This window comes from Thunnus albacares, chromosome 8, assembly GCF_914725855.1.
Source record: "Thunnus albacares chromosome 8, fThuAlb1.1, whole genome shotgun sequence".
Classification (NCBI taxonomy): Eukaryota; Metazoa; Chordata; class Actinopteri; order Scombriformes; family Scombridae; genus Thunnus; species Thunnus albacares.
In genome coordinates this window covers 24,125,918-24,197,501 of record NC_058113.1, presented here as the reverse complement: position 1 = coordinate 24,197,501, position 71,584 = coordinate 24,125,918, and the positions used below count along the sequence as shown (strand labels likewise).

The 71,584-nt window shown below is 38.9% G+C and overlaps 4 protein-coding genes across 4 annotated transcripts; 3 read left to right on the top strand and 1 right to left on the bottom strand.

The window, feature by feature from the left end:
* The first annotated feature begins 33,054 nt into the window (after positions 1-33,054).
* gnl2 (guanine nucleotide binding protein-like 2 (nucleolar)) lies at positions 33,055-44,271 on the top strand. The gene is made up of 16 exons (XM_044358034.1): positions 33,055-33,270; positions 33,702-33,786; positions 33,875-33,969; positions 34,796-34,935; positions 38,229-38,413; positions 38,515-38,581; positions 38,701-38,859; positions 38,974-39,087; positions 39,751-39,879; positions 41,016-41,120; positions 41,466-41,624; positions 42,033-42,140; positions 42,263-42,750; positions 43,120-43,193; positions 43,508-43,587; positions 43,760-44,271. Exons 1-16 carry the CDS (start codon positions 33,207-33,209, stop codon positions 43,901-43,903), a joined length of 2,196 nt encoding a protein of 731 aa, XP_044213969.1. The 5' UTR covers positions 33,055-33,206; the 3' UTR covers positions 43,904-44,271.
* Positions 44,272-44,277: 6 nt separating this feature from the next.
* On the bottom strand, positions 44,278-47,101 carry dnali1 (dynein, axonemal, light intermediate chain 1). The gene is made up of 6 exons (XM_044358036.1): positions 46,854-47,101; positions 45,549-45,685; positions 45,297-45,466; positions 44,893-45,071; positions 44,517-44,681; positions 44,278-44,412 (listed from the first exon to the last, which is right to left on the bottom strand). The coding sequence occupies exons 1-6, from the start codon at positions 46,932-46,934 to the stop codon at positions 44,377-44,379; spliced, it is 768 nt and encodes a 255-aa protein (XP_044213971.1). The 5' UTR covers positions 46,935-47,101; the 3' UTR covers positions 44,278-44,376.
* A 348-nt stretch (positions 47,102-47,449) lies between these two features.
* Positions 47,450-51,597, top strand: snip1 (Smad nuclear interacting protein). The gene is made up of 4 exons (XM_044358035.1): positions 47,450-47,760; positions 48,387-48,516; positions 49,950-50,491; positions 50,671-51,597. The coding sequence occupies exons 1-4, from the start codon at positions 47,600-47,602 to the stop codon at positions 50,921-50,923; spliced, it is 1,086 nt and encodes a 361-aa protein (XP_044213970.1). The 5' UTR covers positions 47,450-47,599; the 3' UTR covers positions 50,924-51,597.
* A 63-nt stretch (positions 51,598-51,660) lies between these two features.
* On the top strand, positions 51,661-71,012 carry si:ch211-1i11.3 (mitogen-activated protein kinase kinase kinase 5). Its single transcript, XM_044358033.1, has 28 exons — positions 51,661-52,443; positions 52,547-52,686; positions 53,507-53,694; positions 53,883-54,051; positions 54,650-54,756; positions 54,964-55,134; positions 55,353-55,465; positions 55,971-56,130; positions 56,323-56,473; positions 56,666-56,770; positions 57,001-57,050; positions 57,630-57,725; positions 59,362-59,446; positions 63,348-63,481; positions 63,895-64,022; positions 64,703-64,839; positions 64,950-65,055; positions 65,206-65,363; positions 65,531-65,729; positions 66,043-66,211; positions 66,581-66,746; positions 67,517-67,702; positions 67,871-67,976; positions 68,277-68,520; positions 68,763-68,875; positions 69,706-69,803; positions 69,906-69,982; positions 70,418-71,012. The coding sequence occupies exons 1-28, from the start codon at positions 51,915-51,917 to the stop codon at positions 70,512-70,514; spliced, it is 4,182 nt and encodes a 1,393-aa protein (XP_044213968.1). The 5' UTR covers positions 51,661-51,914; the 3' UTR covers positions 70,515-71,012.
* The last annotated feature ends 572 nt before the right edge of the window (positions 71,013-71,584 follow it).

Sequence of the window (71,584 nt, the reverse complement as noted above, 5' to 3'; positions counted from 1 at the left end):
TCCATGTTTAGTTGTGATGGATTTTACAGAGGATCACACAGAGAATACTAACATCTGTTAGGTCTGTCAGAAAAAAAAACAACAGATATGATCTAATAATCTTCAAATAGATGCTGTAGTTTATGCTGGTCAACAATATGCTACGGCTTGGTACAAAAATACATTAAAGATTCAGGGGAGGAAATAATAACTGTCTACATTGGATGGTTCATCAGATGGTTTTCAATTAGGAAGAGTTTTAAATTATTAGACAATTGTGCAAATTTGTTCTCTAATCTTTGCATTCCTCTTAAATTCTGAATATATACAGTATATACAGATGGGTGACAAAAAACCTGACTAAATGAATGGAGAAACATAATGAATGCTCTGTGGAATGTATAAAAACAGTTACTAAAGTGACGTCTGCATTTAGATCTATGGGAAAGCAATCAGTAAATAGGGTCAGACATTGCACGCATTGGATGACTGTGATGCTCGTACAAGGAAAATCAGAACTCTTCCTTAGGTGACTGAGAATGTCAATGCAGGACGTGATCAGACTGAGTCAGCAAGAACAATTCATCGACAATTACATAGAAAGGGATATTATAGTAGGGTTGCAGTGTATAAACCCATCATTACAAAGATGAATACACATTTGAGAGTTCAGTGGTGCAAAAACCATAGGTACTGGTCTACAGAGATTTGGGAAAAAGTGATCAGGTCAGATGAGTCATCCTTCACCATATTCTCAACAAGTGGGCGAGTGCATATGTGGCGTATACCAAGAGAACAGTACAGACCTGAATGTTTGACCCCTACAGTGAGGGTATCCATTGGCTCTGTTATGCTTTTGGGGACATTTGCTGGCATGGTTTGGGTCCACTTGTCCCCTTAGAGAGAAGGGTCACTGCAAATCAATACAAAGTTGTTCTGAGTGATCACTTTATCATGTGATTAAACATTTTTATTGTGATGGGAGTGGTCTCTTCCAGGATAACAATGCCCCCATCCAAAGGGCACAAGGGGTCACTGAATGGTTTGATGAGTATGAAAATGATGTGAATCATATGCTATGTCCATCACAGTCACTAGATCTCAACCGAATTGAACACCTATGGGAGATTTTGGACCCACGTGTTAGACAGCTCTCTTTAACCCCATCATCAAAACACCGAATGAGGGAATATCTTTTTGAAGAATGGTGTTCATTCCTCCAGTAGAGTTCCAGAGACTTGTAGAATCAATGCCAAAGCACATTGAAGCTGTTCGGGCAGCACATGGTGGCCCAACACGTTACTAAGACACTTTATGTTGGTTTTTCTTTTCATTTGTAACCCATATAACCCTTAAAAAAGCTTCATATACTGTACTTGAGAGTGACATGAAGCTGCTCAGCCCTGTTTTCTTTACAGCAACAATTTAAATAAAGTGAAAAGAAAGACATTAATTGACTGTAAGAGTTATCAAGATGAAAGACATTGCTGACATCCATAGGGTCTCTGCAGGGAACAAGTTGAGAATATCTTGTCAAGATTATCAGTGGTTCAGAAGAAAATTATCGTGTATTATGTATGAAATATGACACACCATCTTTCCCCTTTATACTGCAGAAAGACTGGATGATCTTTTCCAATCCCATGTCATGTATATATAGACGGGTAACAAAGTGAAGGAAAAATCTGAATAAACGAGTGGAAAATCATAACAAATGCAGATGCATCCACACAAGTGCACTGTATGGTATAATTAAGCATTTAACATCCAACCATTCTCTGTGGAATATATAAAAATGCTTAGCAGGTCCAGCTGATTTGATTTTGTGTCAAAATGGCAAAAGGAAAAGATCTAAGTGACTTTGAAAGAGGGTTCATTGTTGGGGCACGGATGGCAGGAGCTTCAGACACAAAGACTGCTCAACTGCCTCATGTTTCAATAGGAAAAGTGACTAAAGTGACATCTGCATTTAGATCTATGGGACAGACATCAGTAAATAAGATCAGAAATTGTGGTCAACAGTGCATATTTGATGACTGTGATGCTCGTGCTTTAGAGCAATAAGGAAAAACAGAAGAGCAACTCTTCCTCAGGTGACTGAGAATGTCAATGCAGGATGTGATCAGACTGTCAGCAAAAACAGTCCATTGACAATTACAAAGAGAGGGAAATTATAGTAGGGTTGCGGTGCTTAAACCCCTCATTACAAAGATGAATGCACATTTGAGAGTTCAGTGGTGCAATAGACATAAGCACTGGTCTACAAAGATTTGGAAAAAAAAGTGATATGGTCAGATGAGTCATCCTTCATCATATTTTTGACAAGTGGGCGAGTGCATGTGTGGCATCCACCAAAAAAACGGTACAGGCCAGAATGTTTGATCCCTACAGTGAGGGGATCTGATGGGTCTGTTATGCTGTGAGGGGCAATTTGCTGGCATGGTTTGGATCCACTTAGTGGGAAGAGTCACTGCAAATCAATACAAAGTTGTTCTGAGTGATCACTTCATGCTCTCCACCACTATAATCAAAACACCAAATGAGGGAATATCTTTTGGAAGAATGTTGTTCATCCCTCCAGAAGAGTTTCAAAGACTTTTGGAATCAATGTCAAGGCGCATTGAAGCTGTTCTGGTGGCACATGGTGGCCCGACACCTTACTAAGATGCTTTGTTAGTTTTTCATTTAATTTGTCACCCATCTCAGTATCTGTTTACAGCATAACCCAAACAAATCATGGACTGAGAGGCTTTGTCATGTCACATATGTGGACGACCACCTTGGTAATATTGCGTGGCATCCAATATTGTCTTCTGCAACTATGCACCTGCTTTTGTCCTACACATCATGTTCGGTACATTCATGGATCCTTTTCTGTGAATCCCTGGTGCATAGATAAGCAGTCCAGTGCAAGACAGGAAAACTCTGCCTCTAACAATGAAAAATACTGTATAAAGTATTAAACAGTAAAAATAAATTTCTGTATTACAGAATGCAAATACATTATTTGTCTATTGCTGAAAAAAGATATTAGGAAAATCATTTATAACTTAAAGCCTATAAGTTAAAGCCTATAACAACTATGAGCAAAGAAAGCAGTTTTATGCAGTTTAAGCAGAGTATTGACAATATCTAAGTTTCACATCTGGGTCCTTCAAACATCTGTTGCAGTCCAGCTATTTGCCTCCAACATTTGAAAGGCCTCTTTTACTCTCTGGCCCAATGATGTTATGCCTCAAATCTTCATGACATTAGACTGTCTTTCACCTGGTCTTAGCTAACATCGGCTAATACCCTGAAAATAAAACTTATCTTAACTGTAATGCAAATCATATGGACCAAGATCAAATTGCAGATGAGTATTTAGAATCCTTTGTAGTGAGTAAATTAAATTTGTTTACTTTGGGACTTTTCTCTCAGTTGAAATCTTAGAGCATGCAGCTCACCTGGTTCAAATTGTCTGAGAATAACAGAAAATGTTTATATATCATCCAAGAAGACGTTCCAAAGGGGAATTTAAGATTTCTTTATTAAAATAAGGGGCATTTACTTCATAGACCTATTTTCCTAAATAAAAAAGAAAGTATTACAGTCTTGCATGCTGACATTGAGTCTGCCCCCTTTAATTAGCTTATGACTTTGACATTTCCTCACTGAGGTAATGGTAAAGTTGCAATATGCTGTCGATTTAATGGCTTCAAGATTGTTTTATATATATGTACAGTATGTGGGCTATCTTATAAAAAGCAAAGAATGATTGCCAATGTGGGGGAATTGTTTGTGTTCCCTGGGTCATTCTCTTGTCATCTTCTATCCTAGGAGCAGTAGGTCATGACCCTGTCTCTTTCAGAGCCGTTCATCTCTCTGCCCACTGAGGTTGGCTGGGATAAGCAGCTGTCTTGATAAGACTGGCTATGTCCTATGGTAACCAAATTCGGGTGGGGATATGCTGTGCTTTGTGCAGACTGTCAGACTGGTCTCCTCTTAGAATGGATTGCATGTGACCTGTGTACAGACCACGTGACTTCAGTTAACTTTAGTCAGCATATTGTCTTGTTTATAGTTCAATACCCAATACAGGCATAGATGAGTAAAGAATAACCTTATTTGGACACATAGCAAGGTTAAGGGTTTGGTGAAGGGTTTAAATACTCTTGTCCAGAAGTAGACCGCAGAATTGAGTGGCATTGCACAGTGTTTTCACTTGTACTGTAACTCTGTTCTCCTCGATTGAGCTTCAATAAATGTTCCTGCGTAAGACATCCCGGTCTCCTGACAACTTCTTCACTTTGTATTAACCAGCTCTCCATCAGTTCCTTCACAGCCATTGCACATCCTTTCAAAACAACCACATGCCTCGCGTGTATAAAAATAAGGTGATATTCCGGTTGTTCATTTGAGAACCAATATGGAAAACACATGTTGGCAGCAGCTAACTTTCTGGGCACGTTGTTTCAAATGTGATCAATCTTTATTTTCAAGTAGTGGGAAGAGTTTCAAAGAAAAGGCTTCCCATAACATTTGAGCTACACATATATCTTCTATTCACTTGACAGGATGGCTTTTATTTAAGTGTTCTCAATCATAATGTTGATGTTGAATCAATTGGTGTGATAAATTGCTGTGCACATGATGTTTATGACTGCTCAGATGGCCGTGAATGTAATGCAGGGCCAAAAATGGAAGAGTTCCCTTCTTTCGTAAACATGCCTTTAATAGGGTTTCAGAAGTATCACAGTTACAGTAAAGATAGAGACTCAGATGTTATTTTGAAACAAAAACCCTATCCCTACAAAAAAAGATTCACTTCACAAATACTACATGCACTTATTCATGCATTCTTAAAATATGACTGGGGTAGTCATCTCCTTAAAAATACGGTAAGTAAACATTTTGTCTCCAAAGAAATGATTCAGTCACCAGTTGAGCCAATCTCGTTTAAACATACTTTACTTTACACCCCCGCACTTTCACTGTTAGCACCCACTCACCCCGATTCCCAGAATGGGCAATGACTATTAGAAGTGGTGGTGCAGCTGCTCTCTAATGTAGAAGATGGTCATACATTGCATCAGTTTTACTGAAGCATCACTGACACAATCTTTATGGTGAACAGGAAGAGAGGGTGTCACCGATGACCTCTCAGAACCAATTTTTTTTTTTATAACTGTACATGTGCTACATGTGAATATTGATATTGAATGAATGAGTTAAAATTAAACTTTGATGTTAAATGCAGTAAAATATCTAAATCACAAAAGCATGTGAATATTCTCTCCATCATGAACTACCGAGTGGAGAATCTATTTCTTTTCTTTCTCAACAGAATAGTTACAGAGGAACTGTCTACTGTCCATTTCTCTGAAAACCAGAGAAATAGCCATCTCAAGCTGCGCATGTAGATCTAGGCTTACAACCCATCTATCAACACCATGGTAGAAATGGTGTGTGTTATCCCAGGATGGATAACTAAGTCTGCAATTCACCAAGAGAGAGTAGACAAGATGGCTGGTGTTGCAATAAACAACAGGCAACAGTTCAGGATATCTTTTTTTGTCTAGTTATAATAATGTTACAAAAGGGCTTCATTGCAGTAATTATCCCTCTCATTTAGAAATTCCATAATCAAAGTTTTCTGTCTTCTGCTGTTTGTCAAACACAGAAAATTCTGTACCCTATAATTATTTTACTATTTCCGACAGTTCAAATTAAGTGGTCATGCTAGCCTGGAGCCATAGACAGAGAGACAGACAACAACTCCAAACACTGCTCTGTTTTTCTTCTGTCAAGCTGTGTGTTTTTATTTTGAATCCCATTATTGCTCTCTGGGCCTTGATGATCTGTTGGATCAATCAAATTAGCCAAATTAGTTGTGACTTACATCTCTCTTTTTTTTTGGATTTTGTGTTTTTCTTCTGCCAAGAATAGCCAACTGGTGAGTTAAATATTTAAATCAGTCCTGTGCACAGCTGTGACAAAACTGTTCAGTCACAGACCAAGTGGTTCAATCAGTAACTGAATTATTCACATTCATCTCAATCAATGCCAGATAATTTTATAATTTAGCCTCATATGTAAAGAATATCAAGATCTAGTTTGGTAGTTGCGCAGTATGTGACTGCTCAGTACCAATTTAGATATTCACTGTTTGTCACAATCAATATAGGGCTACAGTTGAACTACTATCTAAAGAAATTTGGATTTTTTTGTAAACACTCTGCAGAGGGATGTAGCAAACTGCTGTAAGGTTGGGTGCCTGTGACCTGAACTCCTCCGTCAATTGTACTTCAGCTACAACAATTATGTCAATTGTCCACAGGCACACTAGTAAAAATTCCAGCCAAAATGGTAGCTATTTGGTTTTATTTTTAAAACTAGAAAACACTACCCCTGTGTGAGATGTTAATTTTATCCAGATTGTCACGTTGGTAGATTAAAGCAGTTGCTGACAGTGAGTACTGGTTGTTCTATGTAATAATGTACCACATTTGATGTAGATTTTTAGCTGCCAACAGGATGAAACGGTGATGAAAGGCTTAGCTTTGATAGTGAATAATACATTGGAAAGTACATAGCCAGTACTTCCCTCATAGTTTTGGGTATCCTGCCAATGAGTTTTTTCCATGTTTTTCCTAGTCTAAAGGGTGCATATTTGCATGTTTGTGATACTCAAAATCCATTATGACCAATATCATGATTAATCACTTTCTCCAAATTTCTTATCTTGAACAATCTGATGACGCTTCATCTGAGCACTGTGTAATGTGTGTGTGGTAACTGAGCTAGCAGTTTGTGTGTACTCTGGACATAATAACCTGGGGTCATGAGGATTTCTGCACAGATGACTGGGAAGATAATTGACTTTGGAACAAGCCACAGCTGTGGTTTTGTCAGGCATTAGGAGGGAACTGAATGTGGTAAAGAGCTGTTAGAAGAGTTGTTTGTGACACGTTACACAGCTCAGTATGGCACACACACAAAATATGCAAAAATCATGTTTAACGCAACCATTTATTTCTGACACATGCTGCAAGAATGGCCAAGTTAAAATAAAAATTGTGTGAAAATTGCGTTGTGAAGAAACAACTTCCCTCCAAAGCTAATCAAAGCAAGTTGTATTGCAACACCAATTATAAAACTAACTTCTAAATTAAGTAGTGAGTAGACTAAAGTCTTCTCAATTAATTAACATTTACCCTAAAATGATATACAATGCATATATAATGTGTATACAGTATATCCGTACTGCTAGAATGCTACTCAAATAATGTATTGATTGTCCAAATCTCAGTTTTGCAAGCATAAGCTGGAAGAATAGAACATACATATAAAAAATATAATTTGTCTAAACATAATTTGAGGTTCTCCCTTACTGTGACAGTCTGCTGTAATAGCCGATATTATCAGACGTTTTGTCATATTATATTAGGACTGATGATATATTAGCAGCACTACAAATAAGTTATTCACTAGTACTTTGAGTGCACAGTGATATCACCACATTTTCAATTCATTTCCTCTCAAAAACGTCACTGACAATTTAAAAAACCCACATAAAATTGGTATTGCATTCTGTCAAACTTGGCATTGCACAGAACTGAAATCATATCGAGACTAACTACTGCTATTAACTAAGTTGCCCAAGGCATCTTGAGATAATAATGCCTAAAATGTTCCATAACGGAGCCTAAAACAATAACCAAAGTACTCGTAATGTAATTCTCAATTAAGATTATGGTTAATCCTTAATGGTTCCAATAGGAAAATTGAGCTATTTTGCTAAAAATAACAATATTATACAGCCATAATTTTTTTTTAAAACATATAAACAAGAATATAGCAATTAATTATATGACCACATACAACAAGTCCAACACAAGAATGTATGAGGTAAAAGAGACAAATTAGCAATTTGATGAGCTGTCATTTTACCTCAAATCATAATAACCACAATAATGATATAATTTGTATCAATAACTGTATTCATAACTCAGTGAGCAAGAACTGGTTTTCATAGAAAATGCCATAATGTCTCCCAGACACACCACTGGCGTATCCATCAAGTATTATTGGATGCGGGTCATGCCAAAGACCATTGTATCTTGATGTACCACAAATGGTGTGTCATGACAAAATTTATCTTGTGGTTAGATAATTCTAATACTTTTCCCAGATAGGAGTAAATTAATTGGCTTTTTTTACAGGTACATGGATAAATTCTAGTCTGAGGGATGACTCCAGTGGATACAAGCCCTGCAGCTGAGAAGGATTTGTAACAACAAAATAAGCCACTTTCTGTCAAATAAGAATCCAGATGCTATGCAGGAAGACATCAGCCTTTACTGTTTCATTTGATAACTAATCATTAAGTCTAATGCAACCTGTAGCTTTTAAGTGGTGCATTAAAAATTCAGAGACAATTTAAGAACCACTGAGAGGCACATTAGGATATCATAAAGTTATATATCTCAGCTTTACCGGGGTATAAGAACTTTTACTCTACTTTTTCTCCTTCTGCTCCTTCTTTTGCTCTGCTTTCCTCTCTCATCCCCGTTCCCTGCATGGTGCATGGATTACACAGCTCCAGTCATGCTTCTTCTCTCTGACCGATATTGTTTATGTTTCACTCAACCATGATTCGCCTCCCACAGATGTTCTGGAACTGTCCAGGGTGTTAATCACAAGTAACATCCTCCATGGTGTAAAAGAGCCTGGCGTCATTTCAGTCTTCCCCAAATGTCTCTATAAGGCTGGTGTGTTTTTCTCATCCAGAGGCTAATGAGTTCATTAACGTTTGAAACTGAAAGGGGCCCCTTAAAGTGACTAGACTAGAAGATATTTTGTAATGTGAGCAAGTGTTGATATCACTCACTATAATATACAGTGTTTTCCTGCAATATTTTATACGTGAAGGAGTAAGACTTGCCAGTACACATGCCTGGGGATTTTATTTATGCTTTTCATTCAGATTTCTAAATGTTGACAGTTGTAGTTTGTTGTCTCTTATTACCACAGTTGAAATTTGGAAATTACTTTCTATAAAGATTTTAGTATTTGTTTTCTATTTTTTGTCAAAATTCTTTTATGTAAATATTAAAGCTGTATGATTTATTTCTGAATTTCATTTAGCAATACCACACAACAATTGGTCTAAATTAAGCATGTACCTATTTATTTGAACTTAGGCAGATAAGATTAAAGTCACATTCACACAGAGAAGTGGGTCTGTTGTCAGAAGTAGTCACCTTACCCTCCAGTCTCATAGTGCAAGTCAGTGATACATTTTAGTAAAAACTATGCATAAGTTACATTAGAAACTGAATTGCTCTACTACTCTTCTCTTAAATGCAAAATAAAAAGCAAAAAACAAAAATTATTGGCAAATGAAATTTCAGAATTAATGGTTAACTTCATCAGTGCTCCCAGATCAACTAATGCACCATTCTTACAAATGCATGTTATGTCAACAAACTGGTCAAACCTAAGAAAATGTATTTAAAATTCTAGTCAAGATACCAATGTTTTCAAAAATACCAAATATGCTCTCCTAAATTATGGATAATTGTGTATAAAATCAAGACAACAAAAAAAAGCCATAAAAAATCATTGTATCTTGGGTTATGTTCATTGTATAAGCAACATGTAGTTTAAAATGAAGAGTTAAGCAGATACATAATATATGTGATATTGAAAAACAAGGAGAGAAAAAAATGTTTGAGGCTTAAAGGAAAGAGGCTTATCTTTCACTTATTACAGAGCTTGTAGTCCCAATAAATTATCACAAAAAGCTACCAAGAACACAAAATCTATAGAAACATGGCATAGATCTGATGTGAAGAGGAAATATGTTGTAAGCTTATTAAATAAAGCTGTGCTCTATCACTGCCGTGCCACTACTCACAGAACACTTTTGGCCGGCACATTTAATGAGAAACATCCAAATAAATAACCTTAGTTTCAATGATAATTGGCTTATAGTATTAGTCAGTTGAAAGACACAACCAGCTGTGAGAAGTGAATAGAACTGCAGCTTTACAATACTGCTTGACTAGCAACAGACAAGAAAACAACCATAGACCGCAGAATAAAGGTTTTATTTAAACTCCCTAATGGCATGCCCTGATGATGTCAGCACAAAGACATCGGGTTGCTTTGCGTGACTGCAAAATTGCCATCAGTTATGTAACCTCCACCCCTCTGTTAGCTTGAACTGCAACCAGAAGCCACAGGTCTGATGCTCACCATGGTTCTGTGAGCCATGCCTGGAAAGCTGTTCTCATTAGGGTCGAATTGTGATTTAGAGAACATTGAGGACAGACGTCATGGCTGTGGGAAGTGTGGGAACACCATCCCCACACATTGATGCGGGCAACAGGAGGCTAAACAGATCTTCAGAGACATGTAATATGAAGATACTCCTGAAAAATAAGCTTTTTTGTGAAAAGCTGCTTCAATATTCAAATATAGCAGTATTTCACTAAGAATTTCATTTGAATGAGAGACATGTCAACATTTTAAATGAATCAAGGTCTATCACAGCAATGATTACACTTGTTTTGAACAAAACTAAATCAAAACCAAGTGTTGAACCATATCAATGGTATACATTTGCTAGATGTTTACTAATCACAGCTCTGGACAGGCTCGGGTTTTATATGACACTTCTGTGGGAAGTGAAAATTATTTGTGCTATTTAACAACTAATGCTGCAGTTTATTGCCCACAAGATAAATCATAGCAGCATGCAACAGTTTGAAGTCAGCTGTGGTACATGTCTTTCACATTTGCAGCCATCATCAAATTGTAAAACCCGTTGACACTCAATAACTTTTTTTTTTTTATAAGAGAGCATTCAGATGGAACAAATGCATCTGCAGCTATTTAAAGGCTTCAGCTTGTCACATGTTGTTGATATCTTATAATATCTTACCTAATAGCACCTGTCAAAAGAACATGCAGTGTGCCCTTAAATGCACTTATTTATTAGTTTATATAAGAAGAAAGAATACAGGTGGTGGAACAACTACTACTGACTCTGAAATGATGTAGCTACGATCTACCCATATCCTCATGTGACCCCCTCTTCTAAGAATGACCCTGTGTATAGACATACTGGAAATCCTCCCACATTTTGTTTTAATCCCACACAAACTAAGAAACTGGAGAGGGTGCAGAATCATAATAGAAAATCACTTGTGTCAGCGGCCTTGAGCTCATTTAAGCGTTGGCAGGGGACACTATTGGTGTTCCCCACTGGAGTGGAACCTTATAGTTATCTTTGAATGAAACATTTTTCATCCTGAAGCACGTCTTATGTTCCCTCTTCAGGACCAGTTATTAAAATCGTTAAGCCATCATTTACATTTCCACAATTTACAACAGTGTCTTAATGGCTAATTCTAAAATAATTGTATTTTTTGATTTTCAGATTTTTCTTTGGACTCTGAGTAGAGAAACTGCGACAAAGTCAGCCACACATTAAAAACAGCACAATGAGTCACAGAGATAACTAGTAAAACCAAGAAGAAGAGAAACACCATGACATTAAAAAAATGGGCAATGTCATCTTTTAATTGTTTATTGAAGCTGGCATGAGATGATTAGTGAGAGGGTAGTTTTTGCCAGATCCAAATGTGTTCCATTGTCATCTGGTACTAGACAATGCACAAGAAAAACATTTTTCTGTAACATACGAACTGTTATCTGTATTTCTAAAGTAGACGAGATAATGTACTGTTGTAACTGCATATTTTTTTATTTTTTTCATTTCATAACTACTGGATGGACAGCTGTGAAATTTTGTTCAGACATTCATGGTCCCCAGAGCATGAAGTTTACCAACTTTGGTGACCCCGATACTTTTCAGTGCAATGAGTCACAAAGATAACCATAAAATGAAAACAATGGGTAATGTCATCTTTTAAGTTGTTTATTGAAGCTGCTTTGGATGGATTGGCGTGAAATTTTGTACAGACATTCATGGTTCCCAGAAGACGATTCCCAATGTCTTTGGTGAACCCTTGACTTTTCCTGTAACGTCATCATGAGGCTGACATTTGTAGTTTTGAGTTTAATGCCTTGACAACTATTCAATGACATTTGGTACACACATTAATTTCCCCCTCATGAATTGTAAAATCTGGTCGTCCTCTGACTTTTCTTCTAGCGCCATCATCAGGTCAAAGAGCTAATTTGTCCAATACTTTGGTTTATGAGCAAATACCTGCTAAACTAATGACAGCTGTGGCGCCACAGCTGTACTTTGTGTGTGGTGCTAATTAGCAAATACTAGCATGCCATCATGCTAAACTAAGATGGTAAACATAAAAACTATACTTGCTAAATATCAGCATCGATTATTATGAGCATGTTAGCATACTGATGTTAGCATTTAGCATTCTGATGTTAGCATTAAGCTCAAAGCTGCACTTAATTACACCCTTGCAGGGTTGCTAGCATGGCTGCAGGCTCTTAGTGATGTTTCTTTGCTGATTTAATATTACATAATGTAAAATTAATTGTATGAGACAGTTTATTGGATATTTTTATGTCTATTGTGTTGATTTCATGTTTTACTGAGAATAAGGGAAATAAGGAATAAGGAAAGTGTCAGTTCCTTGACTGGCCTGATCAGTGTTTTGATATTTGCCAATATAGTCCACTGCTATTATCCCTATTACATGCTATATTACTAGAGTTTTTTTTAAAGCAATAGATAAAAAGAAAGTTGCATAAAGAACAACAATCACCAAGTAACTTTTTTTTCATCATAAAGCCACAAAATACAAAACTCCCTCTCCACATAAATATCCAGCAGTTATCACCTTGTTTCACAACTGTTTTGCCATTTCTATCTTTATATGTATGCATGTGCATGAAAAACGAGATCATTGTTTGTGATTTATTTGTATGCCAATCCTCAACATACTCTGAACCAAGTTTTGTACAGAAGGAAACAGTATAATATTTCTTCACTTCCAAGCTCAGCTGTTAATCATATGAAACACTTCTCCCAATCCACGCTTTGTTGATAATGTAGTGATAAGGAATGAATAAAAGTGATGCAGAAACAACGCTGCTGATGAAGCAAAGAGCTCTGCACTTTGTTGAGGGGAGCTGTTAGTCATACTAATGCTTCTCTCAGATACGGAGTGTAAACCTAAATTTGGGTTAAATCGCCTCTCTAATGTTGGATAATTTTACCTTTCCTGTCCATTCCTTTGTTTTCTGTGCCCATTGATCATCATTGATAACATGCTGAGTTCCGGGTACAAACATGCTGGATGAATAGCATGTGAAATTTAAGTATTTCAGTTTCAGACTGTTTTTTTTCCGTTTTAAATTTTTTGTTATAACCAGATGTTTACAACAGATGTCGTGAATATAGGTGAGTTTCAGACATAGTGTTATTTCAATAGCATTTTTTATCCTGCTTTGTTTAACCAAACTTAAATAAATGTTTGTTTGTTTGTTTTTCCAAATCACACAGTTACAATTCCTACTAAACCACTGCAGCACCATGTAATGATATTTAACCACCCTATGTTGTTCTTTTTTTGCATTAACATAATGCAGTAAGTGCACTGTCAATCAATTTCAGAGTGGAAAACTGTTTCCAATCCCGTGTTTTCTTTCTGTGGTGAGGATATGCATTTTAGGACATCTAATTTGAAGTAAAATATCTTTTAAAGTACTGTGTGTCTCGTTTTGCAGTCCAAGTGAAAACATGTTTCTTATTCTATGCTTGAAATAGCGATCACATCTTAGAGCAGGTCGGAAGGCAACGCTATGCAATTTACCTGCCTGTTGCATATACTTGACAACTTGTTAGGATTGGAAAGGCCATTTAAAACACACTCCAAAATAAACACATTTTGTAAGTTAAGTCCTTTTTCTTTGGTTGAGCCAGGAACAGATGTCCAATCTGGCTGATGAATCGAAACCATCTGAAACAACTCTCTTAGCCTTAGTTCAATAAATATACCTTTCAACACATTTACAGAAAAAAACATGTGGAGTGACAGCACAAGCTCTGCATTTGTGGTAGCCTATACCTGTAACCTGTAGAGTTGTTATAGAGAAGATTGCTTGATTGTTCATAAATATTTCAACCCGTAAATAACTGTGTATATTATCTTTTTTAAAATGTTACGTAGCTCTAGAAACAGTTTGTCTTATCTGTTCATAACAGTGAGAGACATTTATGAAGATCTCCAATGACACCATTACAGCAAACATGGTTGTAATAGCCCGTTTTCCGTATTTTCTCGCCAACTGTTAAACAAGAACAGAATTTCGATAGTGGTGGTGGTGGTGTTTCCTCAGGCAATGGAAGGAAAGTTCTTTTCTGTCCTTTATTCAAAATGTTTCTCCCTCTTTAGACTTGTTGACTAATACTCTCTTTCTCTCTCTCTCCTGAACAGGTATCAAACTGATATTTTTGGTCATGGTGTATATTCTGTGTTTGTAATGTAAAGACGATGTTTGGAGAGCCAGCGCCATCATACCAGATGCATCTACAGCTTCTCTGTACATGCAGAGCTTGACTGATGACTGAATATGGTCATTTCTTTTTTGTTTTGCACTAAGGGCAGCAGGATTTATTTTATTTAAATACAAATAACTTTTTTAAATTAACAGCTATACATTTGGAAGTGTTAGCGTGTACGTGTATGTGTGTGTGTTGAGAAAAAATAAATCCTCCATAAGCTGCAGACTGACTCTTTGAACATGCATGTGTCTCCACTCAAAGAACTCTGGTAGCAGAAGTAATTTATGGTACTTGTTTCCCATTGCACAAGTAAAACATAAGAAGAGTTGAGCTGGAAATGTGAATGTGCTAGTGATTTAGCATGTCACTGTGCAGTAAACACCATGATTCAAAAAACCCCACATGACCCCCTACTGCTCAGAAATCAGAGCTGATTACACATCTACTGCAGACATGTGCACCCCCAATAGTACTTTAATAAACACGTCACATTTGTCCTAACAACTCCTAATTGACCCCTTAAAGAATGACTTTGATTTGATTTGTATGTGAGTTTGTAAGTACAGGGAAGGAAAAGAAAAGAGAGAAAAAAAAATCCCTGACAAGATTCAGTTTCCCCCAAAGGGCTCAAGAGTCAGTTAAACTGTCTACAAATTGCTCACAGCCCAATAATTGAGCTCAAGTGCTGCAGTAGAGACAGAATCTATGGGGGATCAAATAACTGATTACTTAGGAAAAGAAAGTGAGGGTGCCAGTGAAGATTTGTTGAGGAACCAAAAGATCAGTTTGTGTAACAAAAGATATGGCACAGACTGGAAATTCCTCTAAATCAAATTGTGTGCTTTTGAGATGAAAGTTTGGGAAAAATATGCAGGAAGGATGCCATCACTGTGGTTTCAAATTCAGTTGCACAACTTCTGTAGAATGCTGAGGAATACATTTAATGCCAATGTTCACCTCTCTTGCTTCTTGTTTTTTTAGACAAATACCTTGTTGTCAGCTCTTATTTTCTTTGTTTTTCTAGCGTCTCTCTTTTACAGTGTATCACCAAAAAATGCTGCCATGATGCTCAAGCTTATTCATTGGGTGTTTGGTGGAAATGTAAGCCATTTCAGACTCTCAGAAAGATGACTACATGGCATGCAATCTCAATAAGTGGCACTAATATCCGAATTTGGTAATGGATTTAACTGTGAAACATGCTGTATATATTATACGTAGTGGTTACAAATATGCATTAAATAAGAACTTGAAGTATTTCTGAAAAAAGCAACAAGCACAGGCTTCTTTTTCTGAGGTAACAATTCTGAATAGAGTACTTTTTGTTTTTGGAGATATGACTGAACAGATACAATCAAGGCAGAAACTGAATAAAAAGGAACACAAAGAGACTGGGACATCAATGAAATCCAAGACTTGCACACAAAAGAACAACAACAAATAGGACACTGATCTTGGTTTCTCCAAAATTCATCCCAGCTGTCTCGAATGGATCCACTATATTGTTGCTAAAGACAACATTTTACATCCTGTAACGTTGGTTTGAAATACTGCAAAAGCAGTCTCACATGTCACATATGCAGACCTTTGACGGTCAGTACTGTAGGCTCAGTGACATCCACCTTTACTCTGGTCACTAAAGACCCCTCCTTTTTATAACAGGTTTGGACAGCTGTTAACTTTGAATTTGATGATCTTATTGAATAGTTGGTTATGGGAACCTTGTACCTTATGTACTTTAAATTTCTAATGTGGGAGAAAAATCTTTTGAAGTGGCTATGGCTGGGAAATTAAAGGATAGGTTCACAATTTTTCAAGTCTGTCTTTAAACAACAGTCAGGTGCCCATATGAACACTGAAACAAGTTTTTGCTCACTGTAATCATTCCTCCTGTTCATACTGACCATTACAAGATCCCCCAAATGCACTTACAAGTGATGGGGGACAAACTCTACAGTCCTCGTTTTGAGCAAAGCTGTATTTAAACATTTATCTGAAGATAATATGAGGCTTCATCCACTTTAGGTAGTCAAATGAAGTGGATATCTTCCATAGTTACAGTGTTTTTAGTAAAAAAAAAATTCCCTCTTTGTATCTCAACAGACAGTGTTTTCCTGTTCAGCTGCAGTGGAAGGATATTAACAAAAAGAGGGAATTTGGCATCAGAAAGACAGTTACTTTATTTATATAACACTTTTCAAAAACAAGTTTACAAAGTGCTTCACAGACATAAAAATAGAAAATACACATTGCAATAATAAATTTGAATAATTTCAATACAATCGAGAAATAGAAACATAGATCAAATAAAAAAAGTAAAAATCTTACAAATAAATAAATTAATAAAAGCAGAGCCCTTACGGCAAATGCCCTACCACCCAAGTCTCAAGTCTTGACCTGGGGACCGAGAGCAACAGCTGGACTGCAGATCGGAGATTACGTGCAGGGGTGTAAGGGTGAGAAGGTCGATAATGTAATATGGGACAAAGCCATTCAGTGATTTAAAAACAAGCAATAAAATTTTAAAGTCAGTTCTGAACACCACGGGTAACCAGTGCAATGAAGCGAGAAAAGGGGAAATGTGCTCATATTTTCGAGTTCTTTTAAGAACCCTAGCTGTGGTAGTTTGTATAAGTTGGAGGCTGTTGATGGATTTCTGGGGCAGTTCGGCAAATAATGAGTTACAGTAATCTAGATGGCTGGAGACAAAAGCATGACAGAGAGTTTGTGCATCGCTGAATGAAAGAAATGATCTAATCTTGGCAAAACTCCTGATTTGACCGATAGCCGATTTGGTGATATTGCTAAAATGTTTAGAGAAGTTCAGGTCCGAATCAAAGATTATTCCCAGATTTCTGGCCTCATGGGTGCACTGCAAACCCTGGGAAACTAAAGTCTGGCTTACACAATCCCTGTGTGCTTTGGGTCCAAATACCATCACTTCAGTTTTGTCATTTTGTTAAGAAGTTACTGGACATCCAGGACTTTATGTCTGCAAGACAGGCTGTGAGTTAGATAACTGGGGTGAGGTCTGACGGGTTTATGGACAAATAGATTTGTGTATCGTCAGCATAAAAATGGAAAGAAATATTGGAGTTGTGGATAACTTGACCCAGTGGTAACATATAGAACATATAGTAAAGGGCCAAGAATAGACCCTTGAGGAAGGCTGCAGGTGATATTAGTGTAGCTAGAGGAGACATTCCCAACTGATACAGAGAGGGCTCTGTCATTCAGGTATGACTTAGGGGTGTCAGTCACACCTACCCAGTTTTCTTGTCAATCAATATTCCATGATAAACTGCAACAAAAGGAGCAGGGAGGTCGAGCAACACCAAAACAGTATAATAGCCGGCATCTGAATTCATCCTGTCATTTAAAACTTTTAGTTTTTAGAAAGTGCAGTTTCTGTGCTATGATGAATTTGAAAAACGGACTGAAACTTTTCAAAGAGTGAGTGGTCATTCATAAAAGATGTGACCTGAGAATATATCACTTTCTCCAGTACTTTGGCAAGAAAAGGTATTTTAGATATGGGTCTAAAATTATTAAGATTGTCGGTGTCAAGGTTTGATTTTTTTCAGTTGGGGTTGAACAACAGCCGAATTAAAAATTTGAGGAGTAACCCCTGAAAATAAAGACTTGTTAAATATTGTTAAATATCTAAAGATAAAAAGGCAGAAACCTCTTTTAAAAACCTTGTAGGTAAAACATCTCAAGGACAGGAGGAAGATTTCGTGCCATTAATCATCCTTGGGAAATCTGATTGGGAAACTAGATAAAATGAATTAAAAGTCTGACACATCTCATTGTGTGGTAGAATAAACTGAAATGGCATAATTTGGGCTGTAATGCTGGAAACTTAAGCAACAAAAAAGGACAGAAATGTCTCACATCTCTCAGTAGAAGAGACTTCATTGGAATCGGGAGGGTGATAGGGAAAGTTAATGGTCCTAAATAGCAACTCGGGTTTGTGAGGATTTGCAGCAATAAGACGGGAGAAGTATTTTCAGCTTTCTTCATTTACAGTGTTGTTAAACTCTTTTAAAAGCTCTTTCATGGCATTAAAATATTACCTTAATTTGGAAGCTTTCCATTTCAGCATGTCTACACGCCCTCCTAATGCTCCAGACACGGTCATTAACCCACCGTGGTGGTTTTGTTAAAGCAGGACAGGCTTTAGACATTTTATGGCCAGTATGAACAGGAGGAATTCAAAACCTATTGGATTAACTGAAGTTGGATTGTCAAAAAGTTTATAAAACATGACTATTTTTCTTAGCTCGTGAAAAGTTTTGGATATACATGGTTTTCACTGGACAGCAACAATATTATGTCTCCATAATATAATAAAAATGATGAAATAAAAAGATTCTCTGGGTAAGCATATACATACACCTCATGCAAGTTCTGTATTCTGCTCACATTGCCACATGTTTTTGCTTGTGAAAAAAAAATGTCTAGAAATGTCATTGTTGTTATAAGTCACTGTTATTTATTGCTGTGATAGGTAGTTTGCTTTAAGACATACTGTAGGTAAACCTAAAAGTTGTAAATGATGGGAGGCACTGGATTGTTCTTCCCACAGTCTGTGAGCATATTTATAGGTGTTTGACATACATTTGACACTCACAGGAAAAGGAAAGATTGGAATTTTGATAGAAAAATATTCAACAAATCATTTTTGACAATATTTGCAAGACAGCAATAAAAGACTACACATGGTCAGCAGGTGTAAAAGGCATTTTTTGTTTTATGGGACTTTTAGACAAGGTGTAACATCAAGACTGTATATTAAAATACAACCAGTGGAGAAAGGAAACGAGGTATGCATGTTCCACAGATTCTCCAGTTCCACATTCCTGCAGTGCAAGGAGGTGTAGTTCACACATCCTATCTGCTCGCTCAATTTAAATATTTTGCTGTGTTTTAAGTGCTTCTTAATTTTTCATGGTCTCCAGCCTTTCCAGCTGATCCCTTCCAGATGTGGTTCAAATGGGAGGTGAGAGAGGAAGCAGGGACAAAGAAACCCCGCCCCATACACACATATACACATATGTACATGTTTGCTTTACCTAAACAACATCCTTCTTCTGTCTTTCTCTTACCTGTTGTCTCTAGATGCGCTCAAAGAAAAACATCTGTCTGCCTGCTCTTTTTATCTCTCACCACTTCAGGCCAGAAAGACAAATTTTTACACACACAGGGATACACACACCTCAGGTAACAGCCCCGAGGAGCTCAAATAAACATCAGACAATAATGTGTATGGCTTTGGTAAAAGATTCATGTCCATTGTTTTCCTCAGATTCTGTGGGAATCACAGATAGACTTGTTTAAAAAATGAAAAATAAATGGAAGAGAGAAAATGATCCCTGCAGCAATTGACTGACCACAAACTATGCCGCTGGGCCAATCACTGTCACATCGAATGCAGACATGCCATATCTTGATCAATTACGGAAAATCTCCAGGCACATTCGCAGCGGGGCTCAAAAACATTTTGTTTCAAAAGGTCCTGGAACGAAGTGATGGGGATGATCGACTCCAAAATGTTGTAGAGGAGCCACATTGTCAGAAACACAGGCAAATGTCCTTGCTTACAAAAATATGCTGTTTTTTTGTTTAGATTTACTCTCAATCACAATGAGATTAGGCAACAATTGTTGTGACTAACAATCATTTTCATTATTGATTAATCTGTCAATTATTTTTTTGACTAATCAATTAATTGTTTGTTCCACAAAATGTCAGAAAATGATGAAAAAATTTCAACCACTGTTTCCCAAAGCCCAAGAGGATGTCCTTGAATGTCTTCTTTTACCCCAACCAGTCCACAACCCAAAGATATTCAGTTTACTAGATAGAAGACTAAATAAACCAGAAAATATTCACATTTGAGAAGCTGGAATCAGAATTTGGACTTAAATTTGGTCTTAAAAAGTACCTCCAAAAGATGACTTGATTATCAAAATAGGTGGTGATTAATTCAATAGTTGTCAACTAATCGATTAATCGATTAATTGTTGCAGCTCTTATCTAGTTTATTCTAGTATCAATTAGACTGAATGTCATATTTTATGAGACCATATTTTTGCATTTACATTTTCAAACTAATTAATTTCCTACCTTCAAGACAGTCACTGGATTTGGTCTATTGCAGTTAAGTATGAAAATCTACAGAAATAGATAATTCATCCCAGTGAACATTTACACAGCTACAGTTTTTGTTAAATTGAACTTATTCTTCATTGCACGGTATGTTTTTTTAATCTTCCATTGTGACTCATTTTAAAACACCAAAAGATTTATGAATCAGTTGCTGAACATTTATAATGCAAGACTTTCAATGCAATTATGCTTTTCTTAACTTTCATGTTTGCTTACTTTTGTCATCAAAATAAGATTTCCCAGCATCATAGATCACAACAGATCCTGCTTCCACATGTATTATCATGCGAGGAAGACTTTCACAAAAACATTTAAGTGACAATATTTTCACTGTGGTTTATTCCCAATATCAAGCAACTCTCTTGGTTTTCATATTGTATTGACTGTACTGAATTAAAACCAGAGCTTGCCTGGAAGGTAGGTAATCAATCAAATAATGTACAAAAACAAAGTGAGAGATGGTCGGCATGAGTCTAAAGTGTTTGTGAGTTGTAGGAATGGGCTGAAGCAAACCAGCAAAATGGTCATTTAAATCCCGTTAAATGCTGTAATCATAATTTTAAAAACTTCCAGAACCAGTAATCAACTCCATAATTGTAACATCACAGCAATTGTCCTCAAGTTATAGAATTTCCTTATGTTAAAAGATTATAAAATGTTAAGCAGAATGAATTAATTTCATAAATTAGTTTCATATGCACATGAGGGTCTGATACTGGATAATACGGGGCTTCGGTGTTTATCTCTGCATATCAAAAAGAGGCCGGCACAAATTTGTTTGTTTATTGTTCAAAACAAAAGGCTAAATAACATAAGGATAAGTCTATCACAAGACAAAACAGACCTAAGCAAATGCATGAAGAATTGCATTTCATTTTCACCACTACATGACAATGTATAGGGTTGTAAAGCCTCTTTGGAGATTAAAGATATAATGGCACAGAATGTGATATTTATATAAACAGGCTTTTTTTTTTAAACTATATCCTCCCTCCCTGCCAAAAACGTTATCGTTGTCCTGGTATACCCCCACCATGTGTTGTAGATGCAGTAGATAGACCACTAAATTGAGCACATGTTGTCATAAACGTCCTCATTACAGTTATTGTTGATCGTATGTTTGCCTGTACTCTATAACCGCAAAGAAGAAATGCAGTCACAAACGTGTCAAAATTGCATCCAAGATTGTGGAGACTGGAAAGAGTGATCTAAGGAATCTCACATCCATCTACACCAAACTTAATGGTGCACAAATGATGGAATGTTTTTGAAAGTAGGTGAGGCATGAAAGAGCCCATAAATAGGCTACCAGGCCCAGGATTTGGGAGAGTTTCAATGCAACATTACCCCAGTGCAAAACAACACAGGAGCTAGCTGAGTGTCTTCATCTCTCCTCATCCTCCAGACAGACAGAGTGAGAGGAAAGGCAAATCGACCTCAGTAACACCAAAACTCAGCGCAAAATTTATGGGGCCCTGCACAGCGAGACAGTCAGGGTGGTGCCAAATCCGCCGTTTTTGCCGTTTTGGGGCAGCTTGTCTAATTTACAGGTCCTCAGGCCCACCATGGAGAGTGTTGTGGTTGGCTGGGTATGCCTCAGCGCCAAAACCGCAGCCAATGGCGAATTGTTCCCTTCTCTTCAGGTCAGGTCAAACTGAAGCCATTAGAGAGGAAGTGCAAGGCAGTAAAAGAACTGAGGTCAAAAGTGTTTCTTAAGTGTTCTCATGAACACTGCCATGAAAATATGGCACTACCCAGCATCTGCAGGCCAATGTCATGGAAAGAGATTTTTTTTTTTACATTTTACCGACACATCAAACCACCAGTACAGATGCTGAGTCATGCAGTTAATGGACATGAATCTTTAAGGAGCAAAACCTAATTTTCTCAGCTCAGTGGACCCAGGGAGTAGAGTCAGGCACAAAGACGAGTGTGGAGAAGTAAAAGGGGGGTTTGGGGGGGCGTAAGGACTACATGGGAACTAATAATCCCTTCACAATAGCCTGTTCGTCTGGGTTCTGATCTGCACCACAGAAACTCTCTATGGTCTGGAACATTCCTTCAGACTCAGGTTTAGTTCCTCCTGGAGACAGACGCAGGTTGGCTCTTTATCCCAACTCCCCTTTTGAAGCCAATATTTCAGATCTCATATAGCTCATGGTAGGGGGGCGACAGACTAACTGCTTATCATTTTCAGAACATTTTTAGACAGCTCTTATAAGGATTTAAAGTGACTAAAGAAGTCACTTAAAATTCAAGCAAAGTTTTCTCTATAAGTAAGGCATAAATCAATCTACCCCTGAGGACTTTCTCTTAAAAGACGGTCTTGCTAATCTGTCTGGGTGCCAAAAAGTTCTTTCTGGACTCAGGTCCGGGGACCTTGGCTGTATAAATCATTGTTTTGCATATTTGTGGACAATACTCTGAGCTCCAGCCAAGCATGCCAAGAAATTGTTTATGATGTTTTAGATTGCATGTCAGTCATGACTTAGTTGTGGCCTCTGAAGACTGGACCAAATACAAGAAAAAAAAATACAAGCCCTGCAGCTCTTGTGCCACTTAGCATTCATACATACAAATTCCACTGTGGCAAAGAGTAAATTTCATTTACAACAATGATTCTTTTAACTGCATTCATTCCTGTTGGATTCACAAAGCACTACACTCACTAAACTCCTTGTCAGCATTTCCTCTTTCAGCATGCAATGCCATGCATTCTTGTTACTACTAAAAAATAAACTAATGTATCTTTTTTTACAGTACCATCCTGACTGTATGCACAGATTACACTGCTTATTGACAGGCCTCAGTGTCAGTATCTTTTAGACTTTTTTATTCTGCCCAAATTTGGTTTTATACTGGTATGGTCTAGTCTCCCATACAGTGGTACACACTCAACATTGCAGATGTGGAAGAGTCGATGAAAGAAGGGTCACTTTAGTGGAATCACTGAAAAGCACTTTTCATAAAGTCTATGCAGCTTGGGGATCTTGTTTTTCATTATCACCTTTGCTAGGTTCATTAATTGAAGAACTGCACCCTGGTTTGCTGGACCATGATAGTACCATAGTGACACTGCTATTTGCCAAGGACACATTGTTGTGAAATAGCTTCATCTTAGCAACAACATAGGACACAGATCATTTAAGACCTGAGGTGGTGGAAACAAACATCCCCATGTCTTTTTCCACTGGTAATTCATGAGGATATTGGGTTCAGTAACACAAACACTAGTAACACTAGTTTGCTATCTACCACAGTGCCATGGATGGGTGCAATGGAAACAGAAACAAACAAAGCCATTAGTTCTGAGTAATCTCATGTTTTATCAAGAGTTGATATAGACTGACTTTTCTGGATTCAAGTGACTTAACATTTATAGAATAATGAACTTGCTACTACACTTTGATTGCCTTTGCTAAGAAGAAGTTCAGCACAATTGTCCTGCATTCATAACAACAGACCAAAAAAAGCAACAAACCACAATAAGATGCAATCAATGTGTTGTTAAACCGTTTTGTATGGCCTTAATAAAGCACACAAAATGGATTTTTCATGGTCATGTAAAGACTCTGTACACCACTGCCATGTGTTCAAAATATTGCCTGTATGCATGCAATATTAGTTTGCATGTAGACATATTTTCAGACCACTGGGAACACATTACTTTTTTCCCCAACATGCATCTTGTATGTAAAGAGTTGAACCCTTTTGCCATTTATACAGACCCACCCTGCAACTCAGCACATTTGGGTATGTTTGTCATAGGGCAGAAAGAGGGTTAATGTCTCCGCCAAACCACACTACTGGCCCATAGATAGGAATTTAGGAGCTAAATGGTCCAACATTTTACTTGCTCTTGTTACGTCCCTCTGTGATTTGCAGAATTTTTCCATATTTCTTCCCTTTCACAGGATTTAATACACTTAGGTGAAATTGCTTCATGTTGCAGAGAAATTGAAAATGCAATTATTCTTGAAAATGTGATTAGAAATTGAATGTACATTTTTGAATGTAAATGTTGTTGTCATCTGTGTAATGACCATGTATTAATATTGGCATTGCCTAATGTGGAAAATACTAAAAAAATGAATGAAATATGAGTATGAAGCGTGAAATATAATTTAATATTTTACAATATATTTGGATTATTACATTAGCTATTTGTAAGCTTTGAGACTTAAGTTGGATATGTGGGTGCAATTTGTCACACTTTCTGATGCCCCTTTCTGTGCCAGGTCCTAACTAATTTATCTAGCTTTCATGGGGGTCCATGAAGACCCACCAGGATGCTAAGGCCAAAGAGACCAATTGCTTAAGTATGGCAGCCCATCCCATTTAGCCTGAGTCTGCTGAGATTGTGCCAGAGTAAGACTATGGATCAGTGAAGCCAAGCTTTCCATGCTGAGTTCTCTGAACTGTAGCCTCTTCCCAATCACTCATCTTCATATGTATTCGAATGTGACACTGAATGCTTAGAAAAATCACATTGGATGCAAAGGAGCTTCTTCAATCAAAGAGCCTGTGTTCTCACGAAGATCAGGATGAGAATGAGAGGCACAGTGCTTCTGCGCCTTTTCCCAGAGCCTCTCATCCCTCTACAGGCCATGTTTACTGCCAAGAGAAGTTCCAGGTGGTCTCCAGGCTGCCTTTGATCCTCACCAACCAGGGTCCCTTGGAAAGATCAGTCAGTGTAATCACTTCTGTTTCAGAGTGCTCAGGGGAAACAGTAGTGCTCCATTTCCCTTTCAAGGCATGACCTCAGCAATGGCAACCATAGCCTTGAGGTGACACAGACCTCTGTCCAAATAGGCTTCTCTGTTGTCCCTATCTAATTGAAAGGGCAGCAGATAAACACTAGAGACAAGCTGCCTTGGTGAGCCACAGAAAAACAAGCAGATAGAGGAGAGAGGGGTGGTGGTGCCCACCTCCGGTGAACACTATTTCAATTCAAATGGAGAAAATTGTTGGCAAGAAACACCATGGCACACAGCCCACCTGAAACTTGCCATGCAACGCTTATTTTTAGCTGACCCTTCAAGTTTATATCATGACTGAACCACAGTCCAATTACTGACACTCAAAGTATAGTAGAGGTCCAGACCGTGTTTGCACGAACACGCTGCGTTGGCAAGGTCAAGCTGGTGCTGCGGACCAGATGCACAGACATGGTGCAAAGAAGGGTCTGAACTCCATGACAGCTCATCTTTGGACTTTGGAGTGAGAGGAGTGTGTTTGTCTTGGATGAACTAGAGACAGACGTGCTGCCAGCTTCTTTGAGCAAGTGCTCAGGCAGCAACCAAACGGGTTTGGTACATCAAGATTGCGGGTGGGGGAGCATTCTTGCATTTCACTTAAGATTAGTATTAGGTTTCTGAGAAACTCTTGACACACATATTTTTCTTATCAGTAGGTAATTATTTTATTGTTCCATTAAACACCATGGGATAACTTGCATTCTTGCCTTTCGTGGTGCATTTTATTTGACATTTCAGGCCACAAGAAACAGACAAGATTGTTTTAGGCACAGGAAAATAGACAGGCTTCAACTTTTCCTTTTTCTCTCGTGAGTGTGTGAGAACTCTTCGTTGATGCCTGGTTGCCATGGAAACTGTAAGACACAAGCCTGTCTCTGTTAGGTCAGTCATGCGCTGTGGTTTACCGTTATAGAAGCCTGTAACGTACTTCCATTAAAATCCCTTCAAATCGTGGTTATTTAGACCTTTTAGGCCTATTTTCCTGTAATGGTTCCCACATGTTTCTGAAGAGATATCAATCTTATCAGGCAAAATAGTAACCAAAAGTGAAAAAACTGTTTCAGGTAACCAAACAACTTCTTGTAAAACCCCATATTTCTATAAACCACAATCATTTATTACCTTCACCTGGAGGATTGGCTGAGGGATTGCCAAGGCAAAATGTTTTCTTTTTACTAACATCAGAAGTGGTTTAGAGTTGCGTGTCAATATTTTGAAGGAAGAAACTGAGTGCTTAAAGGGATGTACTGTAAGTGATTATCCACAAAGTTCGATGAAGTTAGAAACGTATAATGTGAATGTTTTCTAACTCATTTTTATGTTAAGGTTCTCGTGACGTCAGAAAATAGTAGATATTATGGCTTCACACTTGTACTACAACTCAAACTGAGGGTCGCTGATTACACAACTGCAAAGTGACCTTTAAGCCAAGTTCAGTGAGTGTACAGCCTGCACTGAACACACAGAAATACATTTTCACCTTATTGTGGCTTATCTCAACCAAAAACGGTGGTTTACATGCCACAGATTAGCACTCATAAACACCATTCATTAGAGGGCTCTGAGAACGCCTCCCAAAGGTCCTTGCCAACAGATTATGCTATGATTTATGTGGTGTGAAAATTGTGGCCGCGACAAGCTGTGAACAAAATAAGTGGAAGATTTAGGTTTGCTGAAAATAAACATAGAACATATTACGCATTCGTGAAACACATTCACTTGAAAAGCAACATATTCCATCACTTCATCTCCAGCTGGGTTTTTCCAACTTTGGTTTTTCATTTGTTTCATGATTCATGGTTCGCGTTTCTCATTATCCCCTCTTTTGCCTCTATGAAATTTCAAATCTGTCTAATCCCCTCTTGAAATTGGCAATAGTATGTCTATATATAAATGAGGTGCGGGTGCTATCTGAAGACAGGAGCTCCTGGCTACACTGGACTTTGTTCTCTTCAGAGCTTTGAAACGGGAGAAAATGCTGTCATGGACACAAGAGTCCAACAACGATCTTAAGAACTCCAAATGTCAGAAGCTAAAATTAGAGTTATGTATTAAATGTCAAGGAAATAACACTTGGATGCTGGAACATGGAGGGCTTTTAAGTCAACAAAAAGATTTATAAAGTATTCCATAGATACCGTTTGCCAGGATTTTGTTTTGTCCATATGTTTCTGCGGTAACACACTCTTATTGCAGTATGACCCTTGTATAAATACAACAAAACTTGGCTCATAACACGGCATGTGACCCCCACCACTTCAGTAGCACTCCAGTTAAGCCATGAAGTATTCTCAACAGAAATGTCGGCTTTTTTATTGCCAACACCCTCAACACTGAGGCTATAAGGAGGATCGACCTTCAGGCTTCCATCAATTTGTCTCTTTTTGTTTAGTCAGGCCTGCCAGAGGCTGTCCCCGTCATCTAGCTGGTGTTCCAATTTTGACTCAAAGCAGAGACTCGGCAAGTGAGCCATGCTGAAATATTATCCACAAATGCACACATTCACATGCACAGTTATGGGGGGCTTCAATGCACTGCCACTGAGTTGTGAAGCAGCATCTGTCACACTAACCCCATTTTACTTACCCCCTGTCTCACTGTGTATTGTAGGCTAATTTTTTTTAAAAACTCGAGTACCTTTACCCACTGAAATCCTCTGCATCTGGTATTTCTCACCAAGTGGATGGGGGACGTTCAAAGCAAATGTTTATAATTCCTGCCACAGCGTATTATAGCCGCGCCGAGCAACAGCGAGGAAGTAATAGTTTAATTGTATTGTTTATGAAATTGTGTACTTTTGGGCTGCTGTGGTTTTACAACCCGCTGTAAATTTGTTACTGCTGTAGGCTTGTTAGATTTTCACTGTTTTCCATTAAGAGATTCCCTTTTAAACACAGTTTATTGTTTTTTGCATTTTATTCTCTTCTCATAATTCGTATGGAACATTTGCAAGAATTTCTTTATTTCAACTAAACAGAACAGGATCAAGGCAACAGGTATGATTAACACTTGTGTTTGTAGCGAGATCATTCAATAAATCTGAAATGTTCAAGGAGGTGTTGCGTGGGTCTATTGCCTGTGACAAAGTTAAAACATCTCCTTTCCTTTTGATGCTTTTTAAGGATCACTTCAAAAGAATGCGTCAGTTTTTCGACCAGCGGACATATCATCAGTTATTTCATTTTGGAATGAACCTATTTAGTTGAATACCTAAAATCTGTAAGACACATGCTAGGACTAAGGTATGAATCTGTGCAGGTTTCTGTCATAACTTTATTAAACACAGGTGCTCTAGTGCTAACTGCTGACGTCCTATTCCCTTCAACTCCAGAGTTGTCAGTCACATGTGGAGACTGAATATCTGCCTTAGAGATGGATGCTGTGACTTGAGTGGTTGGCTCCCCATGCACAGTAGTTAGACAGAAATAAACAAGCTCTACCTGCCATGCCCCACAGTTAGGAGACCAAAGAGTGGAGGCAATGGGGGAAATTTTCACATCATCTGTCAAATGTTCTCACTTCTGCACCTTGATGGGAGGCCAAAGACCAAGCTCCTCTGTTTCCAAGCTTTTTCCTGTTATATGGGTCTATAAAATATAGCATATAACAAAATTGTGAGTTGTAATATAAAATTGTTCCCTAAATCTGCTATTTATTGTAGCGGTTTAATTTAGACTTTTTTTATGCATTTTTGTGTCAGTATAAGAAAAGAGAGTAGCTGACTGATGCACTATGAATAAACCTACTTGAGTGTTACAGAGGCAATATTGTTCAAGTGGGGGATATAAAGCAGCTAAAATTACTTTTCCACTTTCTGACTAGCAAATTTTTAAGTTTTTTTGTGTAGACTGCACATGTAGTCTCTCATGAGTTTTCCTTGTTTAAAAAAAGCTTACAAGCCTTGCAAGTCTGGTGTTTTTCCCATTTCTGAGACATAAATCATTAGTTAGTGCTTGTCCTGATGAACTCCTGCATGGAAATTATGTTTAATTCTTGTCCAATTAGTTTTCTCAGTTGTACCAGCACCTTGCCTAACTACACGCAAGTAAAGGTCACATGAAGTTCAGCCACACTGTTGGTTCGGCAGCTGTAAAATGCACAACCACTGAATTCTGAGGTGAAGACAGACAAAATATACCCTGCATTCAATCTGATGACAGAATGACTGAGCCTACATATTGTAAACTGTGTTTAGAGCCTGCGCTAATTGAAGAGGTTAACTTGTGGTGGCTTTTTAAGAGGGACACTAAATTTCCTCAGGGCAACAAAAAATCCTCTTCATTTCAGTCTTTTGCTACAGATTGATTCAAACGGTGCAGAGAATAATGGTTTAAAACAGGCTCTCAATCATTATGAGTGAGTTTTGAAATAATAACATGCAAGGTAACAATGTATTAATTGCTAAAGAGATTGAACATGGTACATCAGGATCAAAAATTTGATACTGAAAGGCAACTACTCTGTGCAATTTACATTTTGAGCCGATGTTCTTCAAAGCACAGCAAGTGACCCTACCACTTTAGTGCTGAGATTGAAGGCTGCATATAGGCATGACACTCAAGATGGTTGGGGCAAGGCACGAGGTCGGTGTTAGAAACCGGAAGGGACCTCCATCTCTGCCCATAACTACAATGGGATCCATAACTGTGATGTAGACCCTTGGTTTACCCATTTCGGATGTTATCAGCCCATTAAATGGCTGTTATCAGTTGTCATTAGGCCCTATTCTACCTCCTAGTCGGCTCAGCAGGCCGTTATCATGTATCGTAAGCTTGAGGTCACCTCTGAGTTACAGATCCCATCTAGTGGCTGTAGTAATTATGACCTGAGCTCAGGCGGGTTGAGTGGATAGCTAGATAGTTAGTTAGATGGCAAAAAGTTGCAAAAGCAGCAGGAGACAACTGTTCGAGACCATGTTATGAATTTGTTGTTCACTGCATGAGAAAATGGACGTATGGCGTGAGAGCGTGTGAAAAGTGTCAATTGTGTATGTCTCATGGCCAATGCATGAGAGTTTGCAGCACTGTTAATAGCCATGCTACACTTAAGAGCTGACTGATTCGACTCCTTCACAAACACTCCATCTCTACAGCCTAATCATGTCCGATCAGTGAGCTAATGTTAGGTGGACACTGGCAAAGTTAGCTAACGTTGACTCACCAGTCGGTTTGGCATTTCAGTGACAGTACAATCCTATTTTAAGCTAATTTAAAGTTTGGCTGGAGTCAGTGGGCCAAGCAGGTTCATTCAACATAAGCTAGCCTATCTTTTTCTATGTTCTATTTTCAGTCAATGATTGCGGTTAAGCTAAATTGCATGTTTCTCACCTTTGTAAACAGTTAGAGTCCTGTGTTTATTGACAGACTGTGATTGACAGCAAAAGCATGCTGTTCGACCGGGCAAACGAGTTCGACCGGACAAACTCAAGGGGTGGTCCAAAAATGTGTTTTTTTCTAGTACTTGTTTTTGTCAATAGCTGAAAATAGTAAAACGATCATTGATATAGACTGCTTAATGATAGTCATGTGATTGTGGGGACTGTATGATGATAAGTTTATTTTTAAAAAGACAAAAAGTGGGGTAGCAAAACCATAACTTTCCTTCCCCAACTGAATAATGGGGACACATTTGCTCTACTTGCTCCATTGCTAAGGCGCCTATGACTGCATTCATAACCGATGGTTGCCACGTTTAACCATGTTTAAACCGTGACGTGGTGTTTACTGTAGCCGAAGGTTGCCATGTTTAACCATGGTTAAACCGTGACGTGGTGTATACTATTGTCGACAGTTGCCACATTTAACCACATTTCAAGTTATCATTTTAACCCAAACCATTATCTTTTCCTAACCCTAACCAGACCTTAACCACAGCATTGTTACACAATAAAACATTACACTCTACTTTACAACTTTTAACTGTTTCCAAGAGGGCTTAAAATTTTAAAAAAGGATTAGACAATGTTTGTTTCTCTCCTGTGTGCATAAATATGCTTTCTAAGAAGGATGTTTATAACATAAATGTATATTTAAAAATGGAGGAAAAGTTTAGATTGAAATTAAATGGCTTCTTCTTGTTTCTTCTGCTTTGATTTTAGCTTAAAGAAGGGGAAAAAATGCCACTTTTTGATCTTAAAAAATCATTTAATGCAGTGGATTGCCGATGCAGTCAGTTCCAATTTCATCTGTATGAAAATGAACAGAGAACATTCCTCAGTCTCCCTGCTGTATAAACTGAATACTGGATGGCGCCTCTCCAGACCGGAGTCTCTACGAACTAGCCTACCTTGGCACTGAGCCACACTTGTGTAACATACCATACACACTGGGAAGGCAGCATCATCACAATCAGACAAAGTTTTATTGCAAATATGCCTGCTAAAGGCCTGCATCAGTACAGCATTTATATGAATCACGGACCTGGGTAAGAAAATACAGTATTGTCCTGGGAGTATTAGGCCTATTCTCTTTTTCTTTTGCAAATCACTTTCCAGCCGAGGTAAAATATCTCCAAGTTCCTTTCAAATGGATACGGAGCAACTACATGAAACTACCTGTACCTTGACTTGTGTAACATACCATACACACTGGGAAGGCAGTATCCTCAGTGTCCTAAATAGACTAGCTACTATTTAGGACACTGAGGTCGTGTCCTCGGCATTTGCTTCGGAATTTTGGGGCTTTAACAACCTGTTTGTGTGGTGGGAGAGTTTAGTACATTCTGCAAAATAAATAAAAGCCTGGTGGATATTTTATAGGCTGATTCCAGTATTTTTTGACTCAGTAGTTAAAAAAAACTGACTTCTTTTATGACAACAAAAAGGAAGATAGTGCATTTCCCTACCAAAGTTTTATTCATGGAAATGTGGAGAAGGCTTTTATATATAAATGAACAACTGCTCAAATAAAATGTGAAAAAGCCAAATAATTAAAAACATTATTTTTTCATTCATTTTTGGTGAATTGGTAAAATCAGTGCCTGAGTATTTCTAAATTCTTGTCCATGGCTCTGTTTATAAGTTGTTTTTCTAGCATTAAAGTGCATTACATCCACAACCAAAGAATATTTAGACTATTCCTCTTTTATCACGCAAAACACGTGTTCCTTTCAATTCCTATTCCCCATATGCATTTACTCTGCACTTCAAGTTATAGACAGCAGCCGCTCGGGTAATGAAGAGCTGAAGTCAGCATCACAGACCATGGATATTCAGCAGGGCATGTTGGCATGTCATATATGTTAATAGAAACGGTGTTGCGCCCTCTTCTGGGATAAAAAAAAAAAAAAAAAAAGAGAGAAAAGCAATAAGTGAAGCATTTACTTTAAAAGCAATAATGGAGCTTTAGATTCAGTTGCGTTATTATTTTTTTGCTCCAACACAGACACTTTGTCTGTATTTCAGTTTGACATCTGCTTAACTTGATACTTGATAAATTTTTATGAAACTACTTTTACACTACTACAGTGAACGTACACGGCTGTAGATTGAGTCATTTTAGAGTATATCCTAAAATTACTTACTTAAAGCCATTTTTGCATTAAATCATCACTCTTAACATGTTTATGCAAGATCCCGTATATATTTTATAGAACTACAATTTTTACGACATACCAGCAGCCTCTGTGATTGGTTCTTGTCGTTGTCGTTCTTTCGATGACGTCCTTCCTGTTTCACCGTACTAACACGTGTGTTGTACAGTGTCGAGCTGAAGGGAGTAACAGCAACTAAACTTCAGCTTTCGGGCACCTTCGTGTGATCTCTATTTTTTTCCTTATCCGTTGAAGGCTTTACCAGCTAAGCAGTCAACATGGTGAAGCCTCGGTTTAAGGGGAAAAGCTCGATAAACCCCTCGTCGTCCAGCTCCAACCCTGGTGAGCTAACCCCCCGTTAGCCGTGCAGTTTGTTTACAGCTAATGCTAATTGTTGCTAGCCGGGTGAAGGGGAAGATATTTCTGGGCTAGTGCCCTTTCATATTTAATGAACCATTGTCAATACATTAATAATGTGTCATAACGAAACATATAACTCGTAGTGACTATACAGAAATTTAACTATGGCCACTGTTATTAAAACAGAAGCGTCAGGCCTTTTAAATCTGACACTGAAGTATTCAACTCTGAGGAAGTGTTAAGATTTCTTGTCCTAAAGTCTGGCAACAGCTGCCTTTATTTATTGGGCCCTGTTAATTAATAATACGATGTTTGTTTAAGCCGCTTTGCTTCTCTGTGAATGTATTTTGTTAACAGGTGTGTGTGCTTTTGAACAGATGAATCGTAAAAGTAACTGTACATGTATTTGACAGATCGAGCCAAAGGTGCCGGTGGGAACAACATGAGGGACCGATCCACCATCAAGCGTCTGAATATGTACAGACAAAAGCAGAGATGGTAATTGATTATATAGATTTGCATTATTCTTGAGTAACAACCACTGAAATATAACAATTAAGTGTTGTGTCCATACCTTTGTTCCCAGCAATGACAGAGGAAAAGTCATCAAACCCTTACAGTTCCAGTCCACAGTGGCTCCAGGGACAGTAGCCAGAGTTGAACCCAACATCAAATGGTTTGGTGAGCACATCTACATAATACTACTGCATATAGCAGTCTGCAGTGGCAGTTGTCAGTATATATTGTTTGCTTGAGGCCTGTAAATCCCTGAATGCCTCACATTTTAATCATGCTTTTACTTACTTCTAAGTACATGAAAACAACAGTGAATGGGTGGTGCTGTTGGTGATAATGAACAGGTTTTACTAATATCATTAATGATGTTTATTTCGCCAGCATGCACAACACTAAGACCTAGAAACTGAAGCAGCAAAACATAATTCCGTCACTTTTAATTTTGTTGACACCTGTGCCTTTCTGTGATTGTGACACGTCAAAATCTCTTCCATGAAAAAGGTATATTGTGCAATAATATGCCTCTCGTGGAACATACTTGTCTGTGTTTGGTGATTAAAAAAATACGACCCTGAACCCACACAGTTTTCCTGCATAGAGAGACTCAAAGGTGTCTGTCTTGCTTTAACTATGAGCTGCCTTCACCAAAAATTGACCATCCTGGAAATATTCACACCAGTATCGAGAGCACTGCCTTAAAGGCATCACTGCCAGTTGCACACCAGATAATAAATAATGAATTATGAATGATAATGAATTTTTACATTCTCTCTCACTTGAAAAGAGAGCATCATTATTATGATTATGCATAGCTGTGGCATATTGTAAGATATTTAAATCAGTATTAAATATCCCCATGATTATAACTCACAAGCTCTGGGATATGAATCTGCAGTATTTAGCTTTTCAATGGGTGAGAGAGGAAGCTGCTACCCTGCCGTACTTTGTTACTACTAAATTCAAACTTTGAACTAAATCCTCTGTGTTCCAGCAAATACACGGGTGATCAAGCAGTCCTCTCTCCAGAAGTTTCAAGAGGAGATGGGTGCAGTACAGAAGGATCCATATCGTGTAGTGATGAGACAAAGTAAACTCCCCATGTCCCTGTTGCATGACAGAGTCAAAGCCCATGTGAGTATAACACAAGATACTAACCTCCTTTTTTATTTTCCTTTTAGAAGACTGATTTCTTTTTCCAGTCCCGTGCTGCCTGTGTGATAGTCCTGATGTACATTGTGTGTGTGTGTGTGTGTGTGTGTGTGTGTGAATTAACACCTTTTGTACATTTTATTATGGGTATACTGGCACATAAAGGTATTGACGTTTTTACCTGGCTAATATCAAGCAATGTAGATTAAATTCATGCCTATTTTTTCCTCAGTAGCTTGTTTTTTTGGGATTTTATAAGGTGGGATGAACATGAGGCCTCACTTTAATCCTCATTCAATTCTCACTCTGGTCCACAGTGACCCTGAGTGCACTGGCACTGTGCTTGGCATGTAAGAGCTGCTCTCTGCCAGGCTTAACTTTTCCACCCCATAACCAACACGATTCCAAATAACATCCAGTTCTTCCTGTTCTCTTCCAACATATTGTTGCCAACAATTGGGTGTGTTTCAGTCAGTTTTTCCATTTTTTTTCTATATACTGTTGTCTTTCATCCAATTCAGCTTGAAGCAGCTCAAGATATTTTTTTTTTACTTTTTAATTTAATTATTAATTGATAAGTTGCTCAAAAAGCGCGTGTTGTTTAATATTGTATACATGATATTTTCCTTCATTTGCGTTTTCCATTTGTGTTCTTTACAGTAATGTTAAGAATATTTGCAGCACTTGTGTCGGATTAGCACTCATGCACATTTCACCTCTCAGTGAAGACATCCTGATTTTTTTTTTTTCGATGATGATGATTACTATGTTTAAAATATATTACACTGATTATTTCCAATAGTACAATGATGTTGATCTTTATACAGATGATTATTAATTTTATTTTTATTGATAATAGACATGTTACTAAGATGATGAAGATGACGGTGATGTTGGTATTTTCTTTGTGGTTCTTTTTGTGTTTTTGTTTTGTTTGAAATTATTATTATTATTAATGATTAATATTAATCTGATAAGAATAATTTTACCACCAGACAACACACAAAACAACAACACAGACATCTTCATTCTCAGGTTGTTGTTTTTTTAATTTGGTATTTGGTAACAGGATGAATTTCAGTCTCTTAAGTTCAGATCAGTAACTGAATTTACTTAACTGTTTTCATTTCTACCTTTTTACAAGCAGGACAATACACAGACGTCTTCATGTTCAGGACATACACAGACAATACAATTAATAATTATACTGAACCTCCTCACTCAACAACCCACCCTATTCACCTACTTCTTTTTCCTTTCTATTCTCACTCTTTTTTATCATTATTAATTTATTTTATTAATTCTTTTGCATATTCATTTATCTTTTGTTATATTTAATTCTGTTATGTACTATTCATCCCTTCATCCCAATCATATCTGAATGATGGGACCACCTCGGACTGGGTTCTGGTGACTGGGGAGGGGGGGGACTTGTTGGACTGGACTGGTTTTGGACAGCTTGGAGTCAGAGGACCTGATCTCCACTAAGCCCTTCTCCAAATAGAAAGCTGCTCCTCAGACCCAGTTGAACAGACCCTTCCTGTACGGGTGGAGGCTGTTTCTAAAGGGCATCTGACCTCCAACAACCTAAAGCAGGCAAGAGCAAAGAAAGCAAGGAAGAGGAGAAGGGTAAAAGGGCTAAAAAAAAAAAAAAAAAAAAAAAAGGATAAAACAAGCAAACAAACAAAAATTACAAGGAAGGGAAAACAACAATAAATACATAAAATTCAGCCCTGACCCAGTTGTCCTTACCTGACCTGCTCCGGATCCACCCAGGTTCCTCTTTGTCCTTGGAGCCCAACCAGAGATGCCCTCCAAGAGCATAGTAGCTATGTTATTTTTATTTATTTATTTATTTTCTTTCTTTCTCATTCTTCCTTTGGTTAATACTGTCTTCCCCTTGCACTTTATGCTCTCTCTCTCTATCTCTATATCTTTCAAATAAAAAACCCACCCATGCAAACACACACTTACCTAAACACATGCGTGCTACAATGAGAAAATCTAAGCCAAACAATATGCCTTTTTTTTTTTGTTTATTTGTGTTCTCTTTCATCATTCTTGTTGTTATTGTTGCTGCTATTTTTGCCTTTTTCCTCTCTTTTTATTTAGCTTTGTTTGGGTCTAGTTTCCCCTGTTTGTCATATGTTGCTCTTTTTTCATATTGGTCACTTGTATTGCACTATAAACAAATTTAAAAAAAAAAAAGAAAATAAGAAGACATCCTGATCTACTAACTGTGTCAAAGCCAACTGGATTGTTACATGTGATGTTTATTCATACATATTTTCTTTACTATTATCTGTGACATAGTGTTTATTTATTGCATAAATGTGTAATGAGCCGGAGGTAGCTGTGAAAAAGTGTGTGATTGAGGTCTGAGTATATGATTGTTTGACCCTGAGGAAGACTAATGTGCAGTCGATAGGCGTTGGTCTTGTTTTTACCATGTAGCCACTATAATAAAGGATTGTTTTGTTTACTTTTGTGCCTTGACGAAGGAATGCGCCTTGACTTTTGCGGAATTCATTCCCCTTTTTTATGGACATTGATTGCCTACCCGTGCATAAGGAGCACCTGTTTTCTGTTACATCGCTGTCAGATCCGTGAATCGCTTCCTTGTTTGTTTTCTTCTGAATGACCTTTGATGGTTTTGATAAAACACTTATCGAGTAAGTGAAAAACAATGCTCATCAATCTGATTGTCTGACTGGTGATTGACTAGTGGAATGATCTAGCACCAAAAAGGGCAGAAGAATTAAACCAGAGTTTGTGATTAGGTCGGGGGAAATGTGTTTTCAAAGAACCAGGGATCTCTGTAGAAGATCTTGGCAGTTAATCAAGGCAACCTGAAACAGCACTGTTTCTGACAAAAGCCAAAAACTGTATGTCATCCCACCCCTTATGGCAGTGTTGCATTAGAGGTATGGCTTGTGTTTTAAGATAATTGGAACACTTAATCAGTACTGGCACAGGCTTGGCTGTTTCATTGGCTGAGTTTTTGCATTTTTGAGGGTTCTGTTTACTGTATGCGTTTGTTCTCTGATTCTATCTGAAACCCTTAAAAGGACTGTATCACTTTGACTGTATCAAAAACTGGTTGTAACACCAACGAAAACCTTTCCTCCTGTTGCCCACCTGTTTCAATGCAATATTACTGTACTGTGTATAACTACAATAACTCCAATGAGACATCCCTAGAAATTACTGCCTTAAACAATCTGAACTGCTCTCCTGGTTTACTGTTGACTCTCATTCTGTTTCTACACCTGCAGAACTCCAAGGTGCACATTCTAGACACAGAGGGTTTTGAGACCACATTTGGGCCCAAGTCTCAGAGAAAGAAGCCCAACCTCATGGTAGGGGATGTGAAGGACCTCTTAGAGCAAGCTGAGGCTTCAGCCCTGAGTTACAACGCAGATAAGGACACAGACCTGGTGACTGAGGACACAGGGGTCCGGTAAGTCCATCAAAAGATGCTATAATCAGTATCCAACACATCTTACTGGTCAAAAGCATAGTTGCTGAATTTTCACGGTCTTAATTCACATTTTGCAACAGGGAGGAAGCACGTGAGGAAATCTTCAAAAAGGGTCAATCCAAGAGGATCTGGGGAGAGCTTTACAAGGTATCGTTTCTATCATCTGTCAGGACTGTGTATTATGTAAATCCTTACTGTCGACTTTGTACACTGATAAGAGTGTGTGTTCAGGATTAATTCTACAGCTGACTGTTTAATTGCTACAGGTGATTGACTCTTCTGATGTCATCATCCAAGTGCTGGATGCCCGCGATCCCATGGGAACACGCTCCAAGAGCATAGAGGCCTATCTAAAGAAGGAGAAACCCTGGAAACATTTGATCTTTGTTTTAAACAAGTGTGATCTGATCCCCACCTGGGTCACGGTAAGATATCCAGAACAACGCATTTACCTTTGTCTCCCCCATTAGACTCGAAGGAACTTTGTTGTGTCTATTCTCCTCTTAGTAACAGTCTCTAACGATTTGTTTTTTAACCAGAAACGGTGGGTAGCGGTTTTGTCCCAGGAGTACCCAACTCTGGCTTTCCATGCAAGCCTCACCAACTCATTTGGTAAGGGCTCCCTCATCCAGCTGCTCAGACAGTTTGGCAAGGTAAGCACATGGCTGAAATATCCTCAAATATTCCTCAAAATATGTTAAATTCATTATGAGCTTAAACCATTTACTGCTGCAATAACAAACAAGCACGAGTACTGCATGTTTAGCTGTTATGGTTTGGTCTGCGGCGTCATTAAATCTGCAACAGAGCTCATTGTTTTGCTTTTTAGTTGAAGGCCTTGGATATTCAAATTACACCACATTTGATTTCCTGTTGTTTCTGATGTTTTTAATTGCCCTAATACTCTTATAAAAGATTTACGTATTTACTTATGAAAAACAAAAGTGCCTGAGTTTCAGCCTTCTTCTGTCCTCATTTTTTTTTTTTGTCCATCACTGAAGTAAGTCTGTTCCAAAACAGCCTTCAGAGTTTACCTTCTGGGACAAACATAGGATATAAAATATAGTTATATCTCTTGTTTTGAAAGGTTTCAGAGTTTCGTGATTGTTTTGTTTACATAAAAATCCTTTTTAAAAGATCCTTTGGTATGAGTTTTGAACAAACTACATTGCAGTTCTGGAGTGATGACAAGTTCACTTCTTTTATTGCTAATGGCAACAGAGCCCAATCTAAAATTACCTCCATGAACTGAAGACAGACTGAGACTGTTGTTTAGGAAACACGACACTCTGACTTTATTTTTTGCCTCCCTACAGCTCCACACAGACAAGAAACAGATAAGTGTGGGTTTCATTGGCTACCCGAATGTGGGAAAGAGCTCAGTCATCAACACACTGCGGTCTAAGAAGGTCTGCAATGTGGCACCCCTTGCCGGAGAAACAAAGGTAGGATCTGGGTGTCATCTCAACCATGCAAACTAAATTTACACTTGCGATGACAGTCCTGTGAAAAGGACTACAAGAAAAACTACGTATTCTTGACTTCCTGAAAGAGAATATATGTGAACGTATTTTGTGGTCTATACTTAGATTGTAATTTCTATTTACACCAAAGAAATTTGGCAGTAGATTCAGGTTCCTAAGACATTACCATTTATCACAAAATAGTGGAAATCTGTCTCTGACAAGAGAAGACAAAGCAATAGTACATAAGCAGTGCTAATAAAATCAATGAAATTAGAAATAAAGGAAATGGGAAGGGTGATGTTTTAGAAAAATGTAAAGAGCGTAGAGGTGAAAGGAGCTTCATGTTCCTTTTCTTAGCTCGGTAATTGTTGATAGCTGCAACAACAGAAGTACTCCGCTTCGTGTCTTTAACTATATAACTGAAAATCTAACTGGATGTCGGGCCAAGAGAAAGAACAACAACCGTTTTTATCCTTAATTTCCTCTCTCTGGGGCTGCTTATCCTGTTTGGAAACGAACAACGTCTTGAAATCCCCAGTGTCCAAAGCAGGGTCAAGGCGAAAGAAGGGGAAAATATCTTAGCTTGTCTATGCTTACCAAAGCTGTGAACTTGGACCGCAACAGAAGGGAGATTTTTCTATACACCTATCCAATGAATCTGATGGGCCCGTAGCCAGCACTTCTTTATTTCCCACTTTCTTTGGTTCTCACCTCAGAACTAACCCTGGTGATGACAGCCAAACAAGTTAATGATCTGCAGCACTGATTTGACTGCCATTCCTCCTTTTTTTTTTTTTTTTGTCTTTAAGTGAACGGTTACATTAAAATCCCTCCAGCTGATGAAGCAATCATAGAAGGGAGAAGTTATTTGCTGCTTGAGGAGAGAGAATAAGCAAACCTGTTATTACTGTTTTGATCAGGGTTAAAACAGTCTTTGCATTGCCGTTCCAAAGATAATCAGTTTCATATATTGCCGCCCCACCCATCACATCGGTCTTATCTTTTTATATCAGTAAACACCAACATGGAAAATATCACACAGGAGTTCACATCTTGTTTGAAACTGAAATGATTTGACAGTACTAAAAAAAAAAATGAATCTCCTTTCTTTTTAGGTGTGGCAGTACATCACTTTGATGAGGCGCATCTTTCTCATAGACTGCCCTGGTGTTGTCTACCCTTCAGAAGACAGCGAATCTGATATTGTTCTCAAAGGAGTGGTAAGTTTGTTTTGTGATATCCGCCTTGTATACGGTATCCTGAAAAACGGTAGCATTAGTAAAACTTAACAGTAATGTCCCACTTAGGACAATCCTAATCCACCAACTGTTAATGTGACATTTACGACAGCTTGAGTGCATTGAACAGGATCAGAAATGGTTTCAGCTTTATATTGGTAATACCCAGTCGTTTGAAAAAAAAAAGCCTCGATCAGCTCAGATTCTGATCCTCCAGATCCTTTTTCCGCATCAAAGGTTTAACGTGTATGCCATGCAGTCCCCGTAACTGAAAGGTTTCAGGTTCATATCATAAGTTGAATGCCTTTTTTCCTCTCTTTCTGTAAGGTTCAAGTGGAGAAGATCAGGAACCCAGAGGAGCACATTGGGGCAGTACTGGAGCGGGCCAAGCCAGAATATATTCAGAAGACCTACCGCATCCCCACTTGGAACTCGGCTGAAGACTTCCTTGAGAAGCTGGCATTTCGCACTGGGAAACTTTTGAAGGTCTGAATTTACCTCTTATATTTTAGTGCTAACAGGACTTTAACAGGTCATAATCGAAAACTGCTGTGCCTTCAGTTTTTGTTTTATTTTACTATTTTATTTCATAAAAATCTGCCATAACTTCTAACAAGCAGAGAATGCGGTTACCAAACAAAACTTCATTATCAGTATGAGTAGTTATTTCAGTTTAAGTCGGAACACTCGCACGAGAACATTCATTTGCACACCAGAGGATTTTAATTGTCCCTTTTATGAAGTGCAAGAGCAAATCCATATTTGGTTAATCTGTTCCATTTTCTGCTCACATTAGTTGCCAAACTGTAAAGGCTTCCAGTTAAATAGCAAAGCGTATGTGAACCACTTGTTTTAAATTTTAAGCTTGAACAGTTTATTCTTGGTGTTGTGCAGGGGGGTGAACCAGATCTCTCAACAGTCTCCAAAATGGTGTTGAATGATTGGCAAAGGGGACGTATCCCCTTCTTTGTGAAACCACCAGGACCTGAGGGGGATCAAGAGGTAAAGTTTACTGAGTTTTCCACTTTTTAAACTGAGGTGTGTTTGTTCAGTAAATGAATTTTTTTCTACACCAACCTGTGCCCTGTGTGTCAACCTGTCTTTTGTTACTCTAATTTTTCTAGGACAAGGAGCATCTGGCAGTTGAAGGACCCTCAGAGGTAGTTGAGAATGTGCAGGAGGAACAGCCAGACAAGTCAGAACCCCTGTCAGCAGAACACGAAGAACAGCAGCACCAACAGCAGAGAAAGAAAGAGGAGGTCCAGAAGATTCTGTCTAATGTGCGACAGAACTTTGGCAAGATCAATGTGGCACCTGAGTTCAGCGAGGAAGACTTGGTTCCCGTGGAGATGCCAGACCTAGACATCTCTGACTTCTCTGGCTCTGATGGTGAGGAAGACAGCGAAGAAGAAGAGGAGGATGAAGGAGGAGACGGGACCGTTGTTGAGCCAGCTGATGGAGAGACTGAGCTCTCCGAGCCAACAACCGCTCGGACTGGCAAGGCAAACTACAACAAGAGTTCACGCGAGGTGATCCGAGAGCTGGATGAGAAAATCGCTAAGTACAAGCAGTTCCTGGACCGGGCCAAATCCAAGCGCTTCTCTGCAATCCGGTCTGTCTGCTCTCACCCAAACCTCACTTACATATTTTCTTTGTTTTGTATATTGTCCTCATTTCTTTTATCGTGTCAAATAACATGATGTCCGGCAGAGAGATGCCATGCATTTTAGGTGGTCTATGCTACCCAGTCTGTAAGCCTCTGGGGACTGGCAGTCATCAGTTTCACTGTTTGTCTCATCAGTGGCCTGTTCCATAACTTTAGCATTGTGCTCTTTAATCTGCATCTCATTTCAAATTATAATTGTATTGTTACTCTGAGCCTAATTTGATTACTGTTGATTTTAGCCAATTCCAACAAGACTAAACTGTTTGCTTTGTTGGGTAGAAAATAATGTTTGACTCTTTGTTTCTCCCTGGACAGTATACCTAAGGCGCTTTCTGACAAAGTGTTCACAGACATCAAGACTAAACAAGCGGCAGCAGCACAGAAGAAAGGTAGTTAATCAAAATGTTTGTCATGGCTTTTTATGGTGTTGCATGTAGAAATTGTTTTGGAAAACTTATCCCATAGGATTTGGTAAGCATTCAAAAAATCTTCCTCAGAACAAATAACAGAACAGAAAAGCACACATGCCACTGGTATGATTTATTTTCTTAAGTTTGACACAAAAATACATAAACTGATTGATACAGTATTTACCTGTAACCACACAAAATAAACGTGTATGGTTAGTTCAGGTTGACATTGAGATCTGAGATCTGACATGCAGCATGTCATTATTCACCTTTGTTAATATTGCTTGAATCAGCTGCAGTCCAGAAGGGCAAGAAGAGGAAAGCTGAGGAGGGCAAGGAGTCTGCCCAGCTGCCCAGACTGTCATCTAAAGAGGTATGCAGTGTTCTCACTGACATCAAACAGGCCAATCTCTCTGACTAGTCACATTTGATGAATGTGTATTCCTCTTACTTGATGTAAGAGGAATGAAAATGAAAAGCTCTGTTCTTTTTTTTTTCATCATTTTTTTTTCTCCCCCTCTGTTCCTCTTTGTCCATCTCTACAGAGAAGAGCGATGGACCGTGCTAAGAAGTCGAAGAAAGTCGGTGTACGCTATTACGAAACACACAATGTGAAAAACAAAAACAAGAACAGAAAGGCCCCAGAATCAGCCACAGAAGGCCAAAAGGCCAAGAGATCAAAGCACTAGACTGGAGTTATAAAACACAACATATGTAATAATTCTTTATTTAAATTAGCCAAAAGGCTAAGTTTTTATCGAAAATGTGAGTTGATAAAAAGGTGGAATGCTAACTGAGTGTGAAATGGTTTTTTATCAAGTTGGCCACTAGATGCCTTATCTTGACCTTGTCTGACCCTCAGGGAAATGACTGTATCTTGCCTTTCAACTCTCTTTTCCCTTCAACCCACACTGTTTTTGAATGACAATTCATTCATCATTTCATCTTCATCTGTGTAATGCTCTCTTGATGTTCAAGAGAAATGTACAGTAATTGTTTCAACTGTACTTATCATGTCATGCTGTTTGAGAGAAATAAAAGATTTGCTTATTAGACAGTTAAGTTGACATTTGAAATTGATATAATTAAAAGAACAAGCAAAAAGACAAATTTAGTGATGTTCTGCACTGGGAAATGGCAACTCAGTTCTTGCTTGTCGAAGTTACTTCTTTGGTGTAATGATCCCTTCCAGTTGGGTCTAAATAGGAAGACAGATTAAAATTTTAAAACAGGCAACACAGCTACTATTGGTGCTTAATCTAAAGAAGACATTTTTCTTTTGTATGCAATTATGAAAATCACCTTGAGCTGCTGGTTGGTTCTCTTCAGGAACTGAATCTCCTCTGTGTGCTTCTTTTCTTCCACCTGACGCTTTTCGCTTTCCCTCTTTTCAACTGCATCACATTTAGCTTTTTGTTCGTTCAGTTGCTTCCTTAGGTCTTGTTTCTCATTCTCCAGCTCAGAAATCTAGGTATGTAGTAAGACGCACTCTTAGTTCCAGATGCAGGATTGATTATGCAAAGAGTACTGCCACCATCCTTGTGTTACAGTAACACTTAAAGAGAAATGGTGCTCTCTGCTGGATGTGTAACTGAAATACAGCCATTAAGTTATTTTCCTATATCTTTACATAGGTACCACATTAAATCTCATAACATGAATAACTCGACATCCTTACTCTTTTCTCCATGTCAGTCTTGCCCTGCTCAGCCTGCAGTGCCTTCCTCATGCCAAAAGCCACGCTGCTCTCATAAAGTGTCTGGTAGGCAGCAATGGTCATTAGAATTTCATCTCTTACCCGCAGCAGCAGCAGACCCCTCTCAGCACAATTGATGGTTACCTGTCTGATCAGCTCATCTAAAAGAATTACAAAATTAGGTGTATAATTGGAATTTCAGTGTATGGTCACAACGAAAGCCTTAAAAATGTAAACATAGGGATCAAAAACTAGTAAGAATACCTGTCCTTGAGCTACATGTTTGTATGTCTGGTGCAGTTTATACTTTAACCAATATTAAAGTCCATCCAACATAATAAGCACAATGACCTGAGTGGTCACTGGCATCTCAGCCTCCTCCTTACCAAAGCACTGGGAATATAGCTCCCTGCGGACGGGGCAGATGCCTGTTTCTCTGGCTTGCCTTTGCTGCATCTTCATGTCCAGTAGTTCCTCCAGGCGCACCACATCTGTCCGTGTACAAGGAGCACTGGACACTTGCTGCACCCACAGCTGGTATCCCTCCGTCCATTCCCTGTAATATCAGAGGTTGAGATAAGTGACAGTGTGGGCTGTACTTGTTGAACAGTATATTGTAGATGGGGGAAAAACTATACCTGGGTGGAAGGATGGCGTTGAGGATCTCCTCATTTTGCTGCTTGGTGGCCTCTGTTGTGGCAGATTTTGGTTTAGGAGGTGGCGGCACAGGGGAAGAGTCAGCAGGCTGCTGTGGGCTCACTCTCAAAGGGCGTCCCTGTAGTGAAATGTATTTTATGTTCATAATTTTCTATCCTAATTTTGAAAATTTTTAGTAACTTCAACTTAAATCAGAAATTCACAAGAGAGGCTGAAATTTCAACGCTCACACTGCCTGCAGCAACAGAGCCTCACAGCTGTAGGTTTTCTTATTTTAAAGCTGCCATTTTTCTTTGTGTATGTATTTTTGTGGTTTTACATTTAATACTTGTGTAACCACTGTATTTGCTAAAATAAATAAAAATAAATAAAAACAATGTCATTATGTCAAATTGTCCTCCATAATCAAATAGAAAAAACACTGAGCTGTTGCATGACTGGATTAACCTGCTAGGGGAGAACCAGGGCAAAAAATGAGGTACGGGGCCCCTACTAATCCCAGTTCCTTCCTGTTTTCTGTGCCATGTGTACAGTTTTTTTTATAGTACAATACTACTTGACCCCAGGTTTTCTGTGTGGTAATTTGATTTTATTTATTAATTAACTAAGGAATGTGCAACATTTCACAAAACTTGAATAATAATGGTCACAACAGGATATTTTGATACAAAGCCTCTCAACAAGATTGTGTAATAAAGCAAGACCCTCACTGTTCCAGGTGATATTGTACTTCAGTGGTGCATATCCACAAACACGTTTTCAGTTAAAATTACCTGTTGGTAATCCAGCCATAAAACACCAAAAATTGATTTATTCTTTTATATCTATGACACAGCTAATGTTTAGTTTTTGTGCACTTATTATTCAGGCAAATGAGCCTAATAAGCACTTGTCCAGAAGTTTAGACGGATATGTGACACGTGAAGTAGTTCTTGACACTGATATTCATCAAAAAATATTTTCCAGATTAAAAAAAAAAGGTTTTGGAGATTTAATGTTTAAATATTTAAATCTTGAACACTGTCACGCAAAAGCAAGACAAAATAATGCAGTGATATGTTTAACATTCTTTGCCTGCAGGTAGCAAATATCAGCACGTCTATGTCCATGGTCTAACTATACAACTGGATCTCTAAAAGCTCATTTATAAATAATTTGTAAATAATATATTCTCCATCTTTAGTTTTGTAGGCTATTTATCTCATCCCTTCCTGGCACCTCCTCAATCTTCCGTCCAACGTTACTTGTGCCAGGTAACGTTAGTTAATTAAATTCGGTAAACTCACCTTTGGTGATTTTTTATCTGTGCTTTTGCTGACCAAAACTGGGTTATCGTATTTCAGGAGAGACTCGGCCGGTGGAATCATTGTGTCTTACTACGAAAATGATAAAGCTACAAACTAAAACCACCAACTTCTTCGTTTCGGCTTCTCCTTCAGAAATATCGGTGCTGTTGATGACAGAAAGTTTATGCTCACTGTTTGCGTTGTTATGGCAACAGCGTCCCGGTGTTTCATTTTAGTTTGTCCGAGTTGAATCAGCAGTTTGGTTCACGAATGTAGGCCAAAGATGCTATATAGGCTATGGCTACAGTCCCTTGTCATAAATATATTTTAACCAGCACGACAGAAGACAGCTGAAGCGCAAATAGGTTTTCTCTGGGTTTTCCCTGGTGTTATTTTTTATTTTACATTTTACAATTACCTTTGCAATCTGTGTTCCTTAGATGTTTCGTGAATAAATCTGTTCTGTACAGCTAAAGATGAGAAAACTCGACGTACACAAAGAGCACTCGTCATTTTTAAAACATCATTATTGCAGGAGCAGTGAAACAAAATGTGAGCCGTAGCCAGCGACATGCCGAGCCATATTTTCCGCGTACCACCGGAAACGGAAATTCGTTGCTTGAGCGTAACAGTTGAAGTTTGTAATCGCCACCCTTTTGAGTTTTTCTTTGTTATTACGGGCTTTTGTGCGGACAGTGGTGTATGTTTGTGTCACAAAACGGTCGGATTAGTGTAATTCTTGTAAAATGACCAAAGAAAAGCGACACAGGAGGAGGGAATCTCCTGAGCGGGAGTCCAAAGTTAAGATTAAGCAGGAGAGAGTGAGCCCTGTTAGGCCACAGAGATCACGCCGCTCGAGGTCGAGATCCAGCGGCAACTCCAGTCCACCGAGGCGGAGAACAAGCAGGTACAGTCGGTAATCATATTTCACCTCGCTGTTGCCACATATTTTGTGTTTATTAGCTCAACACGCGGCACAATAAGGCTGACCAGTGGGTCTTTATTAGCGAGAAGTAGTTGTTTTATCCGCCAAGTTAGCTTTTAACATACACAGCTACAACCCACGTTAGGTGTGTTTTACCGAAAGTCCTGTGTTAGTGTGTCACACAGGGCTCATGTAAGGCAACTTTATAGCCTATTTTGTTTTAGGGCTGGGTAATATATCGATATTATGCTGATATTGTGATATGAGACTAAATATAGTCTTAGATTTTGGATATCGTATTATCGTTATATGACATAAGTGTTGTTTTTCCTGGTTTAAAGGCTGCATAACAATAAAGTGAATTTTCTTAACTTAGCAAACTGTTCTAGCTGTTAGATTGTTTGCCATTACCCACGTAATCATCATATCCACATTACTGATGATGATTATTTATCAAAAATCTTATTGTGTAAATATTTTGTGAAAACACTAATCGCCATCCATCCCCACAATATTGTTGCAATATCGAGGTATTTGCTCAAAAATTGCTCATTGTGATATTTGATTTTGTCTATAACGCCGAGCAATATTTTGTGTTCTTTGTGTAGGTCACCTGCCAGGACGAGGGACCGTTCACCAGGTAGAAGAGAGACATCTCCCGCCAGACGGAGCAGCGGATCTCCCAGAAATAGGAGAAGCCGCAGTCCTCATCGCGGTGCTGATGTCAAAATAAAGCGGGTAATTAGGTTTCAGATTATTAGGAATTTAGATCAAAAAAGGTGCCATTGGTAACCCAATATTTCAGCGGCATAATGTTATGCCAGATTTTACATCCTACAGGCATATTGATTCTGTCACAGGCATATGGCATTACTGATTATTGGTATCCTATATTGCTTCTGCTGTTGCGAAATTGTAACAACATGTGACTTGTGTTCCACTGACAGATACATTTTCTTACTGGCATATACTACTGTGGTTGCTGGTGTTTCAATGGCTAATAGCATCTGATATTCAAACCATTGATTGTATATAAACATGGACACCATGACAGCTTCCCAAAAGTGAGGCCAAAATATCTTGACATGAGCCAACCTAAAAAAAATCAAAGTACTGATCAAATAAATTTTCCCCAAAGATGATTTATGTCATTTTAGGAAGTTCTTATCACATTGATGCTTTTACATGATTGACAGCTGTGACCGCTGCTCTCAAACCTCAGTCAGTGGTTGCTGAGGGGACGTGTCCCACAGCCTGTTGTCCTGCCACTTGATTCTACTGCGCAGACTTTGGCGCCAAATGACGTCACACAAACATGATGGCAATCTCCTGGAAAGGAGATATTTTGGCTTCACTTTTGCATAGTGGCAGGAAGTGGAGACGTGTCATCGATATTTATATACAATCCATGCCTCAAACCTACAGCATGCTGTCAATTAAAATCTGTAGGTATCATAGTGTGACAATTACCAGCCTCGTAAAAATAAATAAATACACACAAACGGGACAATATGAAGAATGGGAAGCAAAAGAGGAAAAAGAGATGGAGAAGAAAAGAAAGAAGCAAGCTGTTACGGTGACAACATGGGGGGCAGTGATATGTAACAAAGTGGACATGTCATGTAGTTAAGTGGGTGCAGATAGACACTTCCTGGCAAACCAAACACTGGCCCTAGAGAGGGCGTTTCGCAGCCACTGTAGGTTCTCCTACACGCTTGTAAGGGGAGGGTGAGGGGAGAAGTATTCAGCATTCAGTATTCAGCATACCACTAAATCCTATGCACTGGTCCGTTAAAATGTTGTGTTATTGGTCTGGGTCCAACAGGCAATGCTTGCGATGCACAGGGGGCAATATTTGGCAGCAGTTGGCCCGGTTAGCAACAGGTCTACCACAAAAGTATTAGCACATGACAGTCTACGAGTGGTAATTATCTGAAAGTATAACAGACTCATGCCAGTGAAACAACAGTGGTATGGGTAGCATATGCCATTAAGAAAAAGTCTGAAATAACGTGGTGTAATGATCTTCAATCTTGTCACAGTCTGACTGAATTTAATAGGGTATAATCTCTGTTAAGATAATTGTATAGTACTGTAACTGTGCTAATTTATCCTTGGCTAATAATAACCTTTTTTTTTTTTTAACTGTCTTTATACTAAATATCTCACAGGAACGGGAGGAGCATCGGGCAAGTGGTGATGAGCGGAGAAGAAGAAACGATCAGCCAGAGGAGAGGCGGAGCAGGTGGGAGTCAGACAGACCTCAAGAAAGAGAGCACGGTGGAGAGAGACACAGGGAACGAGGCGCGTTTGCCTCCCAGCAAGCTGAGAGACGGCAGCACGATGAGCGGCGCAGGGAAAACCATCAGAGGCGCAGAGAAAACCAAGAGCATGATTTTGGAGAGCCTGAAGGAGGGAGTGAGGACGCAAACGATCCTCCTGCCGATAAAGAGAAGCCCAACTTCGAACTGTCAGGCGCACTCACAGAAGATACAAACACATTCCGCGGAGTGGTGATCAAGTACAACGAGCCACCCGAGGCTCGCATTCCCAAGCGAAGATGGCGACTGTACCCTTTCAAGAACGATGAACCTCTTCCGGTCATGTACATTCACAGACAGAGTGCTTATTTGTTGGGGCGGCAGAGAAAAATCGCAGATATCCCCATTGACCACCCATCCTGCTCTAAGCAGCATGCAGTATTCCAGTACAGGTAAGAATAGTTTTCATTGGCTAAGGTGCTTGACTTTGGTACGTTTTAGAAATATTAATTACTTTAATCAACTCTAACTCTACTTGATCTATAGTAATTCTGTTGACTAATATGTTGCATTACACTCACTCTGCTGTGTTAGTAAAACATGTCTACCTATCTGTTTATATTCCTTCCAGATTGATGGAGTTTACACGTTCAGATGGCACCCCTGGCCGCAGAGTAAGGCCTTACATCATTGACCTGGGTTCCGGCAACGGTACCTACCTGAACAACCAGCGTATCGACCCCCAACGCTATTATGAGCTCAAAGAAAAAGACGTTCTTAAGTTTGGCTTCAGCAGCCGCGAGTACGTCCTCTTGCACGAGTTCTCAGACACGAGCGAGGTGGACGCCAAACTGGAAGAGGAAGACGAGGGACTCGACGAATAAATTGTTCCCATAAACTGCATTGCTAAATTTGTTCAGGTTAGATTACATTATCATCATCAATGTTCAACGAATAGCTGTTTCTGCAGGGAATGGAACAATTTAATCAAACTGGTGAACAAATAGTGGAGCAAGGCTGGTTTGTATATTTTGTAATTACTTAACTATTGCTTAAACCTGCCTCAACTGTCTCAAAGAAGACTTCCTATTCTCAGGTTGTTTGTGTAATGTCTTTGTGATGCATGACTGATCTCACATCTGACAGTGCTCACCATAAAAAAATAAAAAAAAACGTTCTTGGTGCCAGATAAAGATATCTTGCTAATACAATAGCTAATTATATATTTTTGGATCATAGCACCGAGTGCAAAATATAGCTGAAGACTAATCTGTGTCTGTCCAAGCTGTATATGTAAGTGTTCATGATATACTGAATGTGAACTCTAGTTTCATGTGTAATAAGCGTTGCTTATTGTCAGAGTAAACATACAACTTGTAATGACATTGCCTTTTTTTGCTTTGTAGTGCAAGGGAAATAGTTGATGCTTTGTGTGTTTTTCTTGCACCATGCATTGTGTATTTAAAGAGATCCCCCCCTTTATTTTGTCTGTTTTGAGGCCCACAGCATTCATAGTAAATTTCCATTTTTGTACTGTAAATAAAGACAGTGAACATTTTGATGGTCCCAAGAGTTTTATTGAAACCACTTTTGAGCTCTGGAAAACATTCTGCTCAATTACAAGTTAGCAGACATTAAGAAGAATTGGTGTACTGAAAGAATTTATTACACATAACGTATGCACAATTAGTTTATTTGTATTCATTTATTTATCAGGCTCATAATTCTACACGAGGGACCAGGAAGAGAATAAAAGAAGTTCCTTTTATGAGTGAGACGCTCAGACGTCATCCTCACTTGGTTCCCTGTTACCGCCACATCAGTTTTCTTCAGAAACTTAAGCTAGTTGAATAATAGTTTTTCACAGCAGAGGTCATGCGAGAGTCGAGACAGTCTTTTAAAATGTCAGCGAGTGGAGCAGAGGGCGGGTCCAGAGGAAAGGAGTACCGGGAATGTCAGCGGAACGGAGGCGGCGACGCTCCACGCAACCAGCTGTTGCATTTATATGGAAGTATTCCCGACGAAGGACATGCGTTGAGTTGCTATTGCGGAATAACAAGGCAGAAAATGTACACGACAGAGCGCAGGCGGATGAGCCTGCACGAGCCGAGGAGGAAAGATCCAGTTTGGGTCTCAGCTGGAAGTTTGTGGCAGGACCCTTTGACGATGGAATTGAGCGCCAGCGGCTCGGGTAAACAGATCGTCTCTCCACGGAGTCGGACCAGAGCAGTATCTGTGGCATACATTGTTAATGAGGACGCATCAGTGCCGCAGACGGAGGAGAACTTGTCACTGAAATGTCTGAAGGAAGCTTGCGCGGACGCACACGCCGTGTTCAAAACCATCCCGTTTGAGAGAATATCCCTGGGGACCACAGATATCCTGGATAGTTTCTACAATGCAGGCAAGTGCAGGCATGCTGAGCGGAGGCCAATGGATGACACATCCACACGCAGTACTCTGCCAATTACGCAAACTGACCAGCCTTTTTTAAATTTCCCCCACAGATGTAGCAGTGGTTGAGATGAGTGACACTTTCTGCCAGCCTTCCCTTTTCTATCACCTTGGAGTGAGAGAAAGTTTCAGTATGAACAATAACACAATTCTCTACTGTTACAAGCAAGATAGTGATCTACAGGCTGTCAAGGTAACTTACATAAAAGCCTTGGCAATCCCTTGTTTATTATTGAAAATCAATGATTGATAATGATAAATCAATGATTAAACAAGGGCTGCACTTAGCCCAGTTGGAGCTCTCCCAAAAAGCCAGGAGCACTGTGTAGTTTTTAATTATTGTAGTAATTGCTGATTTGTTTCTGAATATGTATCTCTCAACTGCAATGAAAGGGGCCTTAAGGAGAGTCCTACATTAATAGCTAATCTTGGGGCCTGTTCTGGTATTGGGGCCAAAATCTTGTCATATCAAAATGTAAGACTTTTATTATTTAATCTGGCCAGAGTGTCTATCATAGGAGTACTGGTTGTTTTCTGGGGCTCTAGCAAAATATCAATATGTCATGTGTATTCTACTGTGTACACTGTGCTGAATGGGAGTTGGAGGAAATGGGGATACAGGGGGTGCACTGTCCCAGGCCCACTTACTGTAGCAGGTTAATATGGCCATGCCTGCAACCAAAAAATATTTTAATTTTGATTTTTTTTCTACTGACTAATTTCTTGACTGACAGATTAATGGTTTGTTATGGGAAAATGTAAAAAAAAATGCCCATTGCAATTTCCTGGAACCCAAATCCAAAAATATTCAATTTACAATTATATATATTTTTTTAAAAATAAGAAAAGCAGCAAACCTTCACAGTTGAGAAGTTGAAGTATCTATTAATCTGAGAGTGTGCCTGAAATAGAAAACGAAGTATTTAAAACAAAAACACCTCAGCCACATTGACACCACACAGATACCCTGCTGTGACTTTGTCTCTGTATGATACATGCATTGTCTTCTTCAGGAGCAGTGCGGAAGTTACACATTCATCCCTTACGTAGTGTCACCTCAGGGAAAAGTGTTCGCCTGCGATGCCACAATGATGACTGGTATCAAAGACTTGATCCAGCCCAGTTTCCAGCTGGAGCCCCTGCTTACCCCGCTGGTGGAGAGGCTGGTGCATCTGCTCAACAATGTACATGTTCAGTCCAGGTCAGGCACGAACCGGAGGGCTCTGCTCATCATCACACGCTTTTCCAAAACATTGCCATCTCAGATTACACATGCATTTGCGCATGCTGTAACTTACTGCTTCCTCAGTGTTTAACCTCTCTCAGTTGATTCTCTGAATATCGTAAAAGTGTGGAACGTTACGACCCTTCTGCTCTTTACACTGACAGTGAGTACTTCCGGGAGTCGATCAGGCATGAGATTCGTATGGCACGGGAGCGGTTCAGTGGTCAAGCCCTGAGTAAGGAGTTGAGCCGCATCCAGAAACGCCTAGACAGCGTAGAGCTGCTCACCCCTGATATAGTCATGAACCTGCTGTTGTCCTACAGGGACATTCAGGTGTGTTTATGTGTGTGTTTTTTGCATCTATTTGCTTGTGAGTGCATAATAGGTGTACGGCTGCAACTATTGATTATTTACTTTATCAATTAATCGTAGACTATTTTTCACTCAACCAATCAATTGTTTAAAATGTTTGAAAATGAGGACAAAAATGCCCATTGCAAGCTCACTGTACCTGAGGAGTCATTCTATAACTGTCTATAACCTGATTAACAATAAATAGGTCCAGTTTTTAGTAATATGAGATGGAAAAAATGCAAATACACATATTGGGAAATCTGGAAACTAGAAACTTATAACATGTAATTATTGACAATTAAAACATCTTTAGATCAACTAATTGATTAATCAACTAAAACTTTCAGCACTTAATAGGTGCCTATTTTGGCTGAAACATGAAAAAGCCTGTGTTTTGTTATTAAAGCATTACTGAGCAAAAGCAGGCACGTGTGGGAGCCTGCAAGAGTCACGATGAACCAAAAGCCAGGATCAGATTGTATGTCAGGTGTCCCATATGGGTATTGCTAGTTTAAAAAAGTCATCAGATTTTAGTATGGTAAATAATATATTGTAATTCTGCACCCTCTTTTCTCAGGACTACGATGGCATAATCAAACTGGTGGAGACTCTAAACAACCTGCCGATGTGTCTGGTGGCAGGACATCAGAATATCAAGTTTCACTACATATTTGCTCTAAACAGGTACTCAGATGGATCCTATTGCATTCATATTTTGTTTTATAAGTAAACATAATTAAACAATGGTAATCTATTCTTTTCTGGTTTCAGCTTAATGTTTTTAATGCTATTCTCAGCCTGAAGCCTGAATTTGCTTTGTATGTATACAAGATATAAAGGGCTTTGTTAAAGAAGCATAATTGTTGATATTATCAAATCCTCCCATCTTAGGAGGAATCACCCAGGAGATCGTGCTAAGGCTTTGGATGTGATTCTGCCCATCGTGGAGTCAGGGGGCAAGGTGGCGTCAGATGTCTACTGCCTCTGTGGACGCATCTACAAAGACATGTTCATAAGCTCTGGGTTCACTGACCACAGCAGCAGAGACCAAGCCTGCTATTGGTACATCCAGTTTGTGCACCTTTATGCACCAAATGTGGCATTTGTTTGTTTTTTGCACTTGGACTACAGTTTGTCACTACAGACCCTGTTTTATAGTTACCTTTTTTCTGATTGTTGTTTGAAGTTCATTTTATGCAATTTTTCTGAAGCACTTTATTCACTCTATCTGTATGTGTTCTAGTATTTTCCACCAAAAATGTCTTTATATGAATTTTCAGGTATGGAAAAGCTTTTGAGACAGAGCCAACTCTTCACTCGGGCATCAACAATGTTGTCCTTCTGATGGCAGCCGGCCATGAATTTGATACATCCATTGAGTTACGAAAAATAGGTGCGTTATGCTTTCTCTGTCTAACAGGATGTTGATAAAAACCTGTTTTGATAATCTAGAGATAATACAATATAATACGTCGGCAGACTCATCATGTCAATACTCACACATCACAATCTTATCTTGTAGGGGTGTAAACCTCCTTTAGTAAGCTTTGTCATGATGCAACCTGCAAAAATTTGTTAGGCCACAATTTTACATTGTACATACAATACATTGTACATACAATTGTGGTGATATTGCAGATATGCTACAGATATGATGCAATATCTAGTAAATTTTACATTTTTATTATAATTAACCATAAACTCCATCATAAAAGGGAATGCTAAGCATTTTGTAGGTGGCTGAGATAAGATGAGATGCATTTCACAATACACATGATATATACTTTTAATTGATTCAGTTACATTATAGTCTTTACAATTGACTTATCAAGAAATGTTACTTCCCTATTGGCTAACTTAATGTCTGTATTGCACATATTTTGTTCATTGCAATCTAGGTGTGACCCTAAGCTCCCTGCTTGGTAGGAAGGGCAGCTTGGAGAAGATGAAGGACTACTGGGATGTAGGCTTCTACCTGGGAGCTAACATCCTCGCTAACGAACACAGGAAAGTCATAGAGGCCTCTGAGAAACTCTACAGGCTCAAGGCCCCGATCTGGTGAGGCTTAAGCATCACATCTTGATTAGTCATAAATACACAGATACACAAGGTGTTTAATCATTATCTGGATTCAGATGATTCAAAAAATCCAAAACACCATTTGGATTAGAAACCGGATCTCTTTATCTCACCAGAATCTTCCTATATTAATTTAATGTGGATTAATGAGTTCAGTGTGTTTTATTTCAGGTATGTGGCATCCATTATGGAGACATACATCCTGTACCGTCAATTTTCCAAACCACCTGAAGTGAGATCCCCTAAACAGGACACTATGGACTTGTGGATGGAGCTGCTTTTGCAGGCCTGTAAACCCACCGTCTCCACAGACCGCTGCCCAGTAAGAGACCACAATTACCTTAACAGTAACTAAATAACTTGAATCTTGTTTGTATGTTTTTTTTTTTCATTTCCCATTAGAAATGAACAAAAGTTTCTTGAATTTACTGTGTTCTTTCTGACTAGAGTTTGCATTATTACTAAAGCAGCTATATTGATAATAGAATTTGAAGTTTGAATTCCTGTTTTTCAGGTGCTCGTCCTGGAGCCCAGCAAAGTCCTTCAGCCAGCTATAGTGTGTGTGAGTGAGGAGGATGAAAGTCGCACTGTCCAGTTGAAACACGTCACACCCTTAAAGGTATGTAGACACAATCTGATTCCCCCACCCCCGCACCCACTCCCTAATCTGAATACAGCTGTCATAAACACAGAATGCTGAATAGATTGCATGATAAAAGAAAGAAACAATTTTTCTTGCACTTGTTTGATCGTCACTGTGTGTGAAAAAAATGACCTTATCCCTCGGGGCTGTTTTGCTTTCTGTCTCTTGAATGTGTATGCACCATAATTTTCTCTTTGAATCAACAGAAAGGCTTACACCAGTGGACTTTCCCAGCCTCTGCAATTCGAGGAGTGAGGTATAGTGAAGTACAGCATGTGCTAACATCTTTCAAATATCTGCTGTCAGTTCTGGGTGTGTTCAAGCCTTCACAGCCAGAGGACCCAAAACATAAGGGTTGTCTGGGAAACCTTGGCTGTCAGTCAGATTTTTTGTTCTGTCAATATGGCTGTTAATTCTTTGTTGCTTGTAGGGTTTTTATTGGTTCCACTCTGGCTATTGATCATTGTTACTGTGTACTTTAGCCTGCTGATTTGCCACATGGGTAATTTTCTGTAGTGATTTTAAGGGAAGATGAGAAACACCTTTTTTCACTGGAGCAGGGCCTTGCTCTTCATTAGCATTTACTGAATGAAGCAGTTTACTTCCTGGTGTTTATCCAAAGCTGATACTGAAATGCAAACATTAGCTGTTGTTTCCCTAGAACAGAAAAGGGGTTGACAGATATAGACTGTGTTTTAGTCTGAGGAGAATTCTTTTGCATAGGTTTTTTTTGACACTTTGCAATGCACTTTCTAAACAAATAAATTAGGGATCATTTTAGGGACTATTTGAAAAATGTAAAATCTTTATTTTTTCTTTTACTTTACCTCTAAAGTGCTTCAAAGATTGATGAGCGGAGCTGCTTCCTGTATGTCCACTACAACTCAGATGACTTCCAGCTGTGCTTTCCCTCTGAGCTTCATTGTCATGGGTGAGTGACTACTAGGTTGGCACTGAGACACTGTGGGGTTTTGTGAGAAAGGTAGCGCACATGATCTGCTCACAGACTATCTGCCGGATTGATTCATAAATCGATGGGCTGAGACTCCTGCATTACAGGATGCAGGCAGATAATCAGAAGCTAGACAAGCTATCTTTGCAGGCTAATCTCGAAGTGGAGTCAGTGCAGTGAAATTAGTGAGAAATAATTACAACATATGAGTCATATTTCCTTTATTTCTAGAAAGCTCACTTTCACGTAAAAAGAGCCAGTTGACCCAAATCACCAAAAAAAAAAAAAATCCTTCCAACATCTGCTGCCACCCTAATATAATAGAAGTTAAAGGTAGAGTCAGTGAGTCTGGAGAAAGATTGTTGATATTTGAACTAAACACCCAAATAAATACACCTCTCCCTTCATGGTCATTCAGCATTAGTCGTTGCATTACCAAAGGCAACGGCTACAAGAGAAATATGACGAAATCAAGAGAGATGCGTCAGAGTCAGAGTCACTTCTGTTTCTCTCACACATTATCACGTGTCTAATGTGAACACAATATTCCATCCACGCTCTCCGCCTCTCTGCGGTCTCCCCATTTCTCACTCGACCTGCATTCAGCGTCTCTGTCCACAGAAGCATCTGCAGCTCCTGCAGAGCTGAGAGGACAGCGACCAGACAAACTGCCTTCAACAGGCTGACTGACAGCAGAACTTTACTGAACCAAAACAGTTTGCATGTCGGGAAGAAATCAACAGTGTTTGTATTTATTGATTCATTGATATGGTTAATATGTTCACATATGTGCACATATACAGCGGGATATTTGTGTGATTTAAACAGCTGCCTGCTCAGATTACGCTTCACTTAACTAGACAGAAACAGATCTGGAATGTAAAAAAACGCAGCGGGGTCTCTGTGAGACTGTCTGGGATTTAGTGTGGATTGATACATTTTAATAAAATCCAAGCGTATCTGTTCCGTGAGAAAATACTTATGTGAATTGGCCACAACCTCTCTCTCACCAGCCCTCCACCATGTCCTCACACAGACAGCTGCTCTGATGACTCTTGATGGCTGGAATAGTTTTGTGTGGCTTACTCAGTCGCTTTCTTCGTTTCCCATTTATGTAGCCAGTGCTGTGTATGAACCCGAGATTTTTTTTTCAGCGCACATACAAAATGGACAACTAGCGGACTGTGAGTTGCTGAATTTGCTGAATTTGACAAAAAGCGTATTGAACAATCTTTCTCCAGAATCACTCACTCACCTTTAAGTCAGTTTTCTTTGTGATGCTCATATCAACGACTGTAGACAAATTTTACTGGAACTATATCCTACCAAAGAATTAGAAATAAATCTGAAACTATATGCATGACTACATACCGCCAAGGGTTAGTAGGATAATATTGTAAATGTTGTCTCTTGAAATTTGGGTTAACTGGCTCAATTTAAGTCAACTCAGTTGTTTACATACTGGACATTGGCCTTTTACGGGTAAATTATTTGGATCAAAGTCTACAAGCATGTTATCTGTGTTGTTGTTACTTTTACTGGTATTAATTCAGCCTTTATTTAACCAGCATATTCTCATCTACATTCATATCTTTGCACACTGCTCTCTCACCAGTTTCTGTGAGCTGGTGAACTCTCTGCTTCAGCAGGCTGAAGCTCCTGCTCAGGACCTAGACCATCTAACCGAGGGAATACTAGAGGTGAGTTACACCCCTTCACCCCTCTGACACAGAGTGTGCTCTATTTTAGTCTCACTTGCCTCAACAAGTAGAAAAACAAACTCAAATGGTGGGGTCAAAATTCCCAAGAAGAACTATTCCTATAGCATGGTTATATATTTTCCACATAATGTTACAATCCAATCCATCAATCCATCCATACAGTATATCATTTTGTCGTCAAATTCACATTCAGATAAGCTTTATTGGCATGACAGATCAGAAATCTATATTGCCAAAGCAGTACAGAAAATTATTAACATTGGCAGATGATTAGCAATAAATATACAATAATATTCAAATATCAACAATCATATCAAATACAGTATAATTGAAGACATTTTCTTACAGACGCAATCACTCAGAAACGTTTAAAACAGAGCTTGTCTGTCTTAGACTGTGACAACATTTAACATATTTTGCAGCTATTACTGCACACTCACTTTTCTCCCCACATAGATAGGGCAGTTTCTGAGGATCGGGGAGATGGATAAACTCAGGATATACAGTACTGTGCAAAAGTTTTTGGCGCTTTAGATGTTAAGATTCTTATCCATAATGCAATACCATCAGGGAGGCATCTGATCGGTCCCAAACTTATTCTGCAGCATGACAATGTCCCCAAATATACAGCCAGAGTCATAAAGAACTATTTTTAGCGACAACAAGAAAAACGAGTCCTGCAACAGATAGCTTGGCACTGATCTGATCCGATCTCATCTCAATATAATGGAGTCAGTCTTGGATTACATCAAGAGACAGAAGCAGGTGAGATGCCTAAATCCTCAGAAGAACTGTGGCAACTTCTCCAAGATGCAGGAACAACTGACCTGCCGAGTACCTGAAAAACTGTGTGCAGTTGTACCGAGGAGAACTGCTGCTTATTTCATTGAGGTTTCTGCTGTTTACTCAACTTTGTAAGAAGTTAATTGATAAATTAAAACAATTTATATCAATATTTTTGTAAGCATTCTCACTTTACTTCTAGAGCCTAAGACTTTTGCACAGTACTGTGTATTATTTATTTTTATAAAAACCTCTCTCAAATCCTTATATTTCTCGCAGTATCATAGGAAGTGAGATACAGTCTCAACTTCTCTTTTATGACAAAGTGAACACAGTCTGGCCTCCCCGAGTAGCCTGTTCTGCTTGTGACGGCCTCTTTTCTATGGCCAAGCTGTGTCCACTCAGTCTGTACATTGTCAGTGTTTTCCTATGTTTTCTATCAGTCACGGTGGTCAGGTACTCTGCCACCATGTACTCTCTGTTTAGAGTCAAATAGAATTCTAATATACTTGGTGATTCGGTGGTTTTGTTCCAATAGTCGATATCATTTTCTTTTTGTTTTGATATGGTTGGGCCAGACTGTTTGGTGTGTGTGGGCAGAGCTTCAGGGAACTCTTATCTTAATTCAGTTCTTGGCATTGAAGGGCTTTGTACTGATAGGAGTGAGGGCTGCTACATTGGAGGTGTTTATAAAATTTGATGGTTTGCTTTTGAATTTTTTATTATTGAAGGGTACCGGCCAAGTTCTGCCCTGCATGTATTATTGGCTGTGTGTCTGTGAACTCTAAGTATGTTTACACACAGTTCTACATGCAGGGCTTCCAGCAGATGTTTTCCCTATTTTGGGAGGTCTTGGCTGGTTAATGGAGCCCACATTTCACTACCATATAATGTTATTGGGTCTATTACCGAATTTAGAATTTTAGCCAGGTCCTAATTAGAACGTCAATCAGAATTTTTCTTTTGATGGAGTCAAAAGCACTTCTTGCCTTTTCTTTCAGTTCACAGCCATGCCAAAATGTCCAGTGGAATTGATATTCAAGCCTAAATATGTATAATGTTTTGTATGCTCAGTCTCTATATTTCCTAATGTGAATTTATTTTTCAGAGAATTGGATCATTTTTTAAAAGGTCAATATTTTGGTCTTTTTCATATTTACAGTTAGTGCCCATGTTTGACTGAACTTGTGGAGGATGTCCAGGCTCTGCTGTAAGCCCTCTCTGGAGGGAGACAGGAGAATCAGGTCATGAGCAAACATTTGCCGAGTCATACCAGGGGATGTATATTTTTGCAGCTGTTATGCAAATGTATTTATATATATAGGATGAAAAAGGATTGGGCTCAAATTGCAGCCCTGTTTCACCCCATGGTACTGTTTGAAATAATTGGTTCTTTTGTTTCCAATTTTCATTGCACATTTATTATTCAAATACATTGATTTAATTAAATCATAAGTTTTACCCCCTGTGCCACTTTCTAATGATCGATAAAAGAGTCCTTCATGCCAAATACAGTCAAAGGGCTTTTTGTAATCTACAAAACGGTGAGGGTAAAGATATGGTCAGATGTGTGATGGTTAGGCATTGAGGAATTTAGCTATACAGGAGTTGATGATGCTGCAGACCACCTCGCTCATACAGCTGGTGACACATATCCCTCTGTAATTCTGAGGGTCAAATTTGTCACCACTTTTAAATGTAGGTGAAATAAGGCCATTACTCCAACTTTCAGGAAAATATCCCACACTCAATTTTTTCCGGGCTGTATTTCAGCATTTCATTTAGTATTACATCAGGCCCACATGCTTTTTTGCTTTTGAGGGTCTTCAATTTCATTTTCAAATCATTCATAGTTCTCAGGAAATCTAGGGAGTTTTGGTTGTCTTTCATTATCAATTCCATATTCTGTAGTTTTTCAAGTATTTGTTTGGTTTCTAAGTCAGTTCCTGGTGATGTTGGCCCAAATAAGGTCTGAAAATGTTCGGTCCATATGTGTCCATCCTGGAAGACCAGCTCCTCAGGCTCACACTGACAGACAGAGATCCACTGGTCCCAGAAAGAGTTAGATTCTATACTCTTTTGTGTGTGTGATATTGTTGTACTTGAGGAAGAGCGTGATTTGGTTGTGGTCTGATAAAGGGGTTTGATGTGAATACATCAAAAGAGAAGCGGTCTATGTGATCGTATAATCTACACTGCTGTTGCCACAAGTTGAACAATAAGTGAACCTTCCCAAAGAGTCCCCTCTGACTTCAGGTTGTGCACCAGTTCGGGCATTAAAATCACCACAGATTATTGTATTTTTGTGCCCCTGGTGATGGCATATCTCTGACTCAAGCCAGGGAAATATGTCATCACAGAAGATCTCTTTTTATTTTCATCCAAATTTTTTTCATTTCGAATTTGAGAATTTATACTGATTTGTGTAAATTTGACTTGTACCATATAATGAGTCCTCCTGAGTCTATCTCTGCCTTGACTAACGGTAGATAATTTCTGGGAATAACAATAACCTCTCTGTAGTTTGGAGGGCAGTTGGTGGGTACATCAGCTCTACACCATGTTTTTAATAGGATTATGATGTCATTACTATTTATACTACTTAAGAAATCAGAGGTTTTACTCTGAGGAGTAAAGACCTTGAACCTTGGACCTCAACAGTTTATTTTAAATGAACTCATTGAAATTCTCAACAGAAGATGAAATAAAATAAAACTAACACATGAACAATTTTTACACAGGTGACCTTGAGAACCTAATATTTTCTTATCAGATTGGGTTTTGCTTCATTTGAAAGATGCTGAGATGTGTTGGGTTGCAGGCTAAGGAGCTGGTCTGGCCAGAACAGTAGTGTAGGTCATCTGCTGTTGACAGGAGGGGCTCTGTGGATGTGGGGTCCAGGAGGCTGTGAGTGGGTACGGTGAGGTGGAGCTCTCTGTTTTCACTTCAGTAGTCTGTGAATGAAACATCTGTTCTCTCACTCTGATGTGTCTCTTCCGCTACTTGCTGTTACTTGTGAAATTCCTCACAATTCCTCAGACACTTGTACTTTCAGTCTTCCCACACTCATTCATGCCATCTTCTTCTCATGCTGCAGTACATCTATGAGACCAATGAGAATGGCGACAAGGTGATTCTGGGTAAAGGGACATACGGCGTGGTGTACGCTGGGAGGGACCTGAGCAACCAAGTACGCATCGCCATCAAGGAGATCCCTGAGAAAGACAGCACGTATGGGAAACAAACACTCACACTGGTTTTCATTCAGAGTCTTCTTTCACGGGAATACACTAAGCCACAGTGTTTCTCACATGGATGTTCTCACCATAATAACCATAATGGGAAACAATTTGGCAGAGATTACACTCACTGGCATGCGCTGGATTCCCAGTGCTCTTTAGAAATCTTGGGGGAGTTTGGGGGAGTGTTTAGACTTTTCATTCCTTGCTTATCACTCTATAAAGAGCTTAAACTTGTGCTGCAGTGTTATGTGAGAATAATGAATCTCATCGAAGAAAATGTGTAGTTTTTATTTGTGTGTGTGTGTCACTGTTTTAAAATAATCAACTTTCATATTAGATATTGTGTACATGACCTTGAAACATTCAGAAAACCTCATATTGTTGTTTCTTTGTGTCTTCCAGGTATTCCCAGCCCCTCCACGAGGAGATAGCTTTGCACAAGAGGCTGAAGCACAGGAATATCGTCCAGTACCTGGGCTCTCTCAGTCAGGAAGGTTTCATCAAGATCTTCATGGAAGAAGTACCAGGAGGTATTGATCCCTAAGATTTAAACAATCTCTTTCAGTTCTCCTTTATTTTTTATGCATCAACATCTGCTTATGCAATTATTGATGCCTTTTCTCTTGTATTTGGCACATAGATGTGGGCTAATACTGTACATTTTATGAAATCTACAAACTAATAATTATATACAGGCATATTAATATTAGGTCACCAGATAAAATAATGGTCTTTGAAACTTTCACTGGAATGATTAACAGACTGGGGTGTTGGGGTTCTGCAAAGACTTAGTGGTTCCTTGGAAGTGTCAACTTAAGGAAGCCCTGCCCCTGCTTTCAAGTCTGTATTTCCCCAGTTACAGTGTGGCTTTAATACAACATGATGCCTTTATTAGGCTGTCAAGGAAGTCCATGTCTGTCTTCACAACCATCTCTGTTCAGAATTGTATGTGCATGTGTGATTGTGTAATGTACTGGAAGTCAGTTTTAAGGAAGTGGGTGTTTCCAAAGACATCCTGCTGATTGGAGGAAAAATCTCTTCAGACAATGACATAATAAAGCATGTCGAGAAATAGCTGGGTTTATATTGCCAGATGTAGCTGAGAAATGCCTGGGAAATAACCTTGTTTTCCAACTAAACCAGAGAATTGTGTAATCCTTTAATGAAACACTAATAGTAGGAATGATGTTTCGTTCATTTCTGCCTGCAGGAAGTTTGTCATCTCTCCTGCGCTCCAAATGGGGTCCTCTGAAAGACAATGAGGCCACTATCATCTTTTACACAAAACAGATCCTTGAGGGGCTCAAATACCTTCATGACAACCAGATAGTTCACCGAGACATAAAGGTGAGCAGAGTAACCATGGCAAATGTTTTCTACTATAATTTCATCCTAGCTTTATGGGATGGGAGTGTTTGTGACACATCTTTATATGGATAAATATATCTTTGCTGCAGGGTGACAATGTCCTGATCAACACTTATAGTGGAGTATTAAAGATCTCTGACTTTGGAACCTCCAAACGGTTAGCAGGGATCAACCCCTGCACTGAGACATTTGCTGGTAAGATGCTGCATATTTGAAAACACATATAACCTCGATTGTGATTCCTATTTATAGATTTAACTGCATCATAAGGATGTACTATATTTTTATCTGTGAACTGATCACAGCAGTTGCATTTTAGTCACTATTATGATGGTTTTCCAATAGGAACTCTCCAGTACATGGCCCCAGAGATTATAGACCAGGGGCCTCGGGGTTATGGGAAGCCGGCTGATATCTGGTCCCTTGGGTGCACTATTATAGAAATGGCAACAGGCAAAACACCCTTCCATGAGCTGGGAAGTCCTCAGGCAGCTATGTTCAAGGTAAAGATGGGAAATTAGTAGCTGGAGTTGATGTAGATTTTAATACATGCATATATCGCTATTTTCACAATTCTCTTAAAGGGATAGTCCTGAATGAAACGATTTGTTTCACACAATACTATGAGATAGTCAAACTTTATTGGTAACCTTTAAACGATCTCTCCAAGGTGGGCATGTTCAAGATCCACCCCAAGGTTCCCGAGTGCATGTCAGGCGAGGCGAAGGGCTTCATCATGAACTGTTTCGTGCCGAACCCAGACGACAGAGCCACAGCCACAGAGCTGCTGGTGGACACGTTCCTCAGGTCATCTCCCAGAAAGAGGGCCAAGGCTCTGCAGGAATCAGAAGCTATCGACCTTTCTGCTAGTGAGGCTTCAGTGCACTTCAAATTCCCATAACTACTCCTATTTCTAATATGATTTATCAGTTTTAATCAGTGCATGTATCTAAATTGCTTTCCATATCCGTTACAAAATGTAGTCATCTTTCTCTTTTGAATCATCACATTTCTTTTTATCACATTTCTATTTCTTCCTTATCTAATTTCTTGTAAACATACTCACTAACTATTGTTTTTGCACATATGTAGTATTAGTTTTATTATGAAATCTGGTTTCTCTTATAGATTTTTTTAATGCTAACATACAGTATCTAACTGTAATCTCGCCGGGTTTTGCAGCTAACTATCAACGCAGCTTGTCTGTACCAATCTCTGTCCTTGTGGAGGACACTGATTCATACTCGGATTCAATTGACCTGTCCTGTTCCCTGGACCTAAGGAGGCCCCAGTCCACCCTCATAGCAGATGACATCTCAGAAAGCCCACCTAGCACCAGCAGCTTCCTGCCGTGAGTTAGATTATTGCTCAACAAAAGATTATAGCCTTACAATCTTTGCATCGCCTGTGGTTCTACAGGATCTTACATCAGTGGCAAACCGCATTGAAGTTGCAGTCATATAGGCCGGGGAGTCTACATCCTGTGTAGGGCATGAAAAGGGTTTAGTGACACTGTATTAAATGCCATAGTCTACAGTTAAAAAGGTATTACTTATGAAATTACCTGTAAATCACATATACATTATTGAACTGTGGCTTTTCACAGCTCCATGTTGTCATTTCTTTTTCCTGTAATTTTCATCTCTGTAGATACATAACTTTTTTATCTTAATCTGCTGATCTAGTGTGATTGATCCCTTTATTGCCCCCTGCTCTCCAGACTACCTGAGGACTCTCTATCAGAAATGAGCAGTCCAGCCTCCACAGAGGAGAATATTGGTCTTTTCATGCTGAGGAAGGACAGTGAGAGGAGAGCCACCCTGCATCGAGTGCTCACTGACTACATCAGTCATGTTGTCTCTAATATACAGGAATCTGTGCCTCAGGTGGGTAAAAAAAAAAAAAATCCAACAAGTCAGTCAGTCAGTATTGGGAAAGTCTTAGCTCATACAATAGGTAAAGTCGTGATGTGTGAAGGACAGTTTATGAGCCCAATATTTCTGGATCCCCTTCTAGTTTGAAATTTCAAGACTTGTGCGAACGTGTTGTCGCACTGTTTGTGCTGTCAAAAGATAAGAGATCAAAGAGATTAAAGATCAAGATTACATGAACAGCAGCCATATGGCCTAACTAACTGTCAGTTTGCTGTGAGTGCAGACAAAAAGTTTTAAAAAACGCCTGTGAATGTGGTTCTTTTTCTGTCTGCGTTTTTTTTAAATTTTAGAGGCAACAACTCTATTTTCCTAAACCTAAAATACCATACTCATTGGAGGAAACATTAGAAAACATTGTTTTTGTGCATTTATTTCTGTGTGTTATGTGCAATATTTAATTCATAATCAAATTCATGAATATAAACTGATATCACTGCAATACTACATGACTTCAAAGGCCTAATATAAAGGAACTAAAGAATGTGAACATGCAGTATATTAATGATATTGGTGATTGGAAAAAATCATTTCCAAATAATCATATTCCATCATACATAGAAATCCTTTATCAGTCAATAACTGCCAAATAAACTGGAAAAACAACCCTCTACTGTATTACTGTCCAAATGAACAGCACTATTGAGAGATTAAAAGAAAGTCTTTAAGTACCTCTAGAACTTACTGTATCCTCATTTTTTAAAATCTTTATTTTCTCTCAAAAGCATGGCGTGGGACCATCACTCACTGCAGACCACATTACCAAACTCATTAGCTGCCTGCGAGACAACATCCGCTCCCCTGACAGGAAGCAGCTGACCAGTAGCCTGCTGGACCTTCGAGCGGCGCTGCTTGCTACTGCAGTTCCTCTGAGTAGCCTGCAGGCGGTGCTGTTCAGCTTCCAAGATGCGGTAGGTTTACTTTGGACTCAATACATAGTTTTCCTGGTAATTATACTGCCATCAGCTTTAGGCTTGGCTAAGAGTTTTGAGAGATTTTTGGGTGGAATATCACCTCAAAAGTGTTCTCGGGAATCTCTCTCCTTTAGTTCATGTTAAACTGTCTGTCTTTATTTGTAGGTGAAAAAGGTGTTGAGGCAACAGCAGGTGAAACCTCATTGGATGTTTGCTCTAGACAATCTGCTGAGGCAGGCAGTACAAGATGCCATCACAGTGCTTCTCCCAGGTAGAGCTGGCATACATTTTTCTGTATAAGTTCAATAGTTTGGCTTAAATTGTTTTTAGAAAAAGGTTGACATTAAAGTGTGTCTGTGTAAGAAACATTGTCATCCAGCTCTCGTTTTATATTTTCTCTACTTGTATTCACTGCCCATATTGTCATTCATATATGTGATTGCTTGATTGTTTACATTTTGATATACAATTTCCATTATTCATCTCGTTTCAAGTTTTTTTTCTAGTTGTTTATTTATTCCTTGTGTGCCTCCTCCCTTCTTCTCTCCCCAACCCCTTCTCTGTCTCTCAGAACTGAAACTCCAGCTGCAGTCCTCATTTGAGATTGAGGACAGCATTCCCGAGGAGTCTGCTGACCCAGACACTCCTGTAATTATTGTCCCCGACCAGCTGATGGAGCTAGCAGACACACAGCATCCAGGGTTCATGAATGAGATCCTGGCCACAGCCAGCCCTAGCCCCCCCACAGATTTAGTCCACAACACCAACTGTCCACTCAGTGAGAAACTGAAAGACCTTCGACTAGAAACCAGAAGGTAGCATTTGGTTGTCTGTTATGTTTTGCTACACCTCTTCTTAATGACTGTCAAGAAAGAATCCCATTTTCTGGTATTTTCTTCCTTTGATGTATGTAGTTTTCAATTGAAATTTACAATTTTTACTGTGAAAATATAATTAATCCTAACACTGGATTCTCAATTTGGCAGCACACAGTGATTGATAAGAATTTTGAGTTGCACTGCTTTCTGCTGAATGATGATGGCTGTTTATGTTCCAGACTGCTGAGTCAGCTGAGCGAGAAGGAGAGAGAGTACCAGGAGCTACTGAGGAAATCTGTCCAGAGGAAACAGGAACAAATTGATGCACTGAGAAACACAGCAGACACTGAAGGTAAAGTTAGATAGCACTATAACTATGGTGCTAGTACAAAGTGAGTTGGATAGTGGGTCTAAACATGCTTTTATTTGTTTTTGGAGCACAAGTTGTGCTGATTCATTCAGATCATTATCATTAGATCATCTTAGATAGATATTAGATATTCTTTTCAAATAGCTTTGCTTTAGTTTGTCAAAATCTACCTTTCCAGTACTCTAAGCATGTTAAAACAAACATTCAGGATTATTTGCATATTGTATTTGATCTGGATCAGGTGTCATTATCAAGCCTCTAAATCCAGGTATAGTAAGTCTTTTTGTGATATGATTCTCTCCTGCTCGTAATATTTGGTAAAGCAAAAATGGCACATTAAAATGGAAGATATACATACAAGTTGATAAATCATATTTTATATTTATCTAAAGATGTTTTTCATTTGAGGAGCAAAACATTATCTAAGACTTTGTAAGATGTCAGCCCATAGTCCTTTGATTAACCACACAAGTTGCAGCATGACCAGTATAACATCAAGCGACCAAACCCTCTTTAGTTTATCAATACAATCAGTGACTCTCATACAGTTTCTTAACACTTGTACCAGTCAAGCCCTACCACACCTCAGCTGTAGGCCCTGGATTTCTGCCTGACTGGTTTCTGTCAAAGGCGTAGACCATTGGATCATCGGCTAATGTGCTCAAACTTGACTTTTCAGTTTGGATAATGATTATTCTGTCAGGCTGCGGAAACTGGACGAGTTTGTTTTTGTTGTATGTAACATCAACACCATGAGATACTGTATACCTGTAATGTGCACCATTTGGCTGTGTGATCTCTGTACAACATAGATGGTGGGCTGGATTCACAGAAAAGCTCTAATCCAGATGTGAAGGTTATGGTGCACTGGCTCGAGGCTATCCCTGTAGACCAAGATACAATCAATAAGGTAAAATTAACTATAGCTTGACCTTATTTTTCACTCCTGAGGATGGTTAATGTTACTCATTCACTTTCTATTAATCCACACCTGTGTGATCCTGTTTTCTAGTTGCTCTGTCATGACTTCACCTTGGACTGCCTCCTCTACATAGCCTGCAGGGATGACTTGATGTACTGTGGATTAAGGTGAACTGCCTCCACACATCACTCTCACACAATCTGTCCATGTAGAAACATAGGAAGGGATAACCCTCAGAGGTGGTTGTGGGAAAAAAAGATGCAGTGCATCCACTGTGCCTTGCTAGTTTAAAAGAAGAGTTCGACATTTTTGGAAATATGCTTATTCATGTACCTGCTTAGAGTTAGATGAGAAAATTCATACCACTCTCATGTCTGTATAGTAAGTATGTAGCTCGAGCCAGCGGCCATTTAGCTTAGCATAAAGACTGGAAACAGGGGGAAACAGCAAGCCTGGCTCTTTCCAAAGGTAACAAAATCTGCCTATTTCCTAATAGCACCTCTATTTCTCCAAATGTCGAACTATTCCGTTACATTACACCGAAAAGCCCCTGTGGTGTTTGTGATAACTGTATTTAAATCTGTCCGTTATTGCTGTTTCAGAGGAGGTATGCTGTGTCGAATCTGGGCAGCTATCACAGCTCACAGGAAGACCCAGTTCAGCAAGCACACTGAGGACAGCGAGGACACTCTTCTTTAATGGCTGCTGATGTTGTACATCAAAGGACAGATTTATTGACAGGCTGGTCCTGTATCATCTGGAGGATGAGCGGTAGTGGTGAACATAACTGACTTTGCAGGGGACTGATGTAAAGCAGGATAGATAGCTACTTTCTTGAACTGTGAATGTATTTTTTTTTAAAAAGATACTGACCATTTCTTCCAGTTTTTGAGCGCGTAAAGTAGAATGCAATAATTTTCACTTTGAGGCTAGGTCTTGTCAGCATTCTTTTTTTTTACATCTTCTCAGGGCTTTGGCAAGTGGGACTATAATTATTGCCTAGTTGAATATTGATTTGTCTGCAAACAAGAAAGTTAAATGGTGTCTTCTGATGATGCTGTTTTGAGCAGGACCTAATTTATTCAGAGTATACCTTATTTAAGATGAATGTCACTGCATTCTAGGGAGGAAAATGTGGATTATTTGTACTGTATATATTGTTCTTATTCAAATAATAAACAAACATTGAATCCCTCACACTGGTTTGTTATCTGCATACAGCTATTTGTAACCGGCAGAGAGGACTGTTTTGAGGGTGTGACGTAGGCTGGAAGAAGTGATGAAGTGGTGAACAGTCTTAAAATTCCACATGTGTTTCCTCATCTGTTTTCACAATGTTGACATCTCCTTAGAAACAGCATCATGGGCTTTGTGTGTATGTGTCTACTGTATGTGTGTGTGTTTTAGTGTTAAGCTACTCTTTTGAATAAGTCTACTGTTGCAAGGACTTGTTTCTGAGAAGCAATTTTACCTGGTTCTCACATCTTCAAGGTGGAAGTTGAGTTTTAATATTTGGGTTTTAGGTTTAAACCTAGAAGTTGGTTTTGAGTAAGTCTGGATCAGAAACTTAGGGAATAAATGTAATAGTTGTAAACTCAACACAAGTGTAAGAAGACATTTGTGTACATGTATCTGATGATATTTTTCCACCGTGTCATGACTGTTTGGTAATCTCAGTGCTCATGTGTGAGATCAGAGGATGTTAGTTATTTTGATAAGCTGCACAGATCTGTGTTAAATGCAATACTACCGTCAGCTTCAGTGCTTGG

What these genes read in the sequence shown, in the direction of transcription:
- gnl2 (XM_044358034.1), top strand. Translation starts at nt 33,207, where the DNA reads ATGGTGAAGCCTCGGTTTAAGGGGAAAAGCTCGATAAACCCCTCGTCG. An exon ending in ATGACAGAGTCAAAGCCCAT is followed by an intron (nt 34,936 to 38,228) that starts GTGAGTATAACA and finishes CTACACCTGCAG; the next exon opens with AACTCCAAGGTGCACATTCT. An exon ending in GCACTGGGAAACTTTTGAAG is followed by an intron (nt 41,625 to 42,032) that starts GTCTGAATTTAC and finishes GGTGTTGTGCAG; the next exon opens with GGGGGTGAACCAGATCTCTC.
- dnali1 (XM_044358036.1), bottom strand. Translation starts at nt 46,934, where the DNA reads ATGATTCCACCGGCCGAGTCTCTCCTGAAATACGATAACCCAGTTTTG. An exon ending in GCTATATTCCCAGTGCTTTG is followed by an intron (nt 45,072 to 45,296) that starts GTAAGGAGGAGG and finishes TAATTCTTTTAG; the next exon opens with ATGAGCTGATCAGACAGGTA. An exon ending in AGACTGACATGGAGAAAAGA is followed by an intron (nt 44,682 to 44,892) that starts GTAAGGATGTCG and finishes CTACATACCTAG; the next exon opens with ATTTCTGAGCTGGAGAATGA.
- snip1 (XM_044358035.1), top strand. Translation starts at nt 47,600, where the DNA reads ATGACCAAAGAAAAGCGACACAGGAGGAGGGAATCTCCTGAGCGGGAG. An exon ending in CCGAGGCGGAGAACAAGCAG is followed by an intron (nt 47,761 to 48,386) that starts GTACAGTCGGTA and finishes TTCTTTGTGTAG; the next exon opens with GTCACCTGCCAGGACGAGGG. An exon ending in CTGATGTCAAAATAAAGCGG is followed by an intron (nt 48,517 to 49,949) that starts GTAATTAGGTTT and finishes AATATCTCACAG; the next exon opens with GAACGGGAGGAGCATCGGGC.
- si:ch211-1i11.3 (XM_044358033.1), top strand. Translation starts at nt 51,915, where the DNA reads ATGCGAGAGTCGAGACAGTCTTTTAAAATGTCAGCGAGTGGAGCAGAG. An exon ending in GGATAGTTTCTACAATGCAG is followed by an intron (nt 52,444 to 52,546) that starts GCAAGTGCAGGC and finishes TTTCCCCCACAG; the next exon opens with ATGTAGCAGTGGTTGAGATG. An exon ending in CATCACAGTGCTTCTCCCAG is followed by an intron (nt 67,977 to 68,276) that starts GTAGAGCTGGCA and finishes TCTGTCTCTCAG; the next exon opens with AACTGAAACTCCAGCTGCAG.